General features: G+C 33.3%; 4 protein-coding genes, 1 long non-coding RNA gene and 1 pseudogene across 7 annotated transcripts; 4 read left to right on the top strand and 2 right to left on the bottom strand.

Annotated features, from left to right (window-relative positions):
• Positions 1-3,405: 3,405 nt before the first annotated feature.
• Positions 3,406-6,274, top strand: LOC106389090 (dolichyl-diphosphooligosaccharide--protein glycosyltransferase subunit 1B). 3 transcript variants are annotated; one of them, XM_048763803.1, is made up of 9 exons: positions 3,406-3,541; positions 3,603-3,721; positions 3,966-4,010; positions 4,147-4,778; positions 4,865-5,012; positions 5,300-5,479; positions 5,571-5,639; positions 5,724-5,813; positions 5,988-6,274. In XM_048763803.1, the coding sequence occupies exons 2-9, from the start codon at positions 3,611-3,613 to the stop codon at positions 6,111-6,113; spliced, it is 1,401 nt and encodes a 466-aa protein (XP_048619760.1). In that variant the 5' UTR covers positions 3,406-3,541; positions 3,603-3,610; the 3' UTR covers positions 6,114-6,274. The 3 variants fall into 3 exon arrangements, with proteins under 3 accessions (XP_048619760.1, XP_048619761.1, XP_048619762.1); XM_048763804.1 differs by having other exon boundaries at positions 3,459-3,525; XM_048763805.1 differs by having other exon boundaries at positions 3,463-3,541; positions 3,598-3,721.
• A 7,595-nt stretch (positions 6,275-13,869) lies between these two features.
• LOC106411354 lies at positions 13,870-18,664 on the top strand (annotated as a pseudogene).
• Positions 18,665-19,028: 364 nt separating this feature from the next.
• Positions 19,029-21,937, bottom strand: LOC106410727 (ankyrin repeat-containing protein At2g01680). The gene is made up of 3 exons (XM_013851313.3): positions 21,258-21,937; positions 20,575-20,984; positions 19,029-20,096 (listed from the first exon to the last, which is right to left on the bottom strand). Exons 1-3 carry the CDS (start codon positions 21,577-21,579, stop codon positions 19,221-19,223), a joined length of 1,608 nt encoding a protein of 535 aa, XP_013706767.2. The 5' UTR covers positions 21,580-21,937; the 3' UTR covers positions 19,029-19,220.
• Positions 21,938-23,387: 1,450 nt separating this feature from the next.
• LOC106409492 lies at positions 23,388-24,790 on the bottom strand. Its single transcript, XR_001282086.3, has 2 exons — positions 24,411-24,790; positions 23,388-24,282 (listed from the first exon to the last, which is right to left on the bottom strand). It is a non-coding gene; the product is annotated as an uncharacterized LOC106409492 (long non-coding RNA).
• Positions 24,791-51,742: 26,952 nt separating this feature from the next.
• On the top strand, positions 51,743-53,386 carry LOC106411459 (nudix hydrolase 17, mitochondrial). The gene is made up of 5 exons (XM_013852230.3): positions 51,743-52,150; positions 52,258-52,363; positions 52,495-52,578; positions 52,681-52,809; positions 52,893-53,386. The coding sequence occupies exons 1-5, from the start codon at positions 52,065-52,067 to the stop codon at positions 53,034-53,036; spliced, it is 549 nt and encodes a 182-aa protein (XP_013707684.2). The 5' UTR covers positions 51,743-52,064; the 3' UTR covers positions 53,037-53,386.
• A 10,774-nt stretch (positions 53,387-64,160) lies between these two features.
• On the top strand, positions 64,161-65,813 carry LOC106407413 (plasmodesmata-located protein 6). Its single transcript, XM_013848270.3, has 3 exons — positions 64,161-65,050; positions 65,214-65,342; positions 65,545-65,813. The coding sequence occupies exons 1-3, from the start codon at positions 64,327-64,329 to the stop codon at positions 65,553-65,555; spliced, it is 864 nt and encodes a 287-aa protein (XP_013703724.2). The 5' UTR covers positions 64,161-64,326; the 3' UTR covers positions 65,556-65,813.
• Positions 65,814-72,089: the final 6,276 nt, after the last annotated feature.

Here is a 72,089-nt window from a genome sequence, read left to right as displayed (position 1 = left end):
CTCTAGCAGTTGGAGCAGTTGGAGCAGTTGGAGCAGTTGATGGCTGTGGATCAACACAAGGTTGTGTGCTGACCGGATTTGGTGTGGACTGGCATTGAGCATTCCTCCTCTTCGGTGCATTTTGAATGCTCCAAGGATCATCCTTATTAAGAAAATCATATGTGAAATTACATACACATCAAACCACAGGAAAAACATATAAGAAAAGCATTTTGCTTACAGTCTTTTTTGGCCGTCCTCTTTTGCGTTTAGGAAGCTCAGGAGCAGCTTGTAGAGTACAAGTTCCACAGTTATGACCTGTTTGCTTACAGTTGCTACATGTCATCCTTCTTCCTTCTCTTGTAACCTTTGTTGGATTTGTCTTCGACTCATGTGCCTCTTTGATCCTATCATAATTCTTCGGGCGTCCTGGCATTCTCCTTTTTTCAGGGATTTGTATAGCTTCCTTAACTGTCTTCTCCCACAGTCTCTCTCCGTTGACAGGTTTTATGTTGTTTTCGTAGGTGTCTTGCCACCTTGATGTCAGATAGTTAGAATCAACAAAGCTACAAAATAGAAAGAGAGATAGAGTTAGAACCTATCTAATACTAAGATATGAGAAGAAAGAATGGTGCTTACTCTTCAGGTTCTTTGTTATGCTCGTTTATGACATAAATAGCATGCTGGCAAGGTATCCCGGTGAGGTCCCATCGATTACAAGCACAATGCTTTTCTGGAAGACATACCACGTAGCTACAATCCCACTCAGTGACTTCATATAAGCTTTCACTACTTTTAATAACGGTGCAGTGGTTACTTGCTTGGCGGTTTTGCTCAAAAATCTCCATGATATTTGGTGGAAACTGAGTCGAACAGCCACTTGTTATGTCACGCCTTCGAGAGTTACGCTTCATTGCAAGTCTCCTAATCTCCTCAAGCATGTTAATCAGTGGCAACTTACGAGCATCTTTGATTGTTCTGTTGAAGCTTTCTGAGAGGTTGTTACACACATCTTCGCATCGTGCATGTCTACTGAAAAATGCTCTGCACCATGTCTTCGGTTCTGTCTTCAGCAAGTCCTCATGTGCCTTTGCGTCGAACACTTCTAAAGCCTTCAAATTGATCTGATAATCACCATTCGTGAAGCTGTATGCAATTGTCCAGAAATAATCTTCATACTCTGACGCACTATAAACCTTCCTCCAATTTGCAAAAATGTGTCTAGCACAATGTCTATGCTCTGACTCGGGTAGAAGGTCTGCAACAGCATTTATCAAACCTTTCTACTTGTCAGATATGATAGTGAATCCATTGCCTAACCCCAAATCCAAATCAGCCTTCCACTTATCAACAAACCAAGCCCATGAAGCATTATCTTCCACTTTAACTATTGCCCACGCTATAGGATAAATCCTATTATCTGCATCTCGACCAACAGCTGCAAGAATCTCACCCTTTAACTCCCATTTCATAAATGCACCATCAAGTCCTATAATAGGCCGATAACAATTCTTCCATGTGTTCCTCAGATTCTCAAAACAAATGTAGAATCTGCCGAAGACAACCTTACCATCGTCACGAGGAATAGTCACAATCTCAGTCTTCGTATTCTCATTTGAACGCTGAAGCTCCCTCTCATAATCCCACAGCTTGGCAAATTGCTCTCTCTGAGTTTGTATTACCAAATCTAGAGCCATTCTTCTTGCTTTCGTGCATATCCACTTAGAAACTGAGAGACTGTACCTCATCATTATCTCATCCTTGATGTCAGTCCACTTAATACCAGGTCTTCTTCTTGCTTCATCCTTGTACATCCTTGCAATTGTACCCTGCTTCAATATCCTTGCTTTACTACTCTTCAGATGATTATGTTTATCCACATAAGATTTCACCATCCACTTCCCCTTTGGCTTCTCAACAGAGCAATAAATCTTCCACTCGCAATTTTCCTTTGTACAAATGGCTCCCAGCTTTGTTTTCTCCCATCGGCAAAGCTTCACATCGAAATTTGTCTTCAAAACATAGCGCAATAGCTGGTCTTTGAACTCTTCTCCGCTTTTGAATGTCTGCATTAACCACAGGTATGGAGGCTTCTCATTGCTGTACGTAGTTCTCGAAATCACCTTTTCCTGTCGATTGAAGTAATCCCACTCATCATCAGTGTCAACAGCAGAAGCCGGATGTTCATTATCCTTTAATTGCCTCTCCAATTCTTCTTCATCATCATCACAACCTGCACCTCTAATCTCCTCATTATCGGCATCTCTAACTTCCTCACTAGTGGCACCTCTAACTTCAGCATCATGGTTATCTCCAAAGAGTGACTGAAATGGAATATCTTCTGCTTCTTCGATGACTTCTTCCTCAACCTCATCACGAGCATTGGACGATTCCCCATTGTTCTGAGCTTCCTCGTCTCTCTCTTCTTCACCGCTGTCTTCTTCACCTCTATCTTCTTCACCATTCTTCGGAACCTGTTCACCAACACTCTGCTCAATGTAGATATCTACTCCACCTACTTTCATAGCTTCACAACACATCTGATTAATAGAAGCATCTGAAGCAAGTTCCAAAATCACTTTCACCGACTCCATAGATTCTTGTGGAAGCTTGTACCAGACGTGTTTCACCTTCCCGTTTGACCCATTGTCTTCACAGAATCCTTCGAACATACACCACGTCATGTAATCTGGGTCGATAGCAATGTCTTTATTCACTAATCCTCCCCGATACTGAAAGTCGTTATCTTTACGCTCCATAACGCCTCCATAATGTAGCCTAATCTTCATTAACCCTAGTTCACTGCAATCAAACCAAAGATTATGATTTAGAAACACAATCAAACCGAAGAAGAAGAAGAATCAAATAAAGATAAAGGGAAGGGATCGGGAATTACCTCATCTTTTCTGTCTCTCATAGAACATAGAAATCCGAGTTTAGAGAAGAAGAACAATGTTTAGAGAAGAAGAGAGTCTAGAGCAATTCGATTGTGGGGTAAATGAAATTAGGGTTTGTTCTTTTTTCGATTTGGGGCTTTTGATGAAGGAACCCGAGGATTTAACGGTTCAATCACGTGTCTAATTAAAAAATTAACGTCGTCTTGATTCTCTGTTAAACAGAGTTAACGCTGTTAGAATCGAGGTGTGAAACTTCCGAAATTCAAAAGTTGATGTATTTTTTGGGTAATGCAATTTAGTATGTGTATTAAATGGGGAGCCTAAAAAGTTCGTGTATTAAAGTAGCAAAAGAAATTCAGTACGGGTATTTTTAAGGAATTTTCCCTAAAAGTTACCAGTGAACAAAATTGTATTTGGTAATGAGAAGACCAACCGGACCCTGTCGATTAATACCAATTAGATGTTTTATCGCTTTATAAATGGGCTTATAAGAGGTCGAAAGCCTACTAATAGTTATAGTACGGGCCACTGAATTTCAAACGATAACATCTTATGTCGTTTTGATTCTTAGAAACTCATCCGTAAATCGTGAGACTTTTTGTAGTTGACCGGATCGTTGATTCTCCTCACCTACCGTCGAGATCTCACTGTCTCTTACTTCACCGGTCTGTAACTCCCTCTCCTCTTTCCGATCTTTGGTTTAACAAGTGTTCTTCTTTAGTGCAGTGACGACAATGGCTGCTCGTAACTGGATCTTCGCCGTAGCTGTAGCTGTAGCTGTATTCTTATCGCTTTCTACGTTTTCCTCCGCTCAGGATCTCCAGATCGTAAATGCCGAGCGAAGGGTATCTATCTTCTCTCTCAAATCTTCTTTCCTTAATACATCCATCTCTACTTTTAATGGGATCTTCAAGTCGATGAACTTTCTCTTGATTGGTCACTTCATGTATAGGCGTACATTGATAGACAATGTAATCTTTAATTTCATTAATCTGAAAGTATAATGATTTATTGATTAAATCTCCTTTCTTGAAATTGGTGTTTTGATTCTAAAATGCTCATCCTCTGTGTTGGTTTATCTGTCTGCAGATTGATTTAAGCTCACACATCGTGAAGGCCTTCTTGACTCTTAAGGTATCATCTCTCTCTCTCTCTCTCTTCCTTCAAAGGTTTATAGTTGCTATTCCTGTTGATAATATTACACTGCAAAGGTTGGAACTTTAGGACTGGGATTTGAGGTAACGGTTTTTTATCTGGATTGTTTCTTTAGGTTGAAAACATTGGGAAAGATCCTGCTGCGGATATGCTTCTTGCTTTCCCACCTACCCAGATCAAGAATTTGGCTATGGTCCAAGCCTTGGCAGTTATGGGCAAGAAGAAGAAGAAAACCTACTTGCCTCTAGATGTCAAACCAACTGAACAGCCCGATGCACCAAATGACGCTGGCTACTTCCTTGTTTCCTTTGCTACCCCCTTAGGCCCTGGTGAAACCGTTACACTTGAGGTGCTATACATATTGACTCATTCCTTGGAACCTTTCCCTGTGGAGATAACCCAGTCAGAGTCTCAGTTGGTTTACTACCATGATAGTGCAGTGGTACTGTCACCTTATCATGTTAAGCAACAGACGACTTTCTTTAAGACTCCTAGTACTAGAGTAGAGTCGTTCACCAGCGTCGAACCTGCTAACCGAGCTGGGAAAGAGATCAAATATGGACCGTATGAGGATCGTGCTCCATATTCCTACGCACCTGTTATCGTCCACTTTGAGAATAACAGTCCGTTCGCTGTTGTTGAGGAACTCGTGCGTGAAATTGAGATTTCGCACTGGGGTAGCCTTCAGATAACAGAGAATTACAGGTTGACCCATGGGGGAGCTCGGCATAAGGGTGTTTTCTCAAGGTATGCAATGGTCTTATTGTACATGATTATTAATACGTATCTCATTTTTCTGAAATGGGTTTCTGACTTTTTTTGAGTTTTTGCAGGGTGGAATATCAATCTAGACGTTCTATCACTGGTTCATCCTCTTTCAATGCGCTCCTTGCAGTACTTCCTCCCAGAGTTAACTCTGTCTACTACAGGGATGACATCGGAAACATCTCAACTTCACATTTGCGTACAGGCTTTAAGAAGGTATACTTGTGTTGCCCTCTCCTCTTCATCTTTGGCCATTTAGGCAGTTATATTTATTCCCTACAAATTTCTCCTAAGGCTTTAACTATTCAACGGTGTGGCTTATTCCAATACTGGGATTGGGTTGGCTTGGCCTTTTTTTTTATCAGTTGATTACTATTTTCTTGATCCGCTTCTATGTTACATCAATTCACAGTGATGCTCAGGAGCGTCTACTTCAAACTTTCTACCTCAAAAAGTGATCAAAATGCGTTATTAATTCTAAAAACAAGTGTTGGTCTTTGCAGTCAGAACTTGAATTTGAACCGCGATACCCGTTATTTGGAGGGTGGAGAGCAACATTTGTCATCGGCTATCGAGTTCCATTGGAGGATTATCTCTTTGAAGCACCCGATGGCAGACGTTACTTGAACTTTACCTTTGGCTGCCCGCTCGTTGAAACTATCGTTAACAAGTTGACTCTCAAAGTGGGTTTAGTTAGCATTTTCTACCAACGTTATCATATTGTTTTCTTTAATCCAAGCTTTCTGTTTTTAACACATGAAGATTTTGTTTCAGGTCGTGCTCCCTGAAGGATCAAAGGACCCTTCTGCTGTTTTGCCCTTCACAGTGAATCAAGACTTACAGGTACATAATCAACGGCACAGATACATGACCTGCATTTGCAAAGTTATGGTTAAAATGTATCTATAAATGGTCTTGTGTCGTCAGGTCAAATACTCATACCTTGACATCGTGGGAAGAACCGTGGTTGTGTTGCAAAAGGATAATGTAGTTCCCACTCACAACGTACCCTTCCAGGTAAAAGTGATCTAGATTAGATCATCATGATGTTCTTGTTATGTGTTTTAATAGACTAAGAACTCTAAAAACCTTGGTGCAATAGTGTTATTAGCAACTCAAAACTCAGCTTGCTCCATAAGTTCACACTGTTGTTACAAAACTGACTAGTGTTATGTGCTTGGTTTATGGCAGGTGTACTATACGTTCAAACCAATATACATGCTTGCGGAACCACTCATGCTTGTATCGGCTTTCTTCTTTGTCTTTGTGACTTCTCTTGCGTATGTACACATCGATCTCAATATCGTCAAGAAGTAGAAATCTCAGAGAAAAGTCCTTCACTTGCATTTAATAGACTCCTAAAAGATATAGACTTTTTTTTTTTGTTAAAAACAAAGAGTTTTGTAGTTTTTGTTGCCTTTCGTAGTTGTATCTTTGACGCTCTTTGTTTTAATGAACTCTTGGAGTTGGAGATCGAATCGATTTTCTCAGTTTTGTTCAGGGATGGTAGAACTAGATCTAGCCATCCACCAAGTGAAGTCAAGACGACGTAACCTTTTCAATGGCATTGAACTGTGAATATTCAACTTCATCAAGAGTGTTAGAGTATTTATATCCGTCAGATTGTATGCATTGTTGCTTTCTTTTCAGAAAATCAAGTTCGCATACAATGGTATAGATAAAAAATTAAATAATCTATATTCACAAAATCGATATATAGTTAGATATATCCTCTGATTAGTAAAAATAAAATAAAAAGTGATAGCCACTGTTATAAAGGATGCCACTAATTTCATAATGTCCGATAGATGCGTAGTTTTCTTTTACAAATTTCAGGTACATGTCTACAAAATAACTAATAACTAAATTTATTAAAGAAATGTAAAGTTTATTCAATCAGAATCATTTTTCTCAAAATAATATAATAATTTAAAATTTATCTATAAATACATATAATATTATATAAAAATTATGAAAACAATCTTAAATAAATCTATATCATCAATTAAGATAATTAATTATAGACTTAAGTTTTTTTAACTAACATCAACCTAATAATGCATCTTACATTCACCTAATGTATATATTTTTAAATAGATATGTCAATCATGGACCTAGACCGCGGGCATGACCCGTAAAGGATTGTCGCATGACGGTATTAGACCGGGATTTTTTAGCTCGTGGGATGGATTATTGCAAGACTGAGTTTTTTTTGGATGGGCTGAAGTGAGCCATGCGGGATTACAAGTATCCGCATTTTTTCTTATTCATTTCTTGTTTTACCTATAAAAAATGAAAAAGGGAGAGTGAGAAGAAGGTGATTCGTGTGACATCCCCTTGAGAAAATGAAAGGAGTTCCGGCGATGATGATTCGAGCTCCAAAGATGATGATTTGAGCTCTGGCGGTGTTTTAATTTGGTGTTATTTTTATTTACTTTGGAATTTGCAGTTTTGATTTGGTGTTTGGTTTTATTTAATTTTTGGATTCATCAAACTAAAACATTAGTTATAAACTTATGAGTTATAAGCTAATGAAAAACACATTCTCCAATTATCTTTAACTGATATGTTAATATATTTGGAGTGTGACAAAATTAACATCAACTATTTTATTTGGTTACGACAACATGAACGAGACTAAGCTATGATGACTAAGCTATGGTTAGAGCCTTATTGACTAAGCTATTTAATTATATAACAATGATGTCGTCAGCTGAAAATCTAAGCTATAGCAATGATGTCGTTCAGCTGAAAGAGTTAGTCTCATTACTAATTATAGTCTTCTTCGATGTGTTTTCTATTCTTCATATTCTCTTGTTACTGATCATTGATCTCTCGTTACATCAATAGACTAGAGTAGACATCAAACCGTACTGATCATGTTTGTAATATGTTTGGTCGTGCAGGAAGCAGTAGAACATCGGATGTCATGCAGACTGACCCGCGAATGCCTACTAATATTGCGGTTAGTCATTTCGGAGACCGCAGCCCGCACGAGCCTGACCTGCTTGAAGACGAATCCGCTGCGGTATGGGACGGGATGGATTAGGGATGGGCACAAGGCGAGTACTTGCTATTTTGTGTGTACTTGCGACTTGACTTGCCTTGTACGAGTAATAAAATTTTCGACTTGTACTTGCCTTGTTAAAAACGAGTACTTGCTATTTCAAGTACTTGATCAAAAATGAATTACTTGCAAGTTACTTGCCCCGCTTTCTTACATACTATTTACGAGTACTTGTGAACTATTTAAGATTTTTTCTGAGTATTTAAGAACTACTTACTAAATAATAATCTATTAAAAAAAGACATGGAAGTTTATTTTATTTATTCTACTTAACATAACATGTGAATTAATTTAAACTAGATATTTGTTCATTTTATAAAGAAGAAAAATAAAAAATATATATAAATGTTTCTATATATAAACATTGTATAATTTTTACGATGACAAAAATGTATTCTCTAAACAAGTAACTGGTAATAACAAGTCATGTAGTTAAATTTTTAATACTTGTTACTATATAATACTTGACTAGATGACGAATATTTAAAAATCAAGACATATATGAAACAAGTAATAAGTATAAGAAGATTAATGAGTATTTGTGTCCAATCCTAAACGAAAATAAAAGAAAAGACAAATATAAACAGATATTTAATAAATCATGTAAAAAATACCAAGTAATGAAGCAAGTAACGGGGCGTAACAAGTCAAGTACTAAAAATAATAATGGTACTTGATACTTGACTTGGTCTTGCAAGTAATGAAAATTGTCGACTTGTTGCTTGCCTTGACAATACCGAGTACTTGAATTTTCAAGGCGGGTACGAATCAAGTAACGAGCTTAAGGCGAGTAACGAGTAATGATGCACAGCCCTAGGATGGATAAACCTGATTGTCATCTCTATTTTTAAAGGTGTGTTAATTGGATGCACGATAGTTAAATATACAAATTTTAAATTTATTTAGTTATTTTGGAATGAAAATGTTAGATATTATGAATGATCCTTAAGAGAATGTTTGAGATATTTGCACTAATATTTAAATATTTAGAAATATATCTATTGAATGATTGAAACATTTTTTATTTTGAACAAATATGTAGATATTATGATTGATTTATTCTCTTCTGAGAATAATTGAGATGTTTGCACTAAGATCTAAATATTTAGAGACATATATAATGATTGGAATATTTTCATTTTTAACAAATATAACATTTATTTAGTAACAAATCATTTTACTTCTGAGTGTTATATTAGTGAATGAAAAATAAATAATAAGAAAAAAAATCAAAAATCAAAAATAAAACATAACTAAAATCAAATATTTTTTCCTATATTTTATGGCAATCCAAAATCTAAAATCTATTTCCTTCTCAAAGTCAGATAAAGAAACATATACCAAAATAATTAAAATTCTCAATATTATATAATACACAAACTTAACCAAGTTGAATTAAAAAAAAATATTTGCTAAGTTATTATAATTTTCGTTAGTAAATAAAATAAAATATTTGAAATAGTGATACTTTATATTTTTAGAAGTAATAAAATGTATTAAAATTGATTAAAATATTAAATTACCTTTGTAAAAATATATATAAAAAATGCTAAGTTTTTATTTTAAATAAATAAAAAAATTGATACACATTATATATTTAAATTTTACAAAATATTTATTCCCGCGAAATCAAGGATAACCCACCTAGTTTATAGCATTTGATACAATTGTAACATTTTGTAATTAGCACATTTGAATATTTAACCAACTATATTTGTCTATTTTAATATATTTTTAATCTGAATGCAGCAAATAAACTTTATAAAACTGTTAAAAATACTTATAACACATTTGGTTTCATATTAATTTACGTATCTTAAGGGGTGATTATTGGTTTAAGAATTCTAAAATAATTATAAATTTCTGAAAATCTATTGTTATTGGTTTGTGGATTTATAAAATTTTACCAAAATCCATTGTTATTTTTTTTTTGTCAGCAGCAAAACAGATTCATATAGACTCTGCGAACCATCCCGGTAACTCTGCATCCATATGAACGACAAACGACGGTTGTTTCCTTGCACTGCGTGCTAGACTATCCGCCTTTGAGTTATGTGTCCGTGGTATATGAATGATCTCTGAGCTGTTGAAACTTCTCTTCAAGAACTTTATGTCTTCCAAATAACTTGCAAAGGCTGGCCACTCTTCTGGTTCTGAAACCATCTTCACCAATTGAGCACAATCCGTTGCAAAAGTAACACAAGACTGTCGAAGATTCCTCATGCATTCCATTGCCCATATGAGAGCCTCTATCTCTGTGTGTAGTGGCGACTAACTCGCTCTCGTATTCCTTGCTCCCATTAGTCCATCGTAACCTTCCAGGGTACTGTACCATCCTTGCCCTGAATATTTATCCTCTGTTTTCCAAGATCCATCCGTAAAACACCATCTACCTGGCATACTCGGTATTGCCAAAGGTACTGGAACTTGGGTGCGGTCCGTACTCTGAGTCTGAGAGTTTTGTGCTTCTGCCCAAAGTAACGATTCCGTTTCTGCCAATTTGAGAGTATCTCTGGGATCCATATCCAAATTGCTAAAAACTTTATTGTTTCTACCTTTCCATATATACCGGAGAATCCAAGCAAAGTAATGATCCTCCATTTCGGGGGACACTCTCCAAAACAAATGATCCATATTGGTAAACAAAGATTGAGTGGGGAAAATATCTGGATTCGTTGGAATCCGTGAAAGTGCCCAGACCTGAACCGCCGGTGGACATTCAAAAAAAACGTGATTAGTGGACTCCTCGGGGGCTCCACATCGGTCACATACAGTACCTCCTTGCATTCCTCTTGACCTCAAATTTTCTTAACCGCTATACACCCAGTTAAAATTTGCCACAAAAAATGTTTCATCTTGGGTGGGCAGCGTACTTTCCAACAGAACGCCTTCAACGGTGTTATCGAAGGACCAAACTGGGGTGGCATACTTTCTATGTCCGGATATACTCGTTCGACTTCATATCCAGATTTAACCGTGTATTTCTCATTGTTTGTAAAATGCCATCCATTTCGGTCTTCTAGGTGAAATCTGCTTATAGGCATACTTTCAATAATTTTCACATCTTGCGGATCCACCAGAGTCCGAATAACCTGTAGATTCCATGACCGTGATGTTCCATCGATAAGAGCATCCACTGTTAGTTCCGGGTAAAGATTGTGTTGATTTTTATTTGCTGGTCTCGGGCGAGTGGATGGAAGCCAAGAGTCATTCCATACTGAGATAGATGATCTTGTTCCCACCCTTTTGATTAGTCCTTTGCTAACCAGAGATCTAGCAGAGACAATACTACGCCAACCATAAGATGACGAGTATGATCTAATGGGTTCCAGGGGTGAAGCATTCCTGAAATATCTCCCTTTGAAAACACAAGAAAAAAGCGTGTTAGGTTTGTCCATTAATCTCCAAAATTGTTTCCCAAGCATAGCTGTATTAAAGTCTGTAAGATCCTTAAATCCCAAACCTCCATCATCCTTAGGACTACCGAGTTTGTCCCATGATTTCCAATGCATACCTCTCTTATTACCCCCTGGACTCCACCAGAATTGTGCCACAACACTCACTAACTTCTTCATTACCGTTTTCGGGATTCGAAAGCATGACATAACATTGTTTGGCAGAGCTGTAACCACAGATTTTATAATCACCTCCTTACCTCCTCTGGTGAAAAACTTAAAAGTCCATCCATTTACTCTGCTATTTAACCGATCCTGAACAAATCCAAAAACTTGCACCTTTGAACCCCCCAGATTTTCCGGGATTCCCAAATATGACCCAAATCCTCCTAAGTTATGTATACCTAAGACACCTCGTAATTCCTGTCGTGTATCTTCTTCGATTTTGTGTCCAAATTGAATCAATGATTTGTCAAAGTTTATTTGTTGTCCTGAAACCCCTTCATATTCCTTAAGGATCCTAAGAATTGTCTGACATTCTTCCTTCTGAGCTTTGCAAAAGAAAAGACTATCATCTGCAAAGAGTAAATGGGAAATTGAAGGGCAAGCCCTAGCAACCTTTAGACCCGTTAGTTGCTTATTTCTTTCTGCCTTTTTGATATTCACGACCAAAGCTTTTGTGCACATAATAAACAAATAAGGAGATAGAGGATCCCCTTGTCGTAATCCCCTCTGTGGTATTATATGTCCTTTTGGTTGCCCATTTAATAAAACCTTATATTGAACCGAGGAAATGCATTCCATCATTAATTGGATCCAATGCTGATCGAAGCCCATTTTTGTTAGTAGTTCCTGGATGAAGATCCATTCAACTCTGTCATAAGCTTTGCTCATGTCCGTTTTTATTGCCAAAAATTTATCCTGACACGATTTGTTAGTCCGCAGACCATGGAACATCTCCTGAGCTATAAGTATATTATCCGATATTAAACGTCCAGGCACAAAAGCCGATTGCGTCTCTGAGATCAGTGATGGAAGACAGACCTTTAATCTTTGACATAATACCTTAGAAATAATCTTGTATCCTACATTACATAAGCTGATAGGTCTGAGTTCAGTCATCCTTGTGGACCTCTCCTTTTTAGGAATCAAGCAAATATTCGTAATGTTTAACTTTGTATCCAATTTTCCCGATGTCAAAAAATTGTTGACCATTTCCAATAGATCCTTTTTTATTATATGCCATGAGTGTTGAAAAAAGAGAGCCGTCATTCCATCCGGCCCAAGAGCTTTCTCCGGGTGCATCATAAATAAAGCCAGTCGAACTTCCTCCTCAGTTGCTAACCGAAGGAGTCGTTGATTCATTTGTGGGGTAATTGAAGATGTAATCTCATCTAAAAAACCATCAAAAACCTGTAGGAGTTGTCGTCTGAAACAGATCATCAAAATAATCCACTGCCACCTTTTCTACCCCCTGTTCCTCAATTATCCAGTTTCCAACAGAATCATATAGACCCACAATTCGATTACGGGCACGACGTTGTTTTGTTAGAGCATGATAGAATTTTGTATTTAGATCCCCTGAAGTGTGCCATATATTACGACTCTTCTGTTGCCAGAAATCTTCCTCATCCTTATAAGCTTCCTGTAACTTCCTTGAGACCTCCAGAATATCCTCCTGGGTTCTATTATTATCTGTTTGGACCATTGTTATTGGTTTGAAAATTTTAAATTTTATTCAAATATTTTGTTATTCAAAAAGTTTAGTTATCGTTGATTTTGTAAGTTTATTAAAATCTATTGTTATTGGAAATTAAATTCTTTATATTTTTACTTATAATACTAAACTTTTAAAATATCATGTGTACTCATAAGATTTTTGAAATCCATGTAATAAAAACATACACATACAAGCTCAAAAACTAGAATGATATTTCAAAATTAACGTGAACAACCAAACGGGATCATTATTATTATAGCAAAAATAAGAGAATGAAAACAAAACTAAAGAGAGAAATGATTATTTAACAAAACTATGAACACACCAGTTTTGATTGATACCGAGTAACAAAACCGAAAAAAGTCTGACCGTAACACAAAGAACACACCATCAGCGTTGTGTTATGTTTATTGGTATCAGATTTCCCAGATAAATACACACTACCATAATACAAAGAACAAATACCAATTAAAAAATGTCTTACCATTATCATTAACTTCCCTTTTCTACCGATCTGTCCACAATTACGTGATATTTATATATATGGTTTACGTCAAAAAAAAATTTGGAAATTTTTTAGCAAGATTGTTATACGTTACCTTATAAGGAGAAGCTTTTTGAAAAATATCTTATGCAAATCCATAAGATCTATAGAAATCAATACAAAATATTTGATAGAAATTTAGAAAATATTTGTTAACTCTACTTAACTTTTAAAAATCTGTCAATTTTTAAAATCAATAAACTCTTTCCAGATTCTAAGTATAACCCTTCCTAAATCTAAATGGAAATAAAACCCGCGCACAGCGGGTGATCAAAGTGTCATTAAAACTCAAGAAATTTTCCACTTAGAAAAGTAGACAGGAAAAAAAAAGCAGTTGTACAAGACAAAAGCAAAAGAGAAAAATAAATATAATAATCAAAAGTTGTATTTTCCCCGGAAACTGTAACAACCGGGTAAGAAGCCATAGATGACTTCCTCCTCCTCCGTGTTTTGACCAGATCCGTGCGGAGGACGTTAAGAATAATAATCCTAAATCTCTAAGAAAGAAACAAAGAAAGAAAGACGATTTACGGTTTTAATTTTTGGGGTATCATCGGACTGACATGGCAGACGCTCTTTCCTTGATTCCCGCCGCCGTTCAACGCAATCTCTCCGATAAACTCTACGAGAAGCGCAAATATGCGGCTCTTGAGGTTCTCTCACTTCTCTCTTCCCTTTCATTCTCTCAGATGATGATGATATGTAACTGTTTTCGCCTCTTTCAATTGTAGATTGAGAACACTGTGAAGAATCTAACTTCAGCGGGTGACCATGACAAGCTCTCCAAAGTCATTGACATTTTGGTCAAGGAGTTTGCTAAATCTCCTCAACCTAATCATCGCAAGGTTTTTGCTATTTTTCATTCTTTTCTTTCTTTTTTTTACATTTTTCTGCTCTTACTTTGATGATTTATCTTTTTTTTTTTGAATAGGGTGGAGTTCTTGCCTTAGCTGCTGTTACCGTTGGTTTGTCTTCAGCAGCTCCTCAATACCTTGAGGTATCTATGTTTTTACTATCATGTATGTAATCAGTGTGTATCAATGGTATTACTATAGTTTCTGATTCTTCCTCCTTTTGATTTTTATGAAACATGAAGCAAATAGTGCCACCTGTTATTGAATCCTTTATTGATCAAGATAGCCGAGTTCGGTACTATGCTTGCGAAGCTCTCTATAACATTGCAAAGGTATATCACTCTCTACTAGTATAACATTACTATGTCGTTGGTACTGGCATGTTGATGCACCATCCCTCACTTACCTCTCTGGTTTGCTGCAGATTGTCAGAGGCGAGTTCATTTTTTTCTTCAATCAGATCTTTGATGCTTTATGCAAACTCTCGGCTGATTCTGATCCCAGTGTCCAGAGTGCTGCTCATGTCTTAGATGGCCTTGTTAAGGTATTAATCAGTATTCCTTCTTTTTAATACGAGTGCTATATTGATGTTTAATCGTTTGCTGATTAGCTACTTTTGTGGAATAGGATATTGTGACGGAAAGTGATGAGTTCAGGTATGTGTGTGTGTGTGAAAGATAACTCTGTTACTATTTACTTAAAAAAGACTTGACTCTCCTGCTTCACTTTGTTGGTTGTTGGATTTTGCAGTGCTGAGGAATTCATACCTCTGTTGAAAGAACGCATGAACGTTTTAAACCCTTATGTTCGACGGTTTCTGGTAGATTGGATCACTCTTCTTGACAGTGTTCCAGACTTTGATATGCTCGGATTTCTACCAGACTTTCTTGATGGTAATTGCAGTTTTTGTTAATCTTATTCAAGTACAATCATTTGTGTTGCCTTCAGGTGAACTAACTTGTCAATTATTTTCCAGGATTATTCAATATGTTGAGCGACTCCAGTCATGAAATACGACAGCATGCTGTTTCTGCTCTTTCAGAGTTTCTTCAAGAGATCAAAAATTCACCAGTACGGTTTCTGTTGTGTCCTGATTTATAATCCCTTTTCAGTGTTTTTTTTTTCTGTACGTTTCTTCTCACTCTGTTGTTAGTTAGTCAGTGTGCCTTTTTTAAGATTTCATCGGTAAATTTTTGACTGGAGCTATACTGCTGTTGAAAGTCTGTAGATTATGGTCGCATGGCTGAAATACTGGTGCAGAGGGCTTCGTCTCCTGATGAATTCACTCGGTTAACAGCCATCACGTGGGTAAGAAGAAGAAAAAAACATTCTTCTGCTTGGCGGTTACATATGTGGGAGCTACTTTGTCTTTCCAGTAGAGTCATATGATCTGAATAGGTCTTTTAATAGAAAAAAAATGTACTTCTGTAGATAAACGAGTTTGTGAAACTTGGGGGTGACCAGCTCGTGCGCTACTATGCTGATATTCTTGGAGCTATCTTGCCTTGCATATCTGACAAAAATGAAGAAATCAGGGAGGTAGGTTTGGTTCCTCCTCCTTAAGTGATGGAAAATGCTGGTCTTGTCTGTGCAACGTTTCACTTTCTTTATGCTTTTTTACTTACATAAGGTTGCTCGTGAAACCAATGAAGAACTTCGTTCAATTCATGTTGAACCCTCAGATGGTTTTGATGTTGGTGCAATTCTCTCTGTGGCAAAGAGGTTTGTTTCTTTTTTCTTGTGTCTTTGTTTTTGGTCCTTTAGAATGCTATCAATGTTCGTCTGATTTTGGTTGCATCGACCAGGCAGCTATCAAGCGATCATGAGGCTACTCGAATTGAAGCATTGAATTGGATATCAACACTTCTAAACAAGCATCGTGCTGAGGTGAAGAGACCAGTCTTTGTTTGGCATCGTTCTTTTCCAAATGACCCCTTTTGTTCATCGCTTTAAAGCTTAAGTGGTAATATTGCTACAGGTCATGAGCTTCCTGTATGACATATTTGACACACTGCTAAAAGCTTTATCTGATTCTTCTGATGACGTAAGTTTTATCTTCCTGAGTGTTTGTTTGGTGAATTTCTATGCTGTATAGGTTTGATTTTGTCTAGTAATTAATTAATATGATTATTGAACTATCTGGACATTAAAAAATATTAAAGGTGGTGCTCTTGGTTCTGGAAGTTCATGCTGATATAGCAAAAGATCCACAACACTTTCGCCATCTCATTGTCTTTCTAATCCACAATTTTCGATCTGATAGTTCTCTATTGGAAAGGTTAGTCCCATCTTATAATCTGTCTTAAAGTTTGTAGAAAGAACATATTACTTAGTTAGTCAAAAACCTATCTTGTTTAGGCGTGGTGCCCTTATTATCCGGAGGCTGTGTGTACTTTTGGATGCCGAAAGAGTCTATCGAGAGCTCTCAACAATACTAGAGGGAGAAGATAATCTTGACTTTGCTTCAACCATGGTTCAGGTGTTTCTCCTTTCCCAAATTTCTTCACTTAACGAGTGTTTGAGGGTTTAGACAGTTAGATGACTGATTTAGTTTGCATGTTATTTCTCACTTTGTTTTGGTGCTGACTTGACTGTCTTTTTCTTTTATGTTTTCAGGCGTTGAATTTGATTTTGCTTACGTCCTCGGAGTTATCAAAACTAAGAAATCTTTTAAGAGGCTCGCTCGTCACTCGTGAAGGGAAAGAACTTTTGGTTGCCTTGTACGCTTCATGGTGCCACTCACCTGTGGCAATTATAAGCCTCTGCTTATTATCTCAGGTAATTACAGAAACATTTATTTGTTTTATATTTTTTTAAATATCACCATCTGTTGACAGGCTTACCAGCACGCGAGCGTCGTGATTCAATCATTGGTAGAAGAAGACATGAACGTCAAATTTTTCGTGCAGCTTGACAAATTGATCCGTCTTCTCGAAACTCCAATCTTTACTTACCTTAGATTGCAGGTTTGCTTGATTTATCTCAACCCAAAAGAGATCTGTCTCCTTTTTCCAGCTTCTTCTATACATTGCTATTGAAACCTGTTCTCTTTTCCAGCTTCTGGAACCTGGAAGGTACCCATGGTTGCTTAAGACACTTTATGGTCTTCTAATGTTACTTCCACAGGTAAAAGAAAACAGAAGAATAGAGCAAAAATTGTTCTGTTTATAACAAAATCGATGATATTTGATAGTGCCTGGTTTTGTTTTTTCTTTTGTGTTCAGCAAAGTGGGGCGTTTAGGATACTTCAGACGAGGCTGAAAACTGTCCCAACGTACTCATTCAGTGGCGGTGGAGACCAAATAAGCAGAGCATTTTCAGGAGTTCCTTTCTCTCAGTATATGATGCATCATCACGAGGACGGTGATGCAGAAGACTATAATATCAACAGTTCTCACCAAGGAATCAACTTTGCTGCACGGCTGCAACAATTTGAGAATGTACAGAATCAGCATCGTGGCCAGGCAAGAATAAAGAGAACTACTCTAATAGCACCTCCTCTTCTTCTACATCAAAGGTTAGTTAGTACACACAACGCAACACATTTTTTATCGGAAATGCTTTGATTGGTGACACAGTTTCAGGAATTTTAATACCAATTACACAATATTTGCCAAAATCTTATGTATGTGGTGTGGTCATATCATATCATTCTTTTGGGTTTGTGACAAACACAAAATACAAGAAAATTGTGTTAGAAATTTGTCTTGTATTGGTTAGATTGTGAAAAACGCTGTGTTTCTCCTTTCATTTTCTGCGCTTATGTGAATTTACAAACGCTACTAATTGGACTAGTCTGTCAAGGGGTTGATTCAGACATAAACTAATATCACTGTGTTTAAATTGATGTGTTATTAGGAGGTGAGGACATCTAAAGAACAACAACCACCTTCCTTGACATCATTATCAATTGCAGAACACAATCGACCTCCCGCAAGATCCTCAAGAAAAGGCTCTGGTCAATTACAGCTTTAAACCTCCCTGGTATAGACACCACTGATCCCTTTTGTCTCCTATGAAGTTGTATATATCTATCTCTGTCGGGTGTTTTATTTACGACAGATTCTTCGGTCTACCCATTGTTATGGTATCTTCTCTTGAATTTGCTTCCTTTTGAAAAAGGGAGATTATTTTTATTACCCTTTGTGAATGTAAGAAAAACAAGTCATCATGTGGTTTTGTGTTGTTTTATATAACTGGAAAACCACATGAGGATAGAGATGCCTTATTGTATACTTATGTTGAATGATATGCTCCATTTGATTTAAAAAAGAACACGGTTCTCGTATTGTTCTGCAAAGCTCTTTATGACTTTCCTTTTTCACAATGATATATATATAAAGTTAATTCGACTGTCATCCAAATGTATCATTTCTATTTTACATGTGAAGAAAGTGTCATGTATCATCAATTGGTAGGGATGTAAGCCAAGCTCTCTGGTTTAGATAAGGGATGCGTGTTAGTTTGTACACATGAGTTAGTCCATTGTAAATTGACTAAGTATAAAGTCGATAACTCATCCCTTATCTTCCCTTAATGGCAAGAAATGCTGTTTCAGTTACACATTAACATTTTTCGTTTTTACTCTTGTTCTTTGATTTTGTTAGAGGCTAACAAGTGTTAAGGCTAGAATCGCAACATGAATACTCAACTACGAATAGATTATAATATTTTGTTTATTTATTTTCTATGAATACAACATTATTTTTTTTTTCTAGTATTACAACAACATTACATTTTTCATCTTTTTTTCCAAAAATACATCACAAACATGGGAAAAAAGAAAAGAAAAAAAAAGAAGAGACGATCCCTCCTCTCTCCACTATACAAGACGAAATCCAATTTCAAAGAGCGATAATCTTCTCGAAATCAGACTCATCCTCAAAATCAGAAACATGAGCAGAGTAAGACCAAGAGAAGGATCTACTCCCACTCCCTCTCCCTCTCCTTATCCTCCTCTGCGAGTCATTGCCACTCCTAAACCTCTGCCTAAACACAAAATAACACATACTCGCCAACGTCCCCACCAGTATGGGCATCCCAAGCACCGTCACCGTGATCGCCATCCACGAGTTCCCTTTCCCCACAACCGCAAACGCAATCGCCAAAAACGCTCCAAAAGTGCACGCGCAAGCCGCCCACATCAGCTTATTCACCACCGACACGACTTTCTTCTGCGCACGTGTGTCCCACGCAACCAGCGTTATCTGAACCACCACGACCGCTAACGATATAAACAGCGACGTCGCGTTTAAAAGACAGAACACTCGGAACCCCGTGCTCCCCGAGATCTCCGCTTTCCCCGCTCGCGACCCGTCGGTGAAGTACTGACCAGGTAAGTTGAATATCGCCAAGAACGCTATGGACGCGAACAGAACCGCCACGACCGTTATCGAGTTAGTTGTGTTCTGTACCGCTTCTCTGTGGAGCTTTCTCAGCTCTTTGGCGATCCCGGAGACGCGCCGGTTGGTTTTCTCGTTCTGTAGAAGCTGTGACTGCACCTCGTGTTTGATATCGCTCACTGCTCGCTTCAAGGCTCTAGCTTCGTCTTCACGGCCTATGAATCTACCGTGTTTGGCCCCGGCTTCTACTAAAGACTCGTTGATCTCCAACGCTGACTCGCTGTACTGAAGCTTATCAGCCAAGTCCATTGCGGTTTCTTTCTGGTTGTTAACCGCGTTTACTTCAATCGCCGTGAACGTCAGCAACAAGCTCGTTATCTAAAATTTAAAACACAAAACACAATCAACAACAGTGTTTTCTCAAGAGACAATCGAAATAACCAATATTCAAAAAATCACTAGGCTGTACTAGGTGTTTTGTAAAATACTAGTGACTATAAACGTTAATAAATTATTGATTTATCTTTTATATATTTTACACTCAAATAGATTTTTAGTTTAATTATAAAATTATTTTCATGAGTAATAAAAACTAGATTTACAAAAAAAAAATTGAACAAATTTTTGAATTTACACTCACATTATTGCTTAATTTAACCGATTTAGAACGATTTAAACAGATATAAAACAATTTAAAACGGTTTGGACCTATTTAGAATGATTTAGACCGATTTGTGTTTTATAAATAGGATTTCAACAAAATAGTCTCGGCTATTACTAGTTTGCCGTCTAGGCCCAAAATCAGTTTCTAGAACATTGGTAATAACACACTCGTATTAGAGGGGTCTTATAATACCTGTGGCCGGCACTTTCGAGTAGCGATATGAAGAGCTGTGTTCCCTTTACGATCTCTATCGTTTAATATACTGTAATCAGCCTGCAAAATCTCTTCAACTACTTCCACGCTTTGCCCTTTAACAGCCATGTGAAGAGCGGTCTGACCTTTCTTATCTTTGACACCGACGATCGCTGCGTCTCTCTCTAGGAGAGCTCTCACTATCCGAAGAAGACCGTACCTGCCCGCTGTGTGCAGCGATGTTTTCCCGTTCTTTCTAACGATCATCGCACAGGTCGGATCAACATCTAGCATTGCGTTTACTATCTCTAAGTGATCTTGAACCGCAGCTGCGTAGAGCGGACTCGTGTTTGAAGCGTCGCAGATTCTGCAAAGCTCAGGCCATAGACTCAGTAGCTCCTTCACTATGCCTGGAGATAGTCAGAGCCAAAAACGGTCAAAAATAAAGCTAGTGAAGCTCAAATTAGCCTATGACCCCTATAAAATTTTAATAAATATATCTATATAAACCTCAAATTTGTTAAAAAAAAAAGTATTTAACTCTTACTAAATTGTATATATCCCTAAAATCTCTACAAGATTATAGTCTTCAAGATTGATTTAGAACTCAAAATTAAAGATCATTATTTTCAGCAAAAAGAATAATAGAAACAGAGAGATTAGGACATTCAGACAAGACATACCTAAGTGTCCTCGTTTGGCGGCGACATGAAAAGCGTTCATGTCGGATTTGGATCTGATCTTAACTGCTTCCAAACTACAAAACCTAATCAAGTAACTGAAAACATCTTGCAGATTCTCAGCGGCGGCGATGTACACGGCGGTTTCTCCGGCGTCGTTTTGAACGGACATAAGCTCAGACACAGCAGAAGACGGCGATGACTCATCGATGAGTTCGTCTCCGGTTAACTTTTCGACTAATTCTTGGAGTTGGTTGAGGTCTCCTGATCGAACCGAGGAGAAGAAAGCTTGGTGAGTAAGAAACCTCATCTGCTTCGCCTCCATCTTCGTTAAAGCTCTGAGCTTTCTCTCTCTCTAGACGAATAAAGTTCTCAGCTTTTCACAGACACACGCACTCTCTCTCTCTCTCTCTAGAAATCTAACGCAGACCCCATCAAATTTACGAGATTGGATCTTCAATAGTTTCAAAAAGACACATCTTTTTGAAAGCTATGCTTTGCAATCGAGTTGGGATTCATGTGGGTGAAACCGTGTTGGGTTCTTGCTTTTGCTTTAATTTTTAATTTAATGTATTATTGATAGAAAAAAAAAGAAGTTTTTTTTAAAGAGTTTTGCTTTTGTTGGAGAGTTGACACTGAAAAAGATAATGGGAATCTTTCTCTCAATCAAAACCTGAATGGTCTGTGAATTTCCCCCTTTCTAATAATTCATTTCTCTGTATTTTATTCATTTTAAAATGTATTTTTCCTAATTTGATAAGACAGCAACTATTTTTTGTACTAAAACTTATTATTTTATCCCAACTTATTTTAGTATTGATAACGAATGATCATGTGGACCGTTGACAGTTTAAATGATTTTAATTTTGGAAGATATCAAAATATGCATGTGATTGTTATTTGGATTAATATTCACAAACTCAAATTCAGCATATATATAAAGCTATATAAAAATATGACTCGTTTATTATTAAGATTTTAATTTCTGCTGTAGAAAACTGGGAATGATATCATACTAAAAAAATGGGAATAATATTCATGAGTAAAAATATAGTTTTTTTGTCATGAGTAAAGATATAATATTCTATACCTTTCTAGCTCAAAGAAGACATACCTATCGCTGTGACAGTTGAGTTAAGCAGCCAAAGCCCAAGCAGCCGACCGTAACTCGACTACTTTTATTTAAAAGACTATTGGGCTTGTAAATATAGAGCAAGCTTCTATTTTGTTTTAAGGCAATATTTAATATGATTAAAAGCGCATTATATTTAACAACTAATCTTATGAGTATTTGCACTGCATAGTAATGGATAGAAGATATACTAGGCAACCATACATTGTATGAATCATCTTTATTTAGCTAGATGGTCATAGTGAGTATGCGATATGACCTCAATGTCCTTTTGTGAGCATGAGTTTTGATTTAGGCATCATCGTTTAATGTAACCTAGGTGCTTAGGACCGTCTCCAAGAGTGGTGTTGGTGTCAGATATTTAAACCAAGCGAGTGGAAACCGATGTCGTTTTTCATTATTTTAATGAGTGGTTACAATTGGCGCGTACAATTCACAATCACAATTGGTTTTTGCAAATTGATATTTACAACTTCACACGTAATCAAAACCGGTTATTACTTCTAATATTAATACATTGTTTTACTCAACCGGTTTTCTGGTTTAGCATCCATATTGAAATGTGCTTAATCGGCTAACTATATAAACACAACTCTTGTTCACTAAACCTATGTTTTTTATATCAAAATAGTCATACTTGTTAGCTTAACAACCATAGGACTATGCTCTCATCGAAACACTTTCGCTTTAGGAAATCATAAACATTAGAACTCATATTTCAAACTAACATGCCTATTAGTTGGCTTGTAGAAAAGATCTATCTTCTTATATGTTTGTCTTAACCGCTAAATCAGTTGGCTATATATATCAGAGAGAAACCCTTTAACTCCACAAATAATCAAAACCGGTTATTACGTACAACATCAATACACTGTTTACTTAACCGGTTTTCAGTTTTAGTATCCGTATTGAAATTTGCTAAACCGATTTTTCGGCATATTAAAGTAACTAAACAATACTAATTTGGTACGAGAATAGTTTAAAAACATCATAATGCAATTAAACATAAAGTCAGTTTTCGACAAAGTCATAACACACCCAAAGTCTTAGCACACAGAAACAGATAAACACACAACAACTTCAAACAAACACAAATTTTATCACACTTGAGTAGAGTAAGACAGGTCGCAATTCACAACATACAAGGTATGGTGGAATTCATATGCCATAACAGCTACAACCTTGGCTTCTATGGCCACATAGTCAGAACTGATAGCTCGACAACCTTCTAATCCTCCCAGTGAATGGTTTAACATCAACAACATTGCGGTTATCAGTGAATCCCAGTGAATGGTTCCACTTCAACAACATCAACACAATTGGGTTTCAAACAAAACTTTCTCGTTTTCAAGTGCAAAATCTGGTTTAAATCAGAAAATTTGGTTTCTACCCAAACTAACCGGTTTAACCATCTATTAACCATCACTAAAACCATATATCCAGTTTTAAAGACAAGCACATCACTAAAATCTTCTTTCTTTTTCTCAATCAACCTCCAGGTTCTGCAAAAATTGACCCATGTATCAAGTCTAGTTTCCTTTCTAGATCTTTTACGGCTGTCATGGCTGAGGAGACATTCCCATCAATTCGCACTAGCTCCGGCTTGATTCTATCAAACAAAACAGATGCAGTGTTGTCAATCTCCACAGTGCCAGTGTTCACCGGTAGTTTACTTGTCTTATTTTCTTTAGCACGTGCTTTTGCATCCTCCCTCATTCTCTGGACATCGCTCTTCGTAGCTCCACCTTTAAACATTGAGCTCCAGAACTTGTGGCCTCTCTCTATGAGTTTCAAAAGATTGTCCACCCGTTCATCAACTTCCTCATCAGACCATTCAAGTGTGTTCTAATCCAATGGCCGCGATGGATCTCGGTCAATGATGCTCTTTACATATACCTACAAATGTACAGTCAATGACAAAAACATAAGATGAATCTTTGTCCATAGCAATAACTGTTTTCATTTTGACAAAAATCTTATTTACTAGACCAGTTCTTTTGCATATATTTGATTCGTTTACACACCTCTGTTATTTTTGCCAATGCTTCTTGCGTGTGCAGGGCTCAGTGTCTGTTTTTTTAATTCTTCTCAACTGCATCGTCCACATCTTCTCAGCTGCATCTTCCACCATCCTCTCTGAAAATCAATTCACCACTCCTAATTTTTTTGTGTTAAAAACAACTACAAAAGCCCTGCAAGCGTGTTTAATTTCCCTATGAAGCAAGGGATTTGAGAATTTGCAATTTCTGACACAATATTTTGCGTGTGATAGGGTTTAATAGCTTATCAACTAGAGTACCATAGTCTGAGCAAAGACAATGTCAGGGTAATAAACATGCCTAATTATAGAGTCAAAATAGGAATACACTACGTTCGTTCTACACTTTAAACAGGTATAGTCATTTACCCAACTACCGCCGCTTTTATGGTTAATGAGCTAAATGACTCTAATTTTATTATATAAAGTTTGGTTCTTTAAAGTTGTTAATTAACATAATCACGACACATATCAATTATATATTTAAGATTGTGACATGTGTTAATCTATGTCATAGTTAAAAATATATATACTAAGATATTAACAAAAATGAATTTTATATAATAAGATCTTATTATATATATTATTTAATAGTAATTTCTTTTTTTTTTTAATCCTAATCAAAAGATTATTTGATAATAATTTCCTTCTAATATTGTGACATATGTTTAAATATATAATGATTAAAAATATATATAATAAGATAATAAAAACGAATTTTGAAAAAAACTACTTTTAAAATTATTTAATAGTAAAAAAGATTTTTTTTAAAACATGAAGAAAAACTAATTTTAAAATAAATAATATTACTTTTTTAAAAGCATAATTAAAATAAAATTTTAAAATTACTCTTATTATTTTCTTACAAATAAATAACTTTATTTTTTTAATAGATAATTGTATGATAAAGAATTATGACAAAAAATAGCTACAAATATTTCACATCTATATTTAGGTTTAAGCTTCCACATATTATTTTTACAAAACACTTTTTACAAAACACAATAGTATTTACATAAAAGTATTACGTGAGTATTTTATTTTAATTTCTTGATACAACTCAACTTTTTATTATCCTTATTACATCTTATAATGCTAATGCTAGCATAACTTTTAATTTTGATGTTATTGTACATGAGTATGTGTGAATATTATAAATATATGTTTGTATGTATAAGGCAAAATATATAAATAATTAAATAATTTTTTCTATTAAAAATAAAATAGTTGTATAAAAATCTAAAATAAATAGAATAATTAATTTCCTTTTTAAAAGTCTAAATAAAAAAAAAAGTAATCTTATTTTTGTTATAATTAACTAACTTTACTTTTTAATAATTTTGTGTTAAAAAATATAAACCAAAATTAACTTCAAATATTTCACCTGATATGATTGTGATATGTATCAATTAAAAAATTAGATTGTGAATGTGTCAATAAAAACTTTCATTATGTGAAAATAGCTTCTTCTTTTCCTAAAATCTTAAATAAAAGAATTTTTTTTTTCTAATCTTAACCAATTAAAAAAATTCTTTTTTTAATCGTGACCAGGTAGAATTGTAAAATTTTATTTAATAGTAATTTTTATTTTAAAAATTTGATGATAAACATGATCGCAACAATTATTCTATTAACAAGAAAAATTGTAAAAATATTAATGATATTGGAAAAAACGAATTTTAAAATTTCAACTTTTAAAAATAGTTAATATTAACTGGAAATAGTTATTTGAAAGAAATTTTATTTTTTAAATCCTAAACAAAATATAATTGTTAAAGATTAGGTAATATTAATTTCATTTTTTAAAACCCTACAAAACTATAAAAGAATATTTGATAATTGTTTTTCTTTTTTATAAAAAAAAATCCTTAACAAAAGAAATTTGTATAATATTTTTAAGTCCTAACCAAAAGGGAATTGAAAAATTTTATTTGATATTATTTTTAAGTGTTAATACGAATTGTAAAGTTGTTTAATTAACAAAAGAAGAGTAAAATTAGTATTGATATGAATTTTAAAAATAACAATTTTAAAAATATTTATTAATAACTAAAAATAATTATTTGATAGCCATATTTTTTTTTCTGAAATTCTAAACAATATTGTAAAAGTGTATTTAATATTATTTTTTATTTTTTAATTGTAAATAAAAGGAGATTTATAAAAATGAATTTTTTTTTCCTTTTTTAAAAAATCCTAGCAAAATAAATTTTAAAGACTTATTTAATAAAACATTAAATTAGTACATCAAAACATGTATAATGTTGTCATTGATTCGATTGGTGTATTTATATTTATGGCATGATTTATTATGGTATGACTCAAACAACCACTACAAGAAAACGTGCCCATAACAACGAAGATTTATGACGAAAATATTTTGTCGTAAATTTACATGGTGTTTACAACGCAGTTACGAGGAATCCAACTTTCGTCGTAAACGCCATGTAAATTTACGACGAATAGTGTTCGTCGTAAAATCCATGTAAGTTTACGACGAATGTACGTGGAATGAGAAATACGTCGTAATCATTACATCGACATTACAACGAAACATGTTACCGTTATATTTAGGTGAAAACGTGTATTCAATGTGCTTTAACTTACCTAATTTCGTCGTAAAGTCGTTGTAAATATTATGTTAAAACCATGTAAAATCCATGTAAAATATTCCTTGTAAAATCGTTGTTATATTTCAACTACCCAACTCAAAAATTTCTCTAAATATATGTCATTTCCCACAACTCTCTTCCTCACAACACACAAACGGAAAAAAAAAATCCGAAAAAAATCAGAAAAAAAAAAGATTTCAAAAAAAAATTTAAGAAAAAAATGGCCGGTGGCGGTAGTATTTACGAGTTACGGAGTTGGATGTATTTGCACAAAGATTCCAACGGGAGGGTGACGAACGCATTTCTGAGCGGGCTAGAGACATTCATGCACCAGGCGGGCTGTACACCGATCACACAGGAAAGCGGTAAGATGTTCTGCCCCTGTCGGAAATGCAAGAATTCAAAATTTGCACGTAGTGAAACTGTATGGAAGCATTTAGTAAACAGAGGATTTACACCACAGTACTACATTTGGTATCACATGGAGAGGGTTATGGGGGAAATGAAGCTAGTAGTAGTAATAATAATTTTGAGGATGGTCATCATAGTGAAGAACCGAATCATTTGCATAATGAATATAATTATCATCAAGATCATGAGCAGATGGTAGATCATGATAGGGTTCAAGATATGATTAGTGATGCATTTTTAGAAACAACTACAACAATAGCTGATGGAACTGGAAATGTAGAAGAACCTAATTTGGATGCAAAAAAGGTTTTATGAAATGCTAGATGCTGCAAATCAACCAATCTACACTGGTTGTAGAGAAGGTCTCTCTAAATTGTCTCTAGCAGTTAGGATGATGAATATTAAAATGGATCATAATTTACCTGAGAATTGCATGGATGCATGGGCAGAGTTGTTTAAAGAGTATTTGCCAGAAGACAACGTGTCTGCTGAATCTTATTATGAGATTCAGAAATTGGTTTATAGTCTTGGGTTGCCTTCAGAGATGATTGATGTTTGCATCGACAACTGCATGATCTACTGGAAAGAAGATGACAAGTTAGAAGAGTGTCGATTCTGCAAAAAACCACGATTCAAACCCCAAGGCCGTGGGAGGAATAGGGTACCGTACCAAAGGATGTGGTACCTACCAATTACAGACAGATTGAAAAGATTATATCAATCTGAGAGGACTGCTGCGTCAATGAGATGGCATGCGGAACATGTCCAGAGAGATGGTGAGGTTGCACATCCATCAGACGCAAGAGCGTGGAAACATTTCAACAAGGTACACACAGATTTTGCTACAAATATTCGGAATGTCTATCTTGGGTTATGCACCGATGGATTTAGTCCATTTGGAATGTCTGGTAGACAATATTCTTTGTGGCCAGTCATTCTTACGCCGTACAATTTACCGCCGGATATGTGCATGGAACAAGAATTTCTATTTTTGACCATATTAATCCTTGGGCCGAAGCATCCAAAACGGTCTCTTGATGTTTTTCTTCAACCGTTGATAGAAGAGCTAAAGCAATTGTGGTCAGAAGGGGTGAGGACGTACGATTGTTCCTTGAAAAACAATTTTACGATGCGAGCAGTTCTGCTGTGGACGATAAGTGATTTCCCTGCTTATGGGATGTTGTCTGGCTGGACAACACATGGAAGATTATCTTGTCCCTATTGTCTTGGATCGACAGATGCTTTTCAACTGAAGAATGGTAGGAAGAGTTGTTGGTTTGATTGTCATCGTCGCTTTCTTCCATTTGCCCATCCGTACAGAAGAAATAAGACATTGTTTCGGCACAAAAAAATTGTCAGAGACGGTCCTCCTCAATATCTCACCGGCCAGCAGATCGAAGCAGACATTGATTATTATGGAGCTCAGGAAACAGTTAAAGTTGGAGGAAATTGGCATGTTCCTGGAAATATGCCTGATGGGTATAGTGTGTCTCACAATTGGCATAAGAAGAGTATATTTTGGGAGCTACCCTATTGGAAGGATCTTCTCTTACGCCACAATCTGGATGTCATGCATATTGAGAAGAACTTTATTGAGAACATCATGAATACATTACTTAACGTCCCTGGGAAGACAAAAGATAACAAAAAGTCAAGGATGGACTTACCTGATATTTGCTCAAGAAGTGAGTTACATATCAAGAGCAATGGAAACGTTCCTGTTTCCATCTTCCGGTTGTCATCAGAAGCCAAAACAACCTTGTTTGACTGGGTTGCATCAGAAGTTAAGTTTCCTGATGGTTATGTTTCAAATCTGTCAAGATGTGTTGAACGAGGTCAAAAGTTCTCTGGAATGAAGAGTCATGATTGTCATGTGTTTATGCAACGACTACTTCCATTTGCTTTTGCCGAGCTCCTTCCAGCAAATGTCCATGAAGTACTTGCAGGTAATTATAATTTTATAATATATATACATATGTTATGAAATGTTATTAATTTGATTACTTTTGCAATATACAGCCATCGCCGCTTTTTTCAGAGATCTTAGCACACGTACGTTCAAGGAAGAAGTAATCGAACAACTTCATCATAACATTCCGATCATATTGTGCAACCTGGAGAAGATATTTCCTCCTTCATTTTTTGACGTCATGGAGCATCTAGTTGTCCACCTACCGTATGAAGCATTGCTTCGTGGACCTGTTCACAACGGATGGATGTATCCGTATGAGCGACAGATGAAACATTTGAAGGGGAAAGCAAAAAATCTTGCAAAGGTGGAAGGTTCAATAGTTGCGGGGAGTTTGACAGCCGAAACATCTAACTTCACATCATACTACTTTGCTCCAACTGTTCGTACGAGAAAAAGAGTTCCTAGAAGATATGATGATGGTGGAGTACCGACATCATATCCAATTGATGGTGTTCCTGACATTTTCTGCGAAATTGCACGGTTTGGTGGTAAAACGAAAGAAGTATGGTGGTCATGTGAAGAGGATAAACATAGTGCCCACACTTATATTCTGCTCAACTGCGAGGATGCAGTGACCCGTTACTTTGAAAGGTAAATATTTTTGTGAATGTTAATTATATGAATTGAAGTTAATTATGTATGACTTGATTATTTGTTTAATTTGCAGCATGTTTGTATCTCAAGTTGAAGAAGCAATACCAGGAATATCTGCAACTGATGTGGACACACGTAAAGATAAGCACTTTGTCAAGTGGTTAAAATCACATGTACGTAATATATCTCATACATTGATTAATTAAGTAAGTGTTTTGATACTTCAATATTAATTAAGAATAATTGCTTTTTACAGGTTGATTATGACGATCATTATTATCCCGTATGGTTTCACGAATTGGTTCAAGGTCCAGTTGCAAAGGTCACCACATCACATATGTATTTCACACGAGGATTTACCTTTCACACATACGAGTATGGGAGACATCGGGCAACGAGTAACTACGGAATATGTGTGAAAGGTGAAACGGACATTTACGAGATCTTGCAGGAGATTATTGAAGTGGAATTTCCGGGGTTATTGAAGCTAAAATGCGTCCTCTTCAAATGTGAATGGTTCGATCCTGTTGTGAACCGAGGGATTCGGTATAACAAATTTGGTGTTGTGGATGTCAATTTTGGGAGAAAATACAACAAATTTGAGCCTTTCATTTTAGCTTCACAAGCCGAGCAAGTTAGCTTCCTTCCTTATCCTCGGCTTCGAACTTCCGGGATAAACTGGTTAGCTGCTATCAAAATTACACCTCGTGGACGCATTGTCGCTGGAGAAGAACCGCCCTTGCAAGAAGAAGACGCTATCAATGAAGTTTAGGTACCAGAACAACCAACTGATGAAATCCTTTTGATCGACCCGCAAAACTTTCAATATGAAGATATTCCCGAAGATGCGACAGATGAAGCACGTGAAGACGAGTTCGAGAGAAGCGACGATGATGATTGTAATGATAGTGATGAGAACGAAAACGATTTAGAGTGATGTAATATTGATGAGAACGAAAACGATTTAGAGTGATGTAATATATGTAACAAATGTTGTATTTCTCTATTGTAACATATGTTTAAAGAAATATTGTTTTTTTATCATGTTAATGTATGTGTAACATATGTTGTTTTATATAATATGTATTTCTTTAGTTTTTAGAAAATTATTTGGAGTTTTAGGATTTTAGAGTTTAAGTTGGAGAAAGAGCACGAAGTAGTAGAGAAGAGATATGATGTTAGATGATATGTGACTTTGGGGTTTAGGGATTTCATTCTCGTTGTTTAGGGTTAAGCGTTGTAAAATCGTCGTAAATAGTTATCTATTCCACGTAATTTCGTCGTAAATGGAAAAACGCGGGTCTGGTAACTTCGTCGTAAATGCGGGCCTGGTAAATTCGTCGTAAACCGACGTTTTGACGTAATTTCGTCGTAAATCGAAAAACGCGGGCCTGGTAACTTCGTCGTAAATGAAAAAACGTGGGCCTGGTAGCTTCGTCGTAATATTACGTCGCGTTTACGACGGATCCTTTTCTATATATTGAGACGCCGAGACGAGGCTTCCTCGTTCATTCCTCCCAAACTCCTCTCCTCTCCCTCTAAGGTACACTCTCTTTCCTCCTTTTTTTAAGTTAGTTTAGGTTATTAATTAGTTAGATAATTAGTTTAGGTGATTAGTTAGATAATTAGTTTAGGTGATTAGTTAGATGACGAAATACTATAGTTTAGGTGATTAGTTAGGTAACGGAAGAATTTTTTAATTATGTCGTCATAATTGATTAAATTTATTTAAATTTTTTTTAGATGGCTCCTAGAAGGAAACCAGCAGCACCTACTTATGCCCAGTTGTTTGGCGATGGTTCCGGTACATCTTCTTCCGGTCCATCGTCTTCCGATGCAGTTCCAGACTCTCAGACTTCTCAGAGAGTTTTTTCAAGTCCTCCTCTTCCACCGCAGATGCCTCCACCTCCTCCTCCAGCGGCTGCACCTCAGCCTGTCCCAGAAGTTGCAGTTCATCCGGATTTGCGTGTGCCTTCATATGCTCCATTCGCGAGATATACGGTGGAGGATTTGCTTGTCCAGCCTGGACGGGAGGGTTTGGATGTTCTAGACCCCGATAGACCCCGAGGAACTTATTGGTAAGTTATTAATTTTTATTACATTAACATTTAATTAATTTTTATTTTCTAACGGTTAAATTGTTTTTTTTCAGGTTTTGGACTAACAACCGTGTTAGCCGGAGCGTTTCGGCGACGATTAAGGGTTACTACGACGGGGCATACCCGAACTGGAGCAAGACACCAAATCACGTTAAGATCACGTGGTTTAAATGTTTTGCGGTAAGATTTTTAAATTTAATTAAATATTCACTTTTAAATATATACTAGACCCTGACCTGCGCGCCAGCGCGGATATGAATTTTCAGTTTTTAATTATTTATTTTATTAAATGATGTATTTGTAATATTCGTTCATATTATATTCATTAAGTAAATATTTTTTTTTGCATCTTAAACTATCTATTTTTTTTTACGAATGTGTGATATCATATAAAAAAAAATGAGTATAGAGTTAATTAGATAATTTTAAAAACATAAATTTTTCTTTCGTGTGCGATATCATATAAATAATGATCCGCCCAGTTAACAAAAATCATGATTATTTTATGTATAATTTTTTTTATTTTGACCATTTCCTTAAAACTATATTAAATTTTACCTATTTTAATTAGAATATTTTTAATATCTTTACGTTTTCATTTGAAATGCAACTCAATATTTTTTTAACAATTATAACAAAATATTTAAAAAATATTTTTAGAATTTGTTTGAAAAACATGAAAATTACATTTTAAATTAAAATTATCCTAAAATATGATAAGTTTTGATGTACACGAAAACTCAAATTATGTCAAAATAATGATATTCAATGATAATAACAATTTTAATTGATTATTTTTATAAAAATACATTTACAAAAATATTGTTTGAAAGAAAATTCATTTATCTTTCAAATATAAAATAAAAATATTATAATTAAATAATAAAAAATATAAATAAAAACCATAAATTTAGCAAATGACAACTGAGTTATATTATGCTAAAATTTTCTTTCTAACAATTTATCAAATGACAAATGAGTTATGAGCAAATAATACCATATAATTTTTAAAAACATAGCCATTCTTAAATATTTTTTGAATAAATAATAATTTTTAATTTAATCAACTGAAAATAATATCCGTACAATTGTGTGAGTCAAATTCTAGTTTTATTGATGCATGTTATATATTAGTGGTGCATGTTTTAGGTAAAATTTTAATGATGCACATTTTTAAAAATTTCCATTATTAAAATTATACACGTAAGGATAACTCATGAGTTTTTTTGGTTGATTAAATGACATTATGCCCAAATTTATTTAAGTATATTTCATTAAGGCAACTGAAAAAAGATAAACAATAAAATAAGAAGTTTAAATTCATTTAAGCATATTTCATTAATGTAACTGAAAAGACAAGTAATAAATTAGACAGTTTTATTCGTTTTAGGATATTTCATAAATGCAACTGAAAAAGACAAGCAAAAAAAAAGGAGTTTAATTAATGAAGTACTCACTTAACCTATTGTACCACATTCATTAATTCATTAAATCAATCAAAAAAGGAGTTTAATTAATGAAGGAGTTTAATTAATGACATTTAATAATTTATACATAAATAGGTTAAGGAGTTTAATTAATGACATTTAATCATTTATTAATAATTTATACATAATGTCATTTAATCAATCAAAAAAACTCTTGAGTTATCCTTACATGCATAATTTTAGGTTATCTCAAGAGTTTTTTTGATTGATTAAATGACATTATGTCCAAATTTATTTAATAATATTTCATTAAGGTAACTGAAAAAGACAAACAATAAAATAGGAAGTTTAAATTCATTTAAGCATATTTCATTAATGTAACTGAAAAGACAAGTAATAAATTAGGCAGTTTTATTCGTTTTAGGATATTTCATAAATGCAACTGAAAAAGACAAGCAAAAAAAAAGAAAGTTTAATTAATGAAGTAAAAATATTTTCAAATGGGTACTTCTCTTTTAATAATATAGATATATATTTTTAATATTTATTATTAATTGTAATTTTTTCAAAATTTTTATGTTTCAGCAAAAGTGGCATTGGTCTTTGGGAATCACCGAGAGGGTGAAAGCGGAATTCGTTGCAAAGGCAAAGATCAGCCTCTGCAACACAGTCTCTGATTGGAAGGACAAGTGGGAGATCTACGGGTATGAGGGAAAGCCCACTGAACTCACGACAGATGTGTGGGATGGCCTCATCGCCTATTGGGAGCACCCCTCTTCGATCAAAAAGGCCAATTCGTGCTCGGCTTCTCGAAGGACGAAGGATAAAGATGGTCATTTGCCCATGCTTCACAGAACTGGACAAAAACCTCATGCAGGAGTCCGTCTAGAAGCTGTAAGTTTTGTTTTAAATATATATTTTAAAATATTCAATTAATATAATTTATAATATTTAATTTAATTTTTTTTGTAGTTCGAGAAGACGGGTGTCTTACCTTCTCTCTCTGACCTATTCAAGATGACTCACGCCACATCCGACAGAGTTTTTGTGGATCCTGCATCTGAGAAACTCTTCCAAACAGTGGCTGGTCGGATTGAAGAACGGGAGACGCAACTAACCCAGGAGTCTCCCGATGGATTACCAGTCACATTGTCCACCGAAGAGGTCGACAGAATCTTCGAAGAGGTACAACTTAAAATTTTTGTTTACATTATTTTAAATATTTTAACATAATTAACTATATTAATATATGTTTTGATTTTATAGGTGGCTCCTAAAAAGAAGGGACGGATAGTCGGTATAGGCTCTGTTAACGAAGTTGCAAGGGCAACTTCGTCATACACTTCGAGACGAGATGAAGAGACTGCTCAGATGAAGGCTCGAATGGATAGCCAGCATGTTCGTTTAGACTCTCTTGAGGATTTGCTAGACGTGATGGCCGTGGGAAACCCGGTTATGCAGAGAATGTTGAGTGAGAGACGAGCCGCTCTTGGAATGCCACCACGAGATCCCCAAGAGTCCGATCCAACCCGTCAACAGCCGAGCAACTCCACCAACTACTTCGAGAATATGTAATTTTTTTTATTTTTCTGTTTGTATTATGAATTTAAATATTATTGTATGACTTTTTAAAATATGTTTTTCAATTTCATATTTCAATTTAAAATTTAAATTATTTTAAATTCTGAATATTAAATATAAATTAAAATTTATTATATACTAATTAATAATAATATAATAAGAAACGATGTAAACTCCTCGTATAAATTACATGAAGTTTACATCGAATGTTTACGAGTGATTTACAACGAAATATTTACGTGGGCTTTACATCGAAATAATTACGTGGGCTTTACGACGAAAGCTTACGTGTCGTTTACGACGAATTCTTTCCCTGCGCTTTACGAGGAATATATTTCGTCGTAAACGTAACGAGTCGTTTACGACGAAACCTCCGTTACGACGGACGTTTAACAACGAAACGTCTTTCCACGTTAATTCGTCGTAACACCCCGTTTACGACGAATTTACAACGAATACTGCCCTAGTAAAAAATATGTTTTCTTGTAGTGAACATATGCAAAAAAAAAATCATAATACTAGAGTAAAATGATTTATTATTTTATGATTTTTAGTAAATTAAAACATAAAAAAAATCCGTTGCACAACGGCTTTATATATTGTACTAGGGTCAGCCCGCCTTACGGGCGGGATATATTTTACTTGCGATCTATATTATTATTTTTGTATGATTTTATGGTTTATGTTTTAGGTTTGCATTTGTAAGTGATATATATGATAATGATTTTTGTCTGTTACGTGAGGAGGGATTAAATATGATAAGATATATTTTGCTTGTTTACAATAATTGTTTAAGAGTTGTGGTATTGATATGCTGTGAGGGCTTCAAATGGTTTTTATGTTGTTTTCTTTTACAAAAATTTGATCCCATATTCGGTGCATTGTGGTTTGTAATATTTCGGGTTCCGAATAATTGGGTTGTGGATAACTATTTTGTGTATGTTATAAGAATAATTACTCTTTATGTTGAAATCTTAATCTTTCGACATGCTAATGGAGTGGAAGTGATGATTATTTGAAGTTGCATTTTTTATTAAACTTATAATGTTATATTGAATGCAAAGAAGGTAGTAAAGCAAAGTTAATCAAATAAGAAAACATTGACACTCAAAATTATAAATATCATATTAGTTCTAGAACATTTCTTTCAATATAGAGACGCCACTTAAGGAACATTTGATCTATCTCCAGCATTTGTCAGCTCGAGACATGTCGGTTTTCCGTTCATGACAATACATAAATTTCATGCATTCTTCATATTTTCATGTTCATAGCAAAATTATGGCATAGATATAGTTATCTTTACCATAATTGTTGTTTGCATATGCGAAGATGTATTATTCCTTATTGCGGTTTTGTTTCAATGTCAAATTTGTTTGTTTGTTTTCCTAATATTAATTCTTGTATAGAATAAGTAAATATTTTCTTATTTAATCTCTCATACACTGACTTTTACAGTCATCGATCTGAAATGAATTGAACGGTTTTAGGATATTTTAAATTCTCTATGTTACAATTAAAAAAAGTAAAGAAAAACGCATTGGTTAAAATTTAATCGTATGTTCAAAGAGAATCCTGGACAACGTCCGTCTTGGAACTTCTATGTGTGCAGAGCCAAAGTAAATTATTAAGTTCTTTGTGAACTTTTATATACTATCATCTCTGTATATTTTATAACATAAAACTTCTCCAATTACCTCTTTAAATATTTAGCATGCACATTTGGCTACTTTACTATGAAAATTCCATTTATGACCTAAGTTTTTGTTTAAAAAAAATAATAATATAGTTATATCATCACAACTACATCATTCACAATTTACATTCGCATCCAAAATACTCTTGATGACGTGGCACCTCAGTTTATAATTAATATTTGATTATATTATAAAATTACTTACAAAAGATGAAAATTATTTAATTTCTACAAATTGTTTTTAATTTAACTTAATAGTACAAATATTATGATATTTATTTAACATATATTATACTTCCTTCTGTTTTGAAAATCCACATTATGAATATATATTTTATAAATCCATTGTTTTATAAATATATATTTTTTTACATTTTCAATTCATTACTAAATGGTTAATTATAAATTTCAAAAAATATAAATGTTTTTCATTAAAATTTTATTGGCTAAAAATTACGAAGAATAGTTAGTTTAGAAATTAATCTATCGATAATCAAAATTTCATATGTTTTCTTAATACTGGTAAAAGTTCTAAACTATATATATTTTTGAAATGGAAAGAGTATTAGATTAGATGGTTAGCTAACGTGGGTTATTAAATCTTTAAATATATTGGGATTTATGTTTGTTATCATTTTTTTTTTTTGCTCGTGACTCGTCACCAACATGTTTTTCGTTTTTCATGTTCAATAATATGTGAAAGTAGGTGTTTTTTTCTTCACATATTTCAACCACACAAATGTGGATCTGTTTCATTTTTGTTATATTTTTTTTCTCTATTGTATAGTTGCTTGTATAAGGGTTATGTTCACCTTACCAAATTATATTATTTCTCTGGTGTATTTGATAAACATCGACAAAACCATAAGTTCTCATAACAGCCTCTGGACCCAGTAAAACCTTTAAAACACATCCAAAGCCAGGTAAATAACCGAAACAGGAAGCATTAACTTTTTTTACAATAAAGCTTAGAAGAGTCGGATCAAGACAGAGATTAAAGAGTTAACGAAAGTCCAAAACCATCAAAATCCAAAACGTCTATGAAATCAGCTGAAGAACAAATAACAGACTAAAGTCATTGAGTATCACTGTAAATTTTGGAGGCAAAAACCTACACAGTGCAGGTTTAACGCCTTTTTGTTTTTAAATCTTCATCTGATCCCATCTTTTTTACTCTCTTTGACCCTTTCTTCTTATCTTCCTCTTCCTCACTATATTTGCTTTCATAATTCTCTTCATTCTCATTTTCTTCTTCCTCCTCCATGCCTTCTTCTGTAACTTCAGCCTCCAAATCACTGGTTCTTTTCAAAACCTCAACTTTAAGTAATGTCTTTTGATCACAAATGATCTAAGCATCTCTTACGCCAAACTCATAAGCAAGTCAACTTATTAGTATCCTCTGCAGGTTTTTAGAGTTTCCCCATTTTCAATCTTGATCGGCTTTTAACCTTCTCTAACTTCATTGTTCTTTGTCTCGACGCTTGCTCCTAAACTTTTCAATGTCTAACAAACATCACTTGAAGAAGAGTATAGCTTCAGCTCCATCCATGAAACTAACCTTTTGAAAGAGCCATACATTGTTTGAATCCACAAGAAGAGCCCATAAGCCTTTCTCTTTGTGGTAAGGAGAGCGAGGAATAGCACCTAAGAGTCGATTGAAAAGTTTTAGAGTGATCCAAACTTGAACTATCACCTTCTGTTTTGCACATGACTCCTACTTTCAAAGAAGGTATCATTTCTATACACCTTCTCGATGTCTACAACATTGCTCTCCGACAAACCAGCAACCCCCGGAGGAGTTGAATATGTTTTTCCAAGTGAAGCTCTTGAAATTCTCGGAATGATCTAACCTGCAACGCAATCTTTTGAGCGATGAATTTACTGAAATAAGGAAGCCTACAATAAAAAAACAACATTAATAAACCTGAAAATTGTAAACGTTCTGGAAACTTAACTTTAAAAAAAAAATCTTGATACCTTAACAATGCACTCATTTAATCTTAAAGCTTTATTCCCTTGCCAACACTACTCTGTTTGCATGTACCATCGATTAGTATCGTGTTAATAATCACATATGATCGTATTGTAAGTGGCAACATCAGGAAAAACAATCATTATATCAAGAATAATCATAGGTTTATTGGTCTCCTCGGATTACCAGTAGCCACTTACCATACCAATTAGAAGTTATCACATCAGGATGACAGGAACAACACCAGAAACTTTAGGAAACCAAATCTTGTTGACCTGACCAGTCCAGAAAACAATTAATCTGTGAGAAAACATTTCCTACAATATGATATGAAATTTTTTGCCATCATTAAACCCTGTTAGCCCATTAATCAATCTGATATAGCATCTATAAACAATCCATCACCGACATTTCCTACAGGTTAGTTCTGAATCTATAAGCAATTAAATTGAAAATAAGGCTAACTTTCTCTATAATTGACATTTTACATTTCCAGTGTTTTTTTTGCAGTGGATAATAAGTTGGGAAGAAGGTAATTTCGAGGCCAAAGTGGTTTGTTCTGCCTTGCATGTTTGAAGTTGTTCACCCTCTTTTAATTCAATTCCATCCCAAGACTCTGTTAATTTCTCAAAACCTTGTAAGTGATAACATCGGATTTTCATAAAATGGTCAGAGAAGAAGGCTTAAAACAAAACCTCAAAAAACAATTTGTTCAAAGAATTAACGTTAGTTTCCTTTTGAAGAACTTCATCAGATTTCATAAAGTAGTCAGAGTAGTATGAAAGCAAAACCTGGAAACTTGATCTACCCAGACTTTAGGTACTGCCGCTTCCAGTCAACCGATTCTTAAACGGTATTAGGGATTGAAACTGGGACCCTCAAAATCATTGTACGGAGCCTTCTTAGATCTGCAGCAAGCAAATTGTCATTGTATATCAAATCAATAAAAAAAATTGCAGATGAGAGATGAGGACGAAAGAGTTACTCATGTTTTGATGCAGCTACGAAGACCTGGTTTAAAGCTTGAGTTGATTGCATCTCAAAATATCATGAATGCATGGAAGCTTGATCGCCCTTATGTTCACATATTTATACCTAACACTCACCGTCTCGCAGAACTCATCGTGAGCAACTGAATCAATGAGATTTAATACGAAAGCCTTAAATCTGACCGTTTCAGATAATATATGAAGAAACTCAAGCGTCAACGCCGTCGAATGAAGGGGAGATAATGTGTTTTGTCTTCCTGAGACACGTGTCACTTTTTTAGAAAATGACTTTATGATGTGTCCGCCTACGTGGCGCTCTAAGAAGTGAGTAAAACACTTCTTTATAATAATAGATTAAATAAAATATAGTGAACAATAAAATACAATAAAACACTTCGTTTTATTGATTGTTCTAGAAAATTAGGAATAGTATAACAACGAGTTTAATTTGAATTGTATGATTATTTATATTTTATCAAAAAAATTGATTATTCTGGTTCGTTTTAGAATATACAAGTAGCTCATTTGTCATCTTTAATTGAATGATTTGAAGTACAAAATTATTATAATTAATGATCTGGATTAAGAGCCAAAGAAGAAAACTACAGCGTAGTAAAGGGATTGGGTGATAAGTGAGCCACGTCGACAGAAAGTGACTATATTTATTTTTGGATTTTATCCAGAAAACAAACACAATAAAAGTAAATAAACAAAATTCAATTAATTTAAATTATCATACTGTGGAAATTTTTGTGTTCTAGAAAATACTCACTTTTAAAAGTGACTTTATTACATTTAATAGATAAGTAAGTCTTTGAAAAAGATGTGTCCTTCAAAGTCGTCCAAATCCTACTCGGATCCAATACATTAAAACCATTTATAAAGTATATTGTTTGTAGTCTCGCAACAAATCATATAAAACTTTTAAATGAAAATATTGCATGAAAATTACAGTTAAGGTTTTAATTAACTTACAGTGGCGTATACGTGGATTATACACTTTCGAAATTATATACAATTGAGGATCGAATATATGAATATATGAACCACGTAAAAATTGTTAAAAATTCACCTAAATACTGGTATTTCCGAAATCCTTCGCTTAAGTTTGAAAGTGTTCGTGAGAGTAATAAATATTGAGCAACTGATTTTTTTTATCAAGAACTATATAGATCGAAATCTAAATAATCTCTACAACGACATATTGTGAATAGTCCTTTTTGAATTTTTAATAAGATCTCAAATATGATCATATCTTCACCGGTGTTTCAAAAAAAAAAAAAAAAAAAGATCATATCTTCACCTGGCCAAACAACGAATCATTATCATTACACGATCACTTCTTGGTTAGTTATTAAGCAACTGTTCATAATCAAAACGGATGCATATGCACCTTAAAACTTATCTCGTTTTAAGAAGTCTTCTTGAAAATGTATTTTACCTCTCTAGTAATTCAGAATGATTTTTTCGATCCTTTCAGACCATCAGCATTGGTGAACCCTCACTTCTCGATTCCCAATACTCCTATTATTATTATTTTAATTTCGTTTTTCGTTTCATTTAAAAAAAAATTAAAATTCATCCAATTTCGGGCCGCCACGTGGCGTGGAGCCCGCAGAACAGTAACGATACGGGGTTTTCCCAGCGACCTCGTACGACGCGGATTCAACACTATTGGAATATTTTAATATTTTTTTTGTCAAAAACTGCGTGAACTTTTGCTAAGATCCTTCAATGTTGATGCCCTTAATATAGTGTTATTCAGTTGTTAACAGAAATCAAACCAAACTAAATATATGAAGAATTATACGCATTTATATTCCTTTTCTAAGATCTCACATCAATCAAGTGTATTATCAGTTAGGTCCACTTTCGTATAAATTTGACTTTACCCATTGTTTTATTGAGTACAGTATTTCCTAGTGTAGTCTTGAATGCCAATATAATTTGTAAAACGCTGGTTTTGGTTGATCCAACAAAATTGCCCCCACACCTGTCTACGAAGAGCCCATCAGGTCACATGGTGGTACTAACTGAATCTCACTTTAATGTTTCTATAAATAAAAATCGTATAATCATATTATAAATGTTACGGGGTTACCATACATTGAAATAAACATGTTCATAATTAGACAGGGAAAACTTTAGTTATAATTAGAATTTCCAAATAAATTTACTCTATATTTACAAATCCGACCCGAACCAAAGTATTTCAGGTACCCGAATATATCTGAAATAAAGTTATATATCTAAATTTATTAATTATTTTTAGATTTAATGTATATTAAAAACATCCAAAATATATAAGATACTTTTAAATTTTTCAAAATACTTGAAAATATATACAAATAGTCAAAGGTAAATGTTTTAAATAGCTAAAATATACTCAACACCAAAACTACTTGAAATATCTATTGATTATCTATCCAAATATTTAAACTAAACCAATTTATATGTTAATTTTAGGTGTTTTGACATATGTTATTTAAATTTATAATGTAATATATTACTTTGTTTATAGATTTTGAGAACTTTAAAGCATGTAATGAATTTAAAAAAATAATTTAAATGGATTATCTGAATCCGAACTCGAACCAAAATTTAAAAATATCCGAATGTGGCTGAAATCTTTGAACCCAAAAAACCAAAACCCAAATAGATCCGAACTGAACCTAAATGGGTACCCGAACGTCCACTCATACTTGAGGTATTACAAAATCCAACTACTTCTCTAGAACATGTACTCGAAAATTCTTGAATATAATACCAAGAATCAAAATTAGCTAAAGCTGAGAGGCGTCCATAATGGTAGATTCTGGTATAAGTTAGTTAATACAATCATTAGGATGAACTTGTTTTGGGTTTTCAACTTTGTTTGGCATCATTCTAGCTTGGCATCAATATTTTAAATTTAATGTATTTCTTAACAATTAAACAACATTTACCTATTACTTTTAGTACTAATAACAATAATAATAAAATGTCTTCTTGAATATTAATTATACAATTTTTTGTAAAGAGTTTATATTTGTAGTTATTAGTGTATTTATATGCTTTATATGTAAGAAATCTATATATTCCACTTATTGAAAAAAACAATTTGTCAGCTACCCATTTATCCAAATATTATTATGGGATTCAATTCTTATCTTATAATTATCAAAAGGAAATTCCTTTAAAGAATAAACAACACATGGAAACATGTTTTAGTCCTTGGTTACAAAAATATGTAAACCCGTTTAAAAGAAAAAATATTAAAAATCATAATTTGTCAATTTATCATAAATGAACAACAACAAAGAAACAATATATATAGACTTGGACAAGAGAGAGTTTAATAAGGTGGGCTCACAAGCTATATTATTAGAGAGGGAAGGGGTGCATGTGGTGTCCGACCATTTCAACTCTCACGACTTGCTCCGGTCTTCCTTTGATGCCGACATCTTCTTTTTTCATTCCTAAAACAAATTCCCAAAAATTCTAGACTATATATTAGAGGCAATTGTTGTGTTTCAAAAAAAACAAAAAATTGTTAATTTATTACATAGTGCGGTAAAATGATGCGAGATCAGTTCCGACTCATACAGCCATTTTTTTTGTAACTTATCATGCAACCATTTTTCCACCCGTTATCATTCATACATATATTTAACTGTTTAAAGGTGGACATCATTCAACGTCCTTTTCAAATTTTGTTTTACTCAGAAGTTCTGAGTAAATATAATATTAGAGAGGTTAGGTTTTATAATTAAAATATTATATTTCCCAAAAATTTAAGAAGATTTCCTTTCTTCTCCTTTCTACTGTTGTGATTGATAAATAGAAGTAAATGAAAGTAAATAACAAAGTGAGAATGAGAGTAAAATAAAAACACTACAAGAAAAAACATGAGGATTTTGATGGCCGAAATCGTCAGAAATTCGTCGGAATAGACCGATTCCGACGAATTTTTGACGAACCAATTCGTCGGTATCATTTTGTCGGAAAAAAAAGTATTCGTTGGAATTTCGTCAGACCTTCCGACGACTTTCTGACGAATACCGAGAAACGTCATTCTGACGAACTTCCGACGATATTCCGATGCGGACACACGAGACCAGAGTTCATCGGAAAAACTACATACCGACGGAGAACGTTCTTCGGATTATACCGACGAATGTAGTCCTCGGAAAATATCGACGGACTATGGGGCGTCGGAAGATACCGACGGACAATAGTTCGTCAAAATATTTCGATTATAATTATATAACTGATAAAACTCAGAATAAAATTTCATGTATTTTTTCCTATTTGTAAATAGTGCATAGAGTAAATAATGAAACATATTCTACTTGACAATTAACTTTTTTTTAGCTTAACTTAGAATAGATAATGATCTAGAGTAAAAACTTACTCTTATAAATGCCTTCGAGTCACACTCGTTCTCAGCAAAACTACGATCAATGTTTGTGAAACGATCAATGTTTGTGAAACGACCAAGAGCATGATTGTTGGAGGGTTCTTAGGGTGGGGTTCTTAGCGGAATATAAAAACTCGTCTCTTAACTTTTAACTAAAAAAGTTAAGAACTAATTCTTAAATAGAAGTTTTAAGAGCTGATTCTTAACTTTTTTAGTTAAAAGTTAAGAGACGGGTTTTTATACTTCGCTAAAAACTTCACTCTAATAACCCCCAGTAATTGTTCTCTTAAGATTCTAAATTCTAGAAAGTCGCTTTCCAATTACCTTCTTTCTATTTAAGAACCGATTCTTAATTTTTTTAGTTAAAAGTTAAGAGACGAGTTCTTATATTCCGCTAAGAACTCCATCCTAAGAACCCCCAATAATTGTTCTCTTAAGATTCTAAATTCTAGAAAGTCGCTTTCCAATTACCTCCTTCTCGAATCTCTTATAAATTTATAATTTTGGATGGGGAAAAATCCCAAATCTGAATGTGAACTCCAGGAGAAAAATTGTGGGCAAAGTCTTTATCCTAATATTCTGTTTTCTAGAGACTACAAAGTAGATTTCTAGAATAAGAAAAGAAACTTAATTTTCTTCGTCAAAAAATATATTTATTATATTCATGCAACATTCACTGTCTATCATACCGATTAAAGACACCAACGCATACTCTATACTTAACCATGCACTCTAGAATATATATTTTTACTATGTAAAAAAAAAACTTGCTTGAACCCTTTTCTCAAAACAAATTGCTTATTTAGTGGACAATGATGTTCAAAAGTTTATTTATTTATATTGTTAAAAGTTGTATGAGTTTATGTGTAAAATTTATGGTGATTTAAAACATATATCTAAGATTGTACTTTTGCAAAACAGATGAAAGTATCAACTATAAAGAGTTAGGCTTCAATTGGTGACCGTTTAATTGAACACAAAAATGAATAAAATAGTTTAAAAAAATTCAATTGAGGAAATGAAAAAATAGAAATATATAAATTTATGTTCAATTTATTCCCATCAAAATTGGAAGAGGAACTTTTTTCTTCATAATTATTTTCATCTTTAAGGAAATGAGAGGAATAGAGTGGGGCCCATGTGTATGTAATTTGGTAAAAAATTTAACATGATTGTTATAAAATTGAAGAATAAGAATTTCACCATTATTTTGTTCATAAAATGTGGTCACCGATTGAAGCCTTAGAGAATATCAAAAACAAATCCAATGCATATACATAATATTATAGTTAATTACTAGAGATTGATCCGCGCACCTGCGCGAGTATTGGTTCTTACATTTTTATACATTGATATTGATATTTGTTTTTCATAATTAGTGTTTTAGATGTGTCGTAATATAACTAATTTTATTCAAAAAAAACTTGGACCGAATATGGTAATATGATTATTTTTTGTATAAATATCCAAACATGTTTCAAATACATTTGTTACTTAGATATTTTTAGGTTCCTATACATCAGAAAACTCATCCATGCCCAGAAGGACCGAGCTCAAAATCCACACATAAATTTATAATATTCAAACGGAAAATAATTTCAAAACCAAAAAATGATACAAGAAAAGACCAACACGTACCTAAATGGATAGTCAATGGTCATGCCTAACTGATATTATAAACTAATAAAAAGACAATTTCTATGTTTTTGGCAAAATTAAGTGAAATAGAAAAAAAAATTATTTAGTAAAATAATTATATGGAGTAAAAAATTAAGTGACAATAAATGTAATACATTTTTATTATTTTGATTTAAGTTATTATTTCTTTCACAAAAACATGTCTTTGAATTATGTTATTGGCTACATAATTTTCTACCAATTGAAACTAAAATAAAAAACAGTTTTAGTAAAAAACTAAATCGAACCTTTAACCATATGCAAAACCCAATTAATTTACATTTTTAATTTTATAGTTGGCACAAAGTTAATATTAATAAATAAAAATTTGTAATATTATTAGTACGGTAATTAATGATGTGATGTACTGTTAATGTAATATAATTAATGAAATTGTTAAACTAAGTGAAATATAGAAATACAATTAATGTAATTATATTAATGAAACTAGTAAAGGATACCATATTTTTTTTATACTACTATCCATGTTTCCAAAATTATATTGTTATTCATGTTTCCAAACAGTTACAAAATGTACTTCAGTTTTAATAATAGTATAAATTTGTAGGGCTTTGTTAAATGAAAATGGAAACGTATTGAAAAGATAATCAGAGCTTGTGGTTTGTTGGTGATTAACTTGAGGGCAAAAGCTTAGTGAAGCCACCAGGATTCGAGTCCCGGCCACTGGAGAATTAACATTTCTGCATCGCCAGGGACAGGAGACCGACACGTGGCAATACGTGATTAGTATGAACCACTTTTGTGGGGTTAGGATACCCGTATAATTAAAATAATAATAATAATAATAATTTGAAAAGATATATAGTTTGGGTCCCTATATGGTTTCATCTAATCATTTATTGACAATCCATAAACCCATGATACCCTCGTGGTAGTGTCAATTTCCTATATTCTCGGAAAGTCATTCTTATACCCATCATTTAAGTTATATAATATTTTTTTAAAAGTTAAATAATAATTTAATCCAAAATTAATCAAAATTTAATCAAATTCGTAAACAAACACTCATGTTTTTGAAGTAAAAAAGCAGCGGGGAATCTATAGTAGAATAAAAGAAGATGCGATTGATTAATGATTATTTATTTATTTATTTTTGAAAAAAAAGAAGTGATTATTGATAAATGATTATTAAGAATTTAAGACTCTTTCCTGTCCATATAATTTGTAGGCGATGTCTTTGTGGCTGAGGGAAACATATCGTGCGGCGGTCTCTCTTTCCGACCAATTATTTTCCGTCATTTATTCCATTTAATTTGATGACAAAAAAAAAATATTCCATTTAATTTGTTTTGTTTATTTTCAAAAACTAGGAGAGTAGCTTTGAATTTTGATAATGTTTCATGTTTTGTGGATAACAACATTTAATCATGAAAAATCTTTTTATATTTACGCAAAAAAAACATCAGTAAAATAGGCCTGGATTCGGATTGGCGTTGAAAATTTTGCATAGATTAGACGTTTGAATAGTATGACACTTTTAGTAAAAATATATATCACCAAATGGATATCTATTAAGTTTAAACCTCCCTATCTTCGGTATAGTGTTACGTACGATAAGAAATTAGATGATACCGTGGATCGTCTAATACGATAGGTGAATATGAAAATACTAGTTATTCCATACGTATATGTGTAAGCAATGAAAATAACTTCAACAGTTTTTAAAATTGACATATAATAATAAACATTAGTGTTTTTTTATCAAATCTCAATTTTATAGATTCTTACTTTCCGTGAGTAGAAAAAAAGTCCATACAACATAATAACAAAACTATCATGGCTAAATAACCAGCTATTACAAGGAAGCAAATACAACATATTAAGATATGGGCAAACAAAATGCTTAAACAACTAATGTCGTAGAGAAGTTCTATAATCTCATCGAACATCAAGCTGGGAAGTGAGATGAAGCCAACAAAAATACTTTCTTAGGTGGTTAAAAGTGTTTTCTTACTAGAACACATGAACTATGATGGGTGCAGACTAAAGAGATTAATCATGTGTGCTGGTGAAAGAAAATACTTTTGTGGATTTATAGTGGTACTATTCTAAAACGGTGGGCAAAATTTAAATACTAATGGTTGTAGCATTTAAAGAATGGCTTTATATCCACGTACCACACATTTGCAGGAAGTATCCACATTTGATAAGTCTACGCCTATCTAGTAGTACGAATAGTTTTATTCAGCATTCAGCAAAATTCATTGAACCTTTTTGGTGTACTTAACTTATATGTCTTCTGCGACTTACCTACTCAATCCTCGAGATAATTTTTCGTATTTTTCTTCAATCGTCTGAGCCCCTAGATAATAGGACTAAGGGTATGACTGGTTTCTCCGCCACCACCCGCAAACGCAGCTTTTGCGGTTGGTAGAAGTTGTTGGCGTTTTGCAATAATCGCTCAAACCGCTCCAAACCGTTTCAAACCGCTCTAAACTTCATAAATTTAAAAGTTAGTTTCAGCTAGCGTTTGCGGCTGCGGACGGTTGCGGGAGGATAATTTTTTTTCTTCTTTTTTTTAGACAATATAAATACAAAAATAAAAATATTCAATAAAAAAATTAAATTGGAATTATAAAAATACTAAAATATATCTATAATATTTTAATTAATATTATAAAGTTTTAAAATAAATTATTTTCTATAATTTTTAAAAATTTAAAACTAGAACTTTCTAAAAATAATTTTTATATTTATTATAATATTATGATTTTTGATATTTTTATGATTATATAAAATGAAAATATTGTTAATTTATTATTTAACCGCTGCTGTATTTGGTTGTTAATCAGTCATAAGTATCCTGCAAACGCACTAATTTCTAACAGCAGAACCAGTCGTACAAATCTCTTAAAACCGCTATAAACCGCAACCAACCGCATCCGCAAACTCCCGCAGCCACAAGTGCAACCGCTACGTTGGAACTAGTCATACGCTAAGTAATTCATCAATCAAATAGCTAGAAGATATATAGTAATGATAATATGTTCTTCTTTATCGATGTAAATCATATTAATTAAGTAGATCGATCACTTACGTCTTATTTGTAATGAAGTACTTAATTCCAGCATTCTCAAAACAAGTAACTATCACGTGGATAGGCAGATAGCCCATTTTTAAGTACATTAAGAAATACAGATTGATACTGCTTCGTTAAACTTTTTTATGAAATGATTTGGTTGTTAGAAAGAAAAAAAGGAACACAGATTGATATATTTTATCATTAATATGGCTGATCACAACCCTCTAATCAACTTATATAATCATATTAGATATTTTCTGAGGTTAATTTGTTAATTTTAGACTAAGCAAAATAATGAGAGCAAAGCAAATATCATAAATACTTTTAGTATTTAATTTGCTCTACATAAAGTTTTTCAATTATATTTTTTTTGGATCGTAAACCAATATAGCATATAATTTGACAAACCCTAATCGGAATATATATTTTCTGCCTATATGTTCCATGCATGGCACTATATCGCAATCAAGCAGATCATAAAATTAACAATCATATTCTATCCATGAGGATGGTATATAATAAGGACAAAATTTTCATTTTCAAAGGGGTTATAAATCGTGTTAATTAAAGCCCGGTCCAAACCACGCATTATACATTAGCAGTTTTATATTGAATAGTACGATCGAATTACTTTCAATACGTAACTACTACACCACTCGGGTAAGAAAAAAAACGAGATACATCGAACAAACATCAAACGTAGACGCGTCCACAGACCACGATTCAAACACGGACTTGGTCGAGCTTAAGGAAATGATTGGAGGCGTCGACGCACCTGACCACGTCCCTTCCAAAGTCAACACAAACGTGCCGCGTTAGGATACAGATTATATTGTTTAACTACGTTTTAAAATGTTAAAATTACAACATTTTTTTTAATCAAACTTACGTGATTAATTATTAACCTAATTAATGTCTCTTGTTATTAACCAACCAAACCTACAAGCCTAAACCACGAAACGACAGAGCAACCCCTTAAATACGTTGACATGGACAACGTCCAATTATTAATTACGTTGAAATATATGTTGGCTATGCCTTAATCATACTGATTCTCTAACTTCTTAATTTTGTTGTCCCACCAATATTTACCAAGCTGCTGCGACTATGAGAGTAAATTTTACTAATGTAAGTTTGAAAAATTCTTTGGCTACAACTAACAAAACGGTGATTACTTAATTAAGTACACCATAATTAAGTTGGTTACTCAAATATAATTTTATTAGCTATATCATTATTATATTATAGGAAAAAGAATACATCAACCCGATTCATTATTTTATAGTGTACGTATCATATTTTGTTTATATATGTCTATTGACGTCGGCAAATATGTCGTTAAGTTAAATTAAATGATAACTAAAATCTCTTCCACATTTGCAATACGAGTTGTTTTTAATTATACAATCCAAACTTTTGGTTCGTTTGTCCTTATTTATTTTTCACACACGTCGTTTGGGCCTATTTTGAAATTTACAATTTTCTTCATATGAAATGTAATATATATATACCAAAAAATTAAAGCATCATCGTATTTAATTTGGAAATCTTATTGGTGAAAAGACAAGGCTTAATCAGCCAAATTTTTACCCAAAATAACAAAAGAATTGGATAGCTACCCGTCTACCAAAAGTACATAACTTAGATTTACCCTTAAAATTAACTCCACTCTTTATGACCAATCAAATTGACACATAGATTATTAATTAAAAAATATTAAATTAAATAAAAAATAGCTACATAAAATAAAAACGCTAATTTTAACGACGCTAACGCTTCGAGCTAAACCATAAACCCTAAATCTTAAATTCTAAACTCTATACCCTAAATTCTAAACCCAAATCAAAACCCCTAAACCAAATCCTATACCCTAAACCCTAATCCTAGACCCTAAACCCAAATTATATACCTTGAACCCAAAAACTAGACTATAAACCTAAACTCTATACCCTAAACCCAAGTCCTAGACCCTAAACCCAAACCGTAAACCTTAAACCCAAATTATATATCCTAAACCCAAAACATTAACTATAAGTCCAAACGGTAAATCCTAAACCCAAACCGTAAATCCTAAACCCAAAACCTATACCCAAAATCCAAATCCTAGACCTAAAACCCAAATGGTAAACCCTAAACTCAAACCCCAAACTTAGATGCTATAGGGTTTGGGTATTAGGTTTACGGTTTGGGTTTAGAGTCTAAGATTTGGGTTTAGAGTATATGGTTTAGGTTTATAGTCTATTTTTTGGGTTTAAGGTATATAACTTGGGTTTAGGGTCCAAGATTAGGGTTTAGGGTCTAGGATTAGAGTTTAAGGTTTACGGTTTGGGTTTAGGGTGTAGGATTTGAGTTTAGGGTATAGAGTTTAGGTTTATAGTCTAGTTTTTGGGTTTAGGGTATATAATTTGGGTTTAGGGTCTAAGATTAGGTTTAGGGTATAGGGTTTGAGTTTAAGGGTTTGGATTTGGGTTTAGAATTTAGGGTATAGGGTTTAGAAATTAAGATTTAGGGTTTAGGGTTTAGCTGGAAGCGTTAGCGTCGTTAAAATTAGCGTTTTTATTTTTTGTAGCTATTTTTTGTTTAATTTAATGTTTTTTAATTAATAATCTATGTATCACTTTGATTGGTCATAAAGAGTGAGGTTAATTTAAAAGTTACTAACTTAGGGGTGAACCTAAGTTATGTACCAAAAATAGTATTTTAAAATTATATTATAAAGAATATTGATGTAATAAATCTTTGAAGATGGGATGATAACTTCTTCTTTTTTAAAGAGGGGGTGATAATATTTGATAAGCCTTATACCTACGTCAACAATATTAACATAAACTAACTAAAAAGGGGTATGTTTGAGCGGCCGTTTTTTATATAAACAAGACAAGCAATTGGAGGTTGAACACAACGCTTTTTGTCTCATATCTTTCACATTCTCCTCCTCCTCTCTCTCTCTCAAATCTTTTCAGGCACAACTAAATCAAATCATAAACACTTAAAAGCATAACTACTAAAACTTCCGATCAGTAAACCGACCATAGATTCTTGGGCTCTTCTCTCTTACAGATTCTGAACCGTTATAGTTGTTTCAAATCTTTTCTTTTATATAATCTTTTTCTTCTCTTCCTTTATCTCGGAAATTGGGGTTCTTCTGTAAAAATACTTAGCTAAAATATGGGAGTTGAAAAAATGGTGTGTTTGGTTTCTCGCACTGGTCGTCAGTTTCAGAGATACAACAAAGGTCGTCGTCAAGTCGTCGGGTATGTTCATCTATACATCTGGCCTCCACCGCCGGAAGAACATAAAAAGAAAAACAATTACTTTTGGATTTTTTTTTCTGAGTTTCTAAATATGGAAAATCTTGCAGATGTATTCCGTACAGATTCAAGTTATCAAGCGATGGAAAAATTAGTGACGAGGTAGAAGTTCTTGTTATCTCTTCTCAAAAAGGCCACGCCATGATGTTCCCTAAGGTATAAACTTTTTCTTCAAAAAGAATAAAAAATCTCAATCTTTTTTTAAGTTTGATGGTTTTGGTATTTTAAAGGTTAAACTTTTTTCTGGGTATTAATTGTGTTTGCCAATACTTAATTAATATTTTCAGGGTGGTTGGGAGCTTGATGAATCTGTAGAAGAAGCTGCATCAAGAGAGTCTCTTGAAGAAGCTGGAGTTCTTGGCAACGTTGAGGTACTTTTAAAAATAAAAATCTTGTTTTCTTTTTTATTTGCTATTATTGTTCTTTCTTTTAAAATTAATTTTTGTTGTTTTCTTGTGTTTTAATTTTGGCAGCATCAGTTAGGAAAATGGGACTTTTTGAGCAAAAGCAGAGGAACATACTATGAAGGACTAATGTTCCCTATGCTTGTTACAGAACAACTTGAGCTGTGGCCTGAACAACATGCTAGGCAAAGAATCTGGGTCAGTAGCTAAACATTCTTTATAGTATCGATGAATTTTAATATTGGTTGAATTTTCTAACGATCTTTTTGCTAATTTTTCAGATGAACGTAGTAGACGCCAGAGAAGCCTGTAGAGATTGGTGGATGAAAGAAGCTTTAGATATTTTGGTTGCGAGACTCTCATCACCAATGATTCAACCAAAGGAAGAGAAGACTCTTTCCATCTCTATTGAAACAATGTGCTGATGACTACTGATTGTGATGGGAGTTTTCGGACTAGTGTGTCTCTGTAGATACGAAATAGATGGGTTTCAATTAGTATTGAGACAGCTGAAGATCAAAACAAATGCAGAGTGGGAAAACAATACTTATGAGTAGATTTTTAGGTTTAATTTGGAGTAAAAAAATTATCATGTGATTTAACAAGTCTTGTATGTCGTGTTTATAATGTTTCTGCAAGATTTGATTAAAGAGACCATGAAGAGTTACGAACCTAAACAAAGAGTGCAAGCAAAAACTGTGCAACGGTGTTTCCCTCTGTTTATGTTTTTCATCTCTCTTTGAACTTGCAATGGGAACACTTGATTTCATGCTGATTTTTTGTGTTTGAGAAATATTTAATAATGCAACTGGTGATACGTGTCATTGTGTGATTGCTTACATGAAAAAGCAACAATAAATTACTCCAATCATAAGCTATATTGATATAATATATATGTAACGGAAATTGTCGTTTTCCAAATTCATTATGATAATATCGGAAAGGTTGATGAGTCATTTATCAAATTGGCTTTATCTTTTACGAAACTGTTGGTTCACATTTCTAAACTTGTTTTTTCTCCGGGTCCAGCTACATATTCATTGTCACCAAACAAACATCTTAGTCACTAGTTAATTAGATAATAACAATAACATTATTTGTTAGAATGATTGTTTTTGTAACAATTGTTTGTTTTTCAAACAAAGGTTCATGCTGCAATTGAAAAAGACAATATTTATAAGTCTACTAAAGATCGATTATAATACTATAGTTTTTTGGAAAATTTTGGAAGATCCATATCTTTATATTTAATGTTTTTGTTTACTAGTCATTTTATAATACAACAAGTTGCGTTTTTAACAATAAAAAAAGATTGACGTATGATCGATCGTTTCCTTTTAGTCCAAAGTCCAAACCAAATAAATTAAGAAGCATTTTAAATCCTATTTCTCGAATCAAGTAATCTTACGTGGCTTTGATCACTTCTTCAGTTTTCATGATTTTTATTTTAAAAAAAGAGAGAAAACAACGTATAAAGTAATTTTCTTCTCTTAAAGAGCAGATAGAAGACGAGTACATTTCAAAAAATTTGATACTCATATATCCATTGTTATCCCAGCTCTTAAAATTATAACCTCAGCTTATATTCCTGCTTGTTATCTTACTTCTGGTACGAAAAAATTAAGATGAGTCACATGTTTACGTAGTTGAATCAATCAGTTCGTATTAAGTTATCACTTATCAATCATTATTCACCCCATGTTAATTGACGGTGACCGCACGCATGTTAATTGATGGTGACCGCACGCATGTTAATTGACGGTGACCGCAAGTAGGGCTAATAATTCTCTCAAATATATTATTTTGAGTTTTGTCAAAAATATTTTCTAAAAAAAAATAACCAAAATATTTCATTAAAGATGCAAAAGACTCTTATACTCTAAATATATAAATACAAATAAAAAAGACTCATTTTTTTAAAAATATTTTAGATCTTATTTTAAATTTTTTAAAATTTTAATTTTGTTTTTAAATTTTAGATCTTATTTTAAAAATTTTAGAATTTTTAATATTTTATTTTATTTTAAGTTTGAAATTCTAACTTTAATTTTAATTTTTATGTTATTTTGAAGTTTTAATTTTTTAATTTTGTTTTGAATTTTTATAATTTTTTCCAATTTCATTCGATTTTTTTTTTCTGTATTTTTATGTATTTTGATTTTATTTTTATTTTTTAAGAAAAAAAAGAAACCACGTTTTCATTTTAACCTGTAAAATGAACAGTACCGGTCGCTTATGAACAGGAAAACGTCGTTGGAGGTTTATTACGATAAAAATGTCAATTTGAAGGTTTAAAGTGATAGTCAAAAAAATTAAGTGTTTAAAGTGCCAGAAAGTGACACTTTCGGTGTTTAAAATGCGGTGTTTAAAATGGGATTTTTCCTTTGTAATATTGATGTGGCCCATTATTTTATTTGTATTTTATTGGAACTTAAGGTTTTGGGCTTTGTTTTGATTTCCTTCTAATTGTTGCTCATGTCATATGTTTTGGTTTTATCACTAGGATTTTTAGCATCTGCCTAAGCGTTGTAGAGATCACTCAATTTTGAATGATTGATAAAAGTATTATTCATATTTTGTACTGGTTTTTGATTACATTTTATAAAAGAGAAATTGCACCTTATAAGACAACTTTAATTCATCAGATAAAACTCTATACGCAAGCCATGGTTGCAATCTCTTCCCATAAATACTTCTACTCACAACAGATGAGACGTTTCAGAAGAAAGAAGTAAAAATATACTTCTGGGGGGCTAAAGTTGGGATCCCCGGTGTATGGGAATTTACGGGTTCATCGGTGGAAGTCGGATTGCGGCGCATTATGGAGAAAGCAGCTTTATAGAGGCATTAAGAGAGCAAAGAAACTGACAGATGGCTCGAGAGTATCCCACAATCGTGTGTTAGGCAGTGAAGAGTTGACGGTGAAGAAGAGTAAGGTTGTATCAAAGGCGGAAAAGGTTAGCGCTTCAATGAAGTTGTGTTCACATGGTAGATGATAGGTCTGGGGGTTAGGTTTACATACAGACGAAGACGCGGCATCGTATCATAATGTTATATTTAATTGTCGTTAAAGAATGTACTATACTATATTGGAGTTTATTATGAATAGTATAGTCCAATACTCGGGTTTTCCAGTTGTATGTATGTGTTTTGTATATTGATAGAGTTGTATGGAAGCGTCTCTTATTGTGTGTTTTAGTCAGTGTTCAAGAAAGCGGCCTAGGCGGCCGTCTAGACGGCTTAGGCACTAGTATATTATTATAATTTGCCGCCTAACTAATAATTTAGGTGTCCGCTAGTACCCCTAGTTGTAAAAAAGAGAATATATATTGAATTCCATGTGGTTAGTATGGGTATTGCCTTTGTTCTATAATGACCCTCGGTTAATATGACATACATGAACTAGAATTGTGTATTTTTTTTTGTTCTATATAGTTCTGCTGTTTAGGTATTATATTATATCTAACGAATGATGTCTTTGTATGGCTGTGAACTAGCCAATGTTAAAGCTAGGTTAGTATGATATTTGTTTCATGGTTACATATTTGCTTGAAACTATAATCATCCTATGTTAGTATGGCATCCGTGGACTAGAAATGTTTATTTCCTCTGTTTTATCCGAATATGTGTTTTTGTTTTAAAACTTAAAGTTAAGCAGTTAGTATGAGTTCGTTTTTGAACTAGCCTATGTTAAATCTATTGTAGTATCTACTTGAAATTGTGCTTTCTCAGTTATGTTTGTACATCAGCTTTTACCACGACAGTCGGTAACAGTAAAGGAGTAGGAGCAACCCAACATTGACAGTGAAAAAAGAAATTTAACCAATTTTTTTTAAGATAAATAATCGCACGCTAATTGCATTGGAGAAGATAAACAGTGATATGTAATGTGTTATATTCTATATTTTTGGTTATGTGATAAGAATAGACTACAAACTTCATGGTAATATAAATAGTTGTATTGTTATGAATAATCTGGTTTGAAGTTCCCTAAAACAAACTTTAGATTCAATGCAAACACAATTTCTCTCATATTTTCTTTTTGTTCAGTTCTAACAACAAATATGTAGACGTGTATAGTTTTATACATTATAGTATACTACTCTATTTAAGATCACAATATAGCATCATACTTTTCTCTTTGTTTCCCCTCATTTCTCCTCATCACCATCATCCTTCTACTTTTCCTCATCCCCTTCCTCCTTCTCTTCCTATTTATCATCCACTTTCTCTTCATTTTCCGGTGTAGCAGATAGTCATCAGCGTCGGGAGCTGTCGGCAGCTGCAACTCTGTGTCCTCCCAAACTATTTTGCAACTTAGAAACAGTTAACATTTAATTTATTATTTTGTTCTGTTCTAATCTACTATAAACCGTATAATAGAAATGTAAGTGCACAGTAACCGATTTTGTTTATTGTTATGATATTGACCGATCGATTTTTCTGTGTTATTTGTTTAATAAATAGTATAATCTACTAGGTTAAGATCCGCGCCTTGCGCGGGATCAACATTATATATAAAAATTATTTTATGTATTAAATATTTTTACATATTATGAAATAATAAATATATATTAAATAATTAAAAGTCAGTAACTATTAAATATATAATTAAATTGGTACGACCATATAAATCAATTTTATTAATCCAAAAAATATTTTTTTTTATATTTGATAGGATATGTTATTAAATTTAAAGGATTCTAACATAGATAATATATTTTAGTATATTTTTAATATTAATGTCTATTAAATGATGATTTCTACTAATATAGTTTTTTTGATCATTTGTATCTTTTATAGAAAAAAATTTAAATTACTGATAACAAAATTTTCATTTTGGGATTAATAGTTTATTAATTTATAATTTTTTTAAAAAGAAGTTGTCAATGATCGTTCAAAACTTTTATCAAAAAAATTGTTCAAAGTAAATTTTGAAACTAAAATATTGTATTTTATATGGTTTATAGTTTAATTTAAAACGATATATATATATTAATCTTAATAATTAATTAAATTAGACTTTTTACTTATATAATTTTTGTAATCATTTTTATTTTGTCATAACAAAAATTTTAAACCATGGATCATAAAATTTGAATGTGAAATTTTTAACAGTTTTAGTAATTTATAGCCGTTTGTAAAAATTTAAAATATAACATATACATAAAAATCTAAATTTTTATTATATGGTTATTGTGGTTGTTTAATTTATTTAATAGTTTAAAATTAAACAAATATGATAGAAGATACACTATTTTTTTATCAAATCTTTATTATTCAAAATCATTAATTGCCATATATACTTTAGCCACATTAGGCAATTCCGTAAATTTTATTTAAGGAAATAATAAAGTACATTAATGATTAATTTATTGTTAATTTAATAAAAAGCTTATTATATAATTAGATGCACCAACATATTTCTATAATGATTTCAAGAGTCATTTTAGTGATGACATGTGGTTACAAAAAGAAGTTGTAATGTTTCTCAAATAATATATAGGGGATATATATAAAGTTGATTTTTTTCCTTCTTATGACATGTGGAAGAGAGGTTTGTTGACATGTGTCCTCGTATTTTTTTTTTGTATTTTAAATCCTTTTTCTTTTAGATTATTGCAATTTGTTTCATCAATTTCTAATTATGTAGTATCTAATCCTTCTCACACTTATTAGTCCCTAAAATTCAAGAAATAAATAAAATAATAAAAATATATTTTAAATATTTAATTTATTTACAATTAAAAATAGCATAAGCTTTCACCATTTTATTATTTTTACTAATTTTATTATTTTATTTACAAATTATATATTTATTTCACTATTAATATCATAAGATAATCAAACTAAAAATAAGAAATTAGAGCACCAACGCAAATAACCAAGAAAGCGGGTCACAAGGAGAATAATAATCGAAAGGCCAAAGCCAGCAAGAAGCAGGAACATATATGCCTAAAGCACCGGAATCACAATCAGTAGGTAAAAGATAAAAAACATCTCTCAAACTTCTATATATAAAGTTGGTTTTTTCCCTTCTTATGACATGTGGAATAGGAGTTTGTTGACATGTGTCATCATATATTTTTTTGTATTTTAAATCTTTTTTTTTTTAGATTATTGCAATTTGTTCTATCAATTTCTAATTATGTACTATCTAATCATTCTCACACTTATTAGTCCCTAAAATTTAAGAAATAAATAAAATAATAAAAATATATTTTAAATATTTAGTTTATTTACAATCAAAAATAGCATAAACTTTCACCATTTTATTATTTTTACTAATTTTTGTTATTTCATTTACAAATTATATATTTATTTCACTGTTAATATCATAAGATAATCAAACTAAAAATAAGAAACTAGAGCACCAACGCAAATAACCAAGAAAACGGGTCAGAAGGAGAATAATAATCGAAAGGCCAAAGCGAGCAAGAAGCAGGAACATATATGCCTAAAACACCGGAATTACAATCAGTAGCTAAAAGATAAGAAACATCTCTCAAACTAAACAAAAATATACAACACGGCCATGTAAGTGAAAAACCACAAAACTCTGGATAGAAGGGACCAAAACTTCAAGAGACTAACTCCGCACACCTATAGAAAGGAAACATGGAAAGAAAAGAAACAATTTGAGGGAGGGAGAATGGAAGACAACCACAAAAAAATCAGAGACTAAACTTGAGACCAGAAATAACCTTCCAAGCCCATACAACATGCACGAACGAAAATATTATCCAAATCTCAAGTGGCAAACATGGTGAAAGAGAGAACCACAAGAGATGCGATGAAAGCTGCAAAGAGATGCGAGAATAGAGAGGAAAAGAGAGACGAAACGAAATCAACAAACTATGAAGCCGTCCTCGAGCTATGAAAGAAAGCGTAGAAGTCAGAACACCAAAAACTAGATCTTGAAAACCAAGACAGGCAGAAACTATAAACGGTAAGCCAACGTTGAGGAATACAACATCAAAAACGACTAAACTCTGACCCAACCAAGAAACATCAGCTGAAATCTAAAGAAGAAGAGGAGCAGTCAATATTGACTGGAACAACCTACAATGCCGTGAGAATCAACCGAAAAACTGAAAACTCATAAACCCTATCTACAACAAATATCATATAATCTCACAGGTGAAGAAGACAAGGAAGAACAAGAGAAATATGTAAGTCTTTTTCCGGTGATGGTGAGAAGCACCGCACACCAGAAAGGTAACGAAATACATAGACGGTGATGGCTCAAGGTCAAATTATAGGGAGATGGCAAAAAACATCTTAAAAGTTATAATTTTCAAAAATATGAAAAAAATATAATACAATTTTGACGCTGAAACCATTAATCTTAGAATCAATAAAGTTATTGAAATTCAATATTCTTTTACAGTATATGCTCATTTCACTACTAACAAGTACTATACGCACAACAACACATTATTCGAAAAAACAAACACAAAATATATTAACCTATTATATATTACTACATAACACACTAAAAACAACTCTTAACAAATAAAAATGACAACATAATTACATTATTCAAAAAATCACGTTCTTGCCGATAATAGAACCAATATTCCACTCGAAGTATAGTATAATCCGTCATTTTGTCACAATGCGTCAGACTGACAGATGACACAACTCCCAATTAAATTCTTACATGGTTAGTTCATCCTTTACACAACTTCCTGTGTCTTAACTCAGGTGAATCAAGGGTTCTCTGCTTGAATATTCACGGTTGAAAGTGGGAAGCTTTATATTTGGTATCAGATCTTCATGTTCGGATCATCTCTGAGTTGATCTGGCGGAAATTTACGGCGGAGAGATAGGGCAAGAAAGGCGTCTACGGAAGCTTGCGGCGGTTAGGTTCAGCGGTACGACCGAGATTGCCGCTCAACGCATGAAGGACGCGTGTCCAGAGACGTGGAGTCGAAAGAATCAATCGCCATCTTGTGCAGCATCTGGATGTTTCTTTTTTGGGCTGATTTAATATTTTAGTGCTTAATGGACTCTTCTCTTTGTATAAACTGGTACCAAATGTAATTGCCCAATGGGCTTAAAGTAATGAAACTCAGTTGACAAAAAAACAGAAATTTTAATCATAAACCCTATAATCTTCTTGGACGATGGACAAGAGTCAGTTGTTAAATTCCTTATATGTTGTTGAGGAGATTCTAACTTGACATCTATGTCTCTACAGCATCTCATTAAAGAAATTCTATTTTAAAGTTTCCAAAACTCTATATTTGAAGTTTAAAGGTGTTATTTTCCAAAAACAAAACTTTAAACTCAATTTTAAAACTATTTGTATTTTCTAATATGGTCCTTATATTTATCATAACTAATTTGAATCCATAAAAAAATTGCAAATAACTAGCACATATATAAACATATTACAACAATATTAATTAATAAAATTTTATATTAAAATATAAAATTTTAAACCAAATAAATTAATTAATATTAAACTTCAATCAAAATATCATATTATTCTATAAAGTGATTTTCGTAAGGCATATATGATCTAATAGTACATTTTGAAGTGAAAATGGTTATCCTTATTTTTAATTTGTAGATTAGAGATAAAAATTGTTGAAATTGGGTGATATTAATACTTGTAAATACATTAGATAAGAACAAGAAAGTAAAAAATAAACATAAAATATTGCTAAAAGACTAACTTTTATCGATGATATTAATACTTGTGAATATATTCATATAAACAAGAAAGAATTGTACGGAAATATATCATCAACAACAACAACAACCATCTTCACTTACACAAAAAAAAATGGACAATATTTAAAAATTTTGAAGGTTCCGGTTCAAACTTACCTGACTATTAATGTTGTTGTAATATTTAAATTTGTGTAATTGTTATGTCTTTATGTAATTTTTTAAAAGCTTTTTTGTTAAGTTTTTTTTGTATATTTTTGTTATCTAAATCTAGTTTTAAATATTTTTAATATTATTTTAAAGTTTTATTTAATTTTATGTATAAACTTAAATTTTGTAAACAAAACTTAAAATATTTATGAGATATAATTTTTATAAGGATTAAAACAATAAACAAGAAAACATTTATAAATCATAAATGTGATTTGTAATTGTAAGGATCAAAATGCAAATAAATATATGAAACTTCAAATATAGAGTCTCACTCCTCAAAACTTCAAATTTGAAGTTTTGAAGTTTCTTTTTGGAGAGCAAAAAACTTCATATTTGAAATTACAGAGTTTATTTTGGAAATGCTATTAGAGAAGAAGACTTTACCATTGAGAGAACAGTTTCGGATATTCAAAATTCGTTATTGAAAATGCAGAAATAGCTAAATAGAATGACAAAATGACTGAAATGACATAACAACAACATCCCACAAATTATTAAGCGAGACCCAAATGTTAAATCTAATATTACAGTATCAGACTTATCATGTCTCTTAAATTCTTTACTCGTCATTATCGTTTCGCATAAGAAAAGTTCAAGCAAATATTATCTTGATTCTCTTGGTTAATCATATTATCAGATTTCTTGCTAAAAATACTATTACCTCATTTCTGTAAATCATCGAGACTGATAAGAGGACCGGATGAAAATTAAAAATCATAAAAAATAATATATTTGTTTGTTAAATTCGACAATAAAAACAATCATATATGTGCGCATTTGTGGTATTTTCCTTGATAAATAAATCTAGTGACTCCATCCTAGTGGGAAGCTATCATGGCCTTTTTCTTCTTGAACTTGGCCCTTTCTCCTTTATAGAGAGACTTCTCTCACCCCATTTCCTATATTTAGTTTTATCAAACTAAATTTATGATCAAATTGTTTTCCAAAATAAAATTATGATCAAATAAGAAATATTCTTTTTGACACCAGCCTAATAATAGAAGGAAATATTACACTATATTACATGAAATATCTATCTTATTAAAATAAAATCATAGCATATAACTAACATTTAGTTCATGTGTTATTTACAAAATATGTCAACTAAATAAAACGATAATTAAATATCATTTACCGTTAAAATGAACTAAAATATTTTAAATTATATAATTTTATAAAAAATAAAATTGTTAGCATATGTGAAACTTTTATATCTACATTATATTATAATATTGCTTGTTTTTTGGAACTCATAACTATATTATCTAAAAATGATTATAGCTAAAAAGAATTAATTTGGTACAATATAATCCCATGTTTTGAAAATACAGATCAAAATTTAGTTTATATTACAAAACATAGCTAGATCATTGAATGCGATGCTTATATATTAGATTCTTAGGTATCTCGGACTATAAAGCTTATACTAGAGATTGATCTGCGCATCCGCACGGATATTGATTTTTACATTTTATATATTGATATTTGTTTTTCATAGTGTTATATATTTTAGATGTGTTGTAATATAACTAATTGTATTCAAAAGATCTGAACCGAATCGGATAATATTGTTATTTTTGGTACAAATATCTAAACCCGTTTTAGATACATTTGTTATTTAGATATTTTTAGGTTCTTGTACATCAGAACCAAACTCAAAACACACACATAAATTTATAATATTCAAGTGAGGCCTAATTTAAAAAAAAAAATTCAAAAAGAACAACTTTTACCTAAATGGATAGCCAATGTTCAGTCTAACTGATTTTATAAACTAACAAAAATAACTATTTCTATGTGTTTGGTAAATTAATTGAAATATAAAAAGTTTTTATTTAGTAAAATAATTATTTGGAGTGATTTTTTTTTTTGACAACAACAACTAAATTATGATAAAAATCCTACCGGCTCGGAAAGCCAAACCGGTGGGGTGGAATCAACATAGAACACAGCTCAAGCACCTCGTGCAAGCTTGTTTGCCACTAGATTAGTTGCTATTGGTATATGGAGTGAAAATTAAGTGACAATAAATGTAATACATTTTATTATTTTGATTTAAGTTATTTTTTTATTCACAAAACATGTCTTTAAATTATGTTTTCGGTACGTAATTTTCTACCGATTGAAACTAAAATAAATAAATAAATTTAGTAAAACAAACTAAACCGAACGTTTAACCATATGCTAAACCTAGTTATTTTATATTTCATTTTTATTTTATAATTGACATAAAGTTAATGTTGATTAGCTAATAAATAAAATATGCACTATCAATATTATAGTGATATAATTAATGATGTGATGTATTGTTAAGATAATATAATTAATGAAATTGTTAAAATGAGTGAAACATTGAAAGACGATTAATGTAATTATATTAATGAAATTATTAAAATGATACTATACTACTTTTTTTACCGATATCCGTATTTCCAAATAATTCTCGTTTGTACTGTTATACATGTTTCCAAATAATACCAAAAGGTACTTCAGTTTTAATAATACAGATATATATTATGCTCAACTATTAGATTTTTAGGGCTTCTTTTTATTTTCGGTTTAGTCTTAGTTGATTTGTAGGGAAATAATTTCAGATGCTGTGTAAATTCAGGTGTACATATGTTATTTTAACACAAAAAACAGCGTTGATAATATAAAATTAGCAACCAAAATAATGTTGACAATAACACTATAGCAGTCCAACCAGATAATTAAAAAGAGTGTATAACATTTTGTGTTCATAATAAATGTAACAACGCACCAAGCATAAAAAGTTGCTCATTCTCATATTTTCTTCTAGTCATACCACACACACACAAAGTCATGTTCTGCACAAAAACGCTTCTCTTAATCACCGTCCTGTTCCTCCTCGGAACATTCACATTCGCCGCCGTCGATACTTTTGTCTACGGTGGCTGCTCGCAAACAAAATATTTTCCGGGATCGCCTTACGAGTCTAACGTCAACTCGCTCCTCACCTCCTTCGTTAGCTCAGCTTCTCTCTACACATACAACAACTTCACCGTCAACGGAATCTCCGGCGGCGACGGTTCCGTCTACGGCTTGTACCAGTGTCGCGGCGACCTCTCTTTAGGCTCCGGCGACTGCGCTAGGTGCGTCGCTCGAGCCGTTAGCCGTCTCGGAAGCCTCTGCGCCGGCGCTACCGGTGGCGCGTTGCAGCTCGAAGGATGTTTCGTGAAGTATGACAACTCGACGTTCCTCGGCGTCGAGGATAAGACGGTGGTCGTTAGACGGTGCGGGTCACCGGTTGGGTATAACTCGGACGAGATGACTCGGAGGGACTCGGTGGTTGGTTATTTATCGACGAGTAGCGGTGGGTCTTATAGAGTGGGAGTGTCGGGGGAGCTGCAAGGTGTGGCGCAGTGCACCGGAGATCTCAGTGCGAGCGAGTGTCAGGACTGTTTGATGGAAGCGATCGGACGGTTGAAAACTGATTGTGGCACCGCCGCTTGGGGTGACGTTTACTTAGCCAAGTGCTACGCGCGGTACTCTGGGCGCGGAGGACACTCGCGAGCCAACGGCTACGGTAATGCCCTTCTCTGCTCCGCTGCTTTTGTTTCTCTTAATTTTCTTATTTGTGTTTAAGAGTTAATTAATTGTTCATGATGAATCTAAACTATCCCTGCATTTACACATGTCATATCATATTGTATATGCATGCAATATTTGATAAACGTTTTGGGATTAAGGTGGGAATCGTGACAATAATGACGATGAGATACAGAAGACACTTGCAATCATAGTTGGCTTAATTGCTGGAGTTACGTTACTCGTTGTTTTACTTTCTTTTATGTCAAAATCGTGCGAGAGAGTTAAAGGTAAATGAATGACTCATCCCTAACTCCTTTTCATTTTTTATATATACGTAATGGAATGGAACACAATCATCATAATCAAATGTTTTTATGATAAACGGATCAATTTGTATATGTGATGGATGGACCCCAAGATAAAGGCACATTATATGGTGGATCCGAATTTCTTACATTCTCTATTTATTTATTTATTTTGGTTTTTCAGGTGGAAAATAAACTGCGTTATGGGGTTTTGCTTCTCGACTCTTGTATCATCAAATATATCAAGAAAAAAAAAAGAATTTAATGCGTAAAGGAGAAAGAAAAGCGAAGAGATTCTTCATATTCTCCACTCAAATGTTTCCTTTTTGACCCACTTTATGTCTTTAGTTCAAGTCTTGATCAAAATGTATATGATTTTTACGCCGTTTATAGACTTGTATCCGTGTCTTCGTATAATATCGTTTTATAAAGTGGCGCATGCAATTCTTTTGATATCTCGATGTTTATCATAATATATATAGATCCATAATCACTTAATATTGTCGAGAAAGCTAGCTTATGGTATGTGTGATTGTCTTCTTTGAATCTGAACTATAGCTACGCATTTCTTTAAATATTAATGTTACCCGCTGTTTTGGAGCGTCAACGGCTATGAAAAAACATAAAGTCGGATTTGAAAGATATGCGATAAAATTTTACTAAAAGAGAAGGTAGTACTCAAGTGGTTGGTATGGTTGATTGATTTTGATACTAATCAGTAATCATGCCATAACATATAGATTTATCTAGTAAAAATAACTTTATAAAGTGGCCAGATTAATATCATTATGTTTTCAAACAAAAGTAGGGAGAATAAAAGCACAATAGGTGGAACCATTGGCTTACGTGATACATTCTCTCTATCATCAATTATCGCCCTAGTTTATAAAATAAATAAATATTTGTTCCAATATGTTTTCTACTTCTTTTATATTATTTTTCATTTTCTGTTTTCTAGCTTATCCTAGGCCAAAAGGAAGCGTCTACGGACTCTATTTTTTTTTCATTCTATATATACCACTTAATATGTTATAAATATGTACGTAGTTTATAGTTGTTAATTTAAACTTTTTTTAGTGGCAGATGTATTACTGCGTTTCCGAGCACCAATGTTTTAAATGTCGTTATACTGTAATAGTTTCTTTTTGACCAGTGTTACTGTAATAGTTTTAGGTAGAAATTCGAACTTAATTTATAAGTTACAAAAAAAAAAAAAAAAAAAATTAATTTATAAATGACCAAAGCTAAATTCACAAAAGAACAATGTCACTTGGGCATAGTGGACGTACTTTCTAGAAAATTTTGGTTCCATTTCCCCCACAAACAATATAAAGGTTATAAGAATATAACTCCAGTTAAGTTAAAAAAAGCAAGAATATAACTCCAGTTACAAGAATATAAGGTCCAGATACGGGAATCGATCGCGTTTTTAATAGCTCTAATGCCTTCACTTACTCTTTTTATCTTTTATAACTCAAAGTTCCCGCCTCAAGCCAAATTTATGTATTCTAGAAAACCCATGGGACATGTATAATCAGTATTCTTGTGACTACGTACATTGTCCACGCACCCCGCATAGTTATGATCGATAATTAACCCAGGTTGAAGTCAATGTTGCATTTTTTTTCATAATAACTGCTTTTTAAAAGTTTTTCACACCGAAAAAGGAATTACAAACTTTTAGTATCAAGTTTTCTAGTTTGCCTAAAAACAATTATAATTATAATTAATTCAACCAATAAAAAATCATATTGCCAAATACAAATAGGCTTAGATATCAAATTACATTTATTTTTTATACAAAAACTTAAAAACATCACTTAAAATGAAACAAAAAAATTTCTAAATCACCATTTAAAGTAAAACAGAGAGAGTACATTTTTAAACACCAGTTTTGTATCGTTTGAATTGGTACTTGATCGATAAACATTGGGTGTGTAGAAACACTCTTTAGCAGTTGCTCTTTAGCAATGCATGAAAACTAGGACATGACACAAATATGTATTTTCCATTTTCGGTATATTTGATACTTGACTTGTCTTGTACGAATAATAGAAATTTACACTTATATTTAGACTTGCTAAAAATTAGTACTTGTTATTTGGAGGCTCAAAAATGAGTTACTTACAAATTACTTGTCTTACTGAAATGAACTTTTCAAGGGTCCTAATTCAAATCATGTAGTATTTAAGATGTCAATCCATTTCTAAGTTTTTTATGCAAAGAGAATGCAAGTTTAAACTTAATCTAAGTGCATTCAGTTCAATGAAAACTGAATTGGTTTGATTAAACTAACATGTTTCTAAAGCAACTAAACAACAACTTTCAATCAATTGGAAAAATGAGGAATCATGGGCATAGGATTTTGATTTCAGATGGCTAAGATTAAATCAAAAATGTCAAGGTTTCAATCAACACATTCCCCTAAGTCTAGATATCAATTCTAAGCAAGTTCTCTTCCAAGATAAAAGCTCATTTACTCTCATGATCAAACATCAAATTCCTTTGCTTTGTGTCAATCAAGCAATCATTAAGGATAGATCATTCAACTTTCCTAACTCCCCTAACATCAAATCCCTTTGGTAGGGTAAGCTAAGAGCTTGATGAGTTGGCTCAGACATTTCATCGAACACCTTCCGGGCAATAAAATGTCTAGAGTTCTAAACCAGAATGGCCAACTCAAGCTTAGCATTAAGATCACTCAATCAAGCAAGGAAACACATTAATCTACTCTAAACATTCTAGATCATCATTTAATCATCCTAAATCATCCTAACCCATGAATCCAAAGATGACTACTCACTCATAATCATGGTAGACACTAGATCATTAATTGATCCAAATCTAAACATGATTAATGGTCAAAGTAATCAAGCAAAGATAAGAAATTATGATCAAGATTAGAACTTTCACCAAAAAGTGGCTTTTGATTACATAGAAAACAAGATCCCCTCATTTTTAGGTCTAAAATATATATATAGGACTTAAAACTTGACCAATCAAAGTGTGGGATCGGCTTCCTCATCCCGCTCCGAACACCCGCTCCATGGATCGTGTGAGGCACATCGACCACTTCACCCCGCTGCCCGTGACCGCTCCACTACTTAGCTCCGAAGATGATTTCTGTTGGAAGATGCGCGCGGGTCGGTGATGTCGCAGCAGAAGCCCGCTCCAGCTCACGCTCATGGTACGACGACTTCACAACCCGTTGTGTGTTGCCCGCTCCAGTACTTGTGATGATTCAAAGCTGGAACGAACGGTTAGGCTTCGTCGCTCCATACACCCGCTCTAGAGCTCGTCTAAGATACATCGACCGTCGTGCTCACCTCCTCCTCTGCGACTTCCGGTTCAGCTCGCTCCAAGTCGACACGGGCTGACTCCAATCACAGCCACTGCGGCTCCTCCACTCTCCATCTTCGTAAATCTCCTTCGTGGTTTCTCGATGTGAACCGTGACACAACCAAGTCGTCTTCTTCGTCTCAAGCTTCAGTCGTGGTAGTGGTTGAGCTCGTGCTCCGGCCAGCAGCACCGCTGCTCAGCTCCTCCGCGTCTCGGTCGTACTCTGCTCCGGTGAGTCTCGTCGTCGTCTCGTCAAGCCTCGCCGCCGTCGGAATCGTCAGGATCTACAGCTCCGTGAAGCTCGTGAGCTCCAATGGTGATTTCCCAGTATTTTGAAAACCAGGTCCCTGAAATTCTTGTTATTTTCAATGCGGCCCTTAACTTCAGAATTTGCAGACACACCCTCTCAAATCAACCTTGTACTTTCGATTGTGCAATTTAACCCAACCGAGAGTTCTGAATTTGCAGCTTTGGTCCATGCCCTCTTGTTAACATCAAATTGGACCCAAAACTCCAAAATGTGCAATTTAATCCTTGATTTTCGTCCCAAACTTCCAAATGTACATTCCAACCCCTATGATATGCAAATGAGTATGCAACTGCAACATAAAGACCTAAATGCAACCTTAAATGATCATAATAAGCATAAATATGAATCTAAAACTTATTAAAATCAAGAGATATCAACTCCCCCACACTAGTCATTTACTTGTCCACAAGTAAACTTTCAAGAGCCAAAGGGAGAGAGGTTTGAAAATGGGAGCTCATAACCAAAAGAAAACTTTCTAGCCATCAACCTAACATCCTAAGGAAAACATAGCAAATAGCATAAGCAACTTTCTTAGTGCACTCTAGCTTCTCAAGGCCTATCAAGACTCTTTTATCTCTACACAAGCCACATTGTCATCCAACCAACAAGTTCCTTAGCCAACTCTCACATTCATTCACACACACACACAAGTGAATTCTTGCAAATGGATATTTGATCTCAATCATTTGGCTTGGTGAGAGAAGATGGTCTAATGTGAAGAAAAATGGGTTTCAAATGCATTTTTTTATAGTGACTTACACTCAAGAATAGGAGCAAGATCATTATGCAAAATTTATCTAAGAAAAATAGCAATTCATGCGTACAATGCTTTGTTCTCATCATTCTACCCCTTTTCTAAATGATTTCAAATTCTACCCTTCTTTTCATCATCCCAAAACCCAAAGATACACTCACTTTCATCTCTCACCCAATGAACACTCTCTTTTCTCTTCTTTGATTCAACCAACTAGGGACAATCTTTTTTATTTTTACTTAGCTCTTCTTTTTTCTTTTTCTTTTCTCCACTCATTTATTGTTTTTTTTAAAGGAGTTTTATTGATACTCTAGAGCTTTTTCTTTTCTAACTTTCTTTGTCCCTAGGGGTTTCTTTCTTTAAGCACTCTTTCTGATTCATTTTCTTTCACTCAATCTCTCCCATTCCCAAGATCAAAAGAATTTAAACTCTCAAACCCAACAACCATCCTAGAGGCTAGCTTAAATGAGGTCCTAATGCTAGCCAAAGATGAGAACAACCCCATTGTCGCTCCTAAAACTCTCAAGATTTTGCACATGACATGCTATCAATAAAATGCCTCACTCAAGCAAATTAATGTTGGCTTCAAAGAATGGTGAGGGTTAATGGGTATGGAGTGCCATTTGGGTTAACAAAGATTGGTACAAAGAGAGAAAGATAACTCAAATATGTATAATATCCATGATCAAGTATGCAAATGTCCATATGCAAGAGAAATTAAATTCATTAAGCCTTAGTTCATTTGGAGTTGGTTTCAAGAACAATGTCAATCATCAAGCAAGCAACATGTTTCAAGAAGAGTTTTCAAGGCTCGAAGCTTACAAGCTTTTTCAAGAGATGCTTAAGCTACTTGATATGTTTAGCTAGGATGTCAAATTGAGTTCTAGACACGTGTTCTTTACAAGGTTTCTCTCTATTAATGAATGTAACCTATATGCTCTAGACTCAATCCTAAAAATGCAAGTGATGCAACTACATGCTTCTTTTTGTGTTTTTCAAAATTTTCAAATTTTGTTTTGGTTTTTCTATGCAAATATGTATGTACAATGCAAGACTCAATGCAATATCATCAAAGCAAATATGATCAAATACTTGGTACCACCCCCAAACTTAGTTCACACAGTCTTTGTGTTAGTAAGTTGAAAGAGATACCCAAAAGAAAGAATAAATGCAAAGAAAAACTGGTATATACAATGGAAAGGCTGGAGTGGTACCTCAAGCGGAGAGTGGAGAAGGAGGATCCTTCCCACTTTCAAGAGTGATGGTGAGGACTTGAGAGAGAAGCTCTTGAAGCTTGATTAGATCATCTTGGAGTTGTGGAGTGATGATGGCCTTTGCACTTGAGAATGACTTAGACCTTCCCTTTTACTTGATCTTGTACTCAATCACTCCATCTTTGAACTTTATTGGGTGGAGAGTGAGAATGTGTGAAGATTTTTCAACAGAAATAGGGTGAGGTTCTTTCATCATCTTCTTCTTGTCATGAGTAGCCTCTATGGCTCTACTCACCCCCTCCTTTGTAGCACTTTCCAAGTGCTCATCACACATCTCTTTAGAGGAGTCTCCATCAAAACCTTCTTTCTCACTAACAATCACTTCATCCTTGAGCTTCTCAATGGAAGGTTCTCCATAAGTAATGGTTCCAAAATACTCAAAATTCATCATTGAAGACTTGATTGGGTAGGAGACAACTTTGTTCACATTGAAGAGTGTGACCTTCTTGTTGGTAAAGTCAATGCAAGCTCTTACTGTTGTGAGAAATGGTGTGCCAAGGATCAATGAGACTCTCTTATCAGTTGCCATCTTCAAAACAATGAGATCAATAGGGATGATGCAATCTTCAATCTTCATAGGGTAGTCTTTGATTAAGCCTAATGGAGTTGTTGAAGAAGAGTCTCCAAACATGAGTGAAGATGTGTTTGGCTTCATGTTCTCAATCCCAAGACTCTTCACCATCTCCATTGAGATCACATTCACACTTGCACCAGAATCAACAAGAGCATCATCAAGTGTGAACTTACCAAGGGAGCAAGACAAGGTGAACTTCCCTTGGGTTTCTAGTTTGGGAAGGGACCTTGGTGTGACTGGTGGATCAAGCTGCATAGTAGAGATGTCTAGAAGCTCTGCTACTTCTTCTTTGTGAGCTAGAATGTCCCTGATGAGCATCATTTGAACATGAGCATCACGCATATGTGAGATCTCTGGAAGCTTGACTCCTACAGCACTCATGTCCTTTCTGAACTTGGAGATCACCTTCTTTTGAGCTTTGGTGAGGACCCTTTGTGGAAATGGGAGCTTATCATAAGATGACTGCTCAACCTCAGTG

This window comes from Brassica napus, chromosome C7 (genome assembly GCF_020379485.1).
Source record: "Brassica napus cultivar Da-Ae chromosome C7, Da-Ae, whole genome shotgun sequence".
Classification (NCBI taxonomy): domain Eukaryota; kingdom Viridiplantae; phylum Streptophyta; class Magnoliopsida; order Brassicales; family Brassicaceae; genus Brassica; species Brassica napus.
The sequence above is the reverse complement of the archived record's forward strand: the minus strand, read 5'-3'. Positions and strand labels throughout refer to the sequence as shown.

Excerpts from the sequence above, each read along its gene's own strand:
- LOC106389090 (XM_048763803.1), top strand. The coding sequence starts at position 3,611 with ATGGCTGCTCGTAACTGGATCTTCGCCGTAGCTGTAGCTGTAGCTGTA. Across the intron at positions 4,779-4,864 it reads CATAAGGGTGTTTTCTCAAG|GGTGGAATATCAATCTAGAC; the intron begins GTATGCAATGGT and ends GAGTTTTTGCAG. Across the intron at positions 5,814-5,987 it reads CTCACAACGTACCCTTCCAG|GTGTACTATACGTTCAAACC; the intron begins GTAAAAGTGATC and ends GGTTTATGGCAG.
- LOC106410727 (XM_013851313.3), bottom strand. The coding sequence starts at position 21,579 with ATGGAGGCGAAGCAGATGAGGTTTCTTACTCACCAAGCTTTCTTCTCC. Across the intron at positions 20,985-21,257 it reads CGCCAAACGAGGACACTTAG|GCATAGTGAAGGAGCTACTG; the intron begins GTATGTCTTGTC and ends GACTATCTCCAG. Across the intron at positions 20,097-20,574 it reads CTCGAAAGTGCCGGCCACAG|ATAACGAGCTTGTTGCTGAC; the intron begins GTATTATAAGAC and ends TTTAAATTTTAG.
- LOC106411459 (XM_013852230.3), top strand. The coding sequence starts at position 52,065 with ATGGGAGTTGAAAAAATGGTGTGTTTGGTTTCTCGCACTGGTCGTCAG. Across the intron at positions 52,364-52,494 it reads ACGCCATGATGTTCCCTAAG|GGTGGTTGGGAGCTTGATGA; the intron begins GTATAAACTTTT and ends TAATATTTTCAG. Across the intron at positions 52,579-52,680 it reads GAGTTCTTGGCAACGTTGAG|CATCAGTTAGGAAAATGGGA; the intron begins GTACTTTTAAAA and ends TAATTTTGGCAG.
- LOC106407413 (XM_013848270.3), top strand. The coding sequence starts at position 64,327 with ATGTTCTGCACAAAAACGCTTCTCTTAATCACCGTCCTGTTCCTCCTC. Across the intron at positions 65,051-65,213 it reads CTCGCGAGCCAACGGCTACG|GTGGGAATCGTGACAATAAT; the intron begins GTAATGCCCTTC and ends TTTGGGATTAAG.